Source organism: Miscanthus floridulus, chromosome 1 (genome assembly GCF_019320115.1).
Source record: "Miscanthus floridulus cultivar M001 chromosome 1, ASM1932011v1, whole genome shotgun sequence".
Lineage (NCBI taxonomy): Eukaryota > Viridiplantae > Streptophyta > Magnoliopsida > Poales > Poaceae > Miscanthus > Miscanthus floridulus.
The window spans coordinates 182,312,913-182,379,946 of NC_089580.1; the positions used below are offsets into that span (position 1 = coordinate 182,312,913).

General features: G+C 44.5%; 2 pseudogenes; one reads left to right on the forward strand and one right to left on the reverse strand.

Annotated features, from left to right (window-relative positions):
* The first annotated feature begins 27,111 nt into the window (after positions 1–27,111).
* On the forward strand, positions 27,112–32,847 carry LOC136504480 (protein RBL-like; annotated as a pseudogene).
* A 3,535-nt stretch (positions 32,848–36,382) lies between these two features.
* LOC136504488 (uncharacterized) lies at positions 36,383–38,839 on the reverse strand (annotated as a pseudogene).
* Between the last annotated feature and the right edge of the window lie 28,195 nt (positions 38,840–67,034).

The following is a 67,034-nucleotide window of genomic DNA, read 5'->3' on the forward strand; positions in this document are numbered from 1 at the left end:
CTATAGCACAACTGTGGTCTCCTGCTCCATGCCTAGCAATTGCTGTGGTGAGTGGACGGAGTGATTCGACTAGTGCGGCCCTAGTCCCTTGGCTAGGCAAGAGGCCACGTGCCGGTGTCATGATGTAGAGCTTTCCGCCTACTGAATGGCGGCAGTCTCCACTAGCGCCCTGAGGTTCTGGTGGATTGCCTACTCCTAGGGATTAGCAGGCTCGGGGAGGCCACGCAGAAGCATCGCAGCAGCAGTGATGTTCTGGCTAGCCCGAGCAAACTGAGGGGGATCGTCCCCTACATCCAATATGTTATGCTAGACCTGATGGGCATAACCTCGAGCGTCGCTTGCTAGGTTACATGTGTGTAGTGTAGCGTGCTACACCAGGCGCGTCGACACAGGTGGCGGCTAGCTCTGCCGCCTTTGTCGTAACTCCTCACCGTGCACCTACGCACATGCTAGGGCCTACGCATGAGGTCTAGAGGGGTATGAGTCTATAGAGACTCCACTAACTCCAGTGGCTGTAACACCCTAGGTGTTTGGCTTCCGCTAAATTGCATTTCATTTCATAAACATGTGCATCATCTATCTCATCATGCCATTGTTACTGAAACATGCATATGCAATATTTTCAACTGTGTGTGTTTCATACTTAATTTGCTTGTGAATGGTAGTAGTGAAACATGTGAATGCAACATGAGTTTCTCATACCTTGAAACATGGCAACATAGTAGGAATGTGGCAAGTTAAGCTTGCAACAACAGTAATGAAACATGTGAAACATGGAATTGCAACAATTGAGTGAATTGATTGTTTTATGCTTCATCACTTGTGATCATTAGAAATTGGTATAACAATTGTGTAAAGTGGTTTATCATGGTCTAATACACCTTAACTACACTTAGGGTAATTGTTTGGACATTGTTCTTGTAGATCAAAATGACAAAATTGCCCTTAAGAGGAGGTTTGACTTGAATTGACCCTTAGAGTGCCACTGTTTGACTGAGTCAAAAGACCAACTTATAGACTTTGCATGGCTGTGCACTCTTTACCAAAGTTGTAGCTAATTTATCAAGGAACAAAAGTTGTTTTATGATCAACTCATGAAAATGGCTAGAACATGCTCAAACATGGCCCACAAGTCAGAATTTCATGCTGATTTCACACTAAAAAATTTGTCTAAGTCATTGATGCCATTTTAGTTTGATTGAGCCACCTTTGGCTTGATACAACTCAGGATACCAGGTGAATTAGCTATAGAGTTCTAAAACAAAGTTGTATCCCAACTATAGCTCTGCAACTTTTGTATAAATTATTTTCACTAAATCATCACAGTATAAGAGATCCATCACGGTTAAGTTTGCCTGTCAGTCATTGTTGTTGATCTCTGAATCTAAAATTTCAGAAAATGTTCAGAGCCACCGTGGCCAACCGGCGCAGGAGCTGCTCGCCGCATGGCGCTCATGCTCTGCCAACGCCACCACATCGCGCGTCCGCGCTCTAGAAGAAGGCCAGCGCCTGCCCGACACACTCGCCTGCTCCATTCGTTTCTCCTTCGCCTTCACCACGCGCAGCACCGAGCCACCACCGTCCACCATTGCTGACCGATCCTTCACCCTCACCTAGCTCATGCGTCACTACAAAAACGCGCTGGCCATCTTGCTCCTAGCCTCGCCGTGATCCCCTCTATCACCTCCACCGTTCAGTCGGTCCACTTGAGCCTTGGTAAGGGCGAATTCATCATTTCTTCCACCGCCACCATGGTTGACCTTGCCGGAGCTAGCGCTCCATGTGGCCAACTGCCACCGCAGCCTTGCTGTCTCTTCTACCCCTTGTGCTAGGTCCGGTGAACGCTACCGAAGCTCATAGAGTCACCCGTTAGGGCCGAGACGCAGTCGTCTCGCCGGAGCCGGTCCTGCCATGGCCGTGCGCCACCATGATTGTCGTCACCCCCTGTAGCCATAGCACTAGCTTCAATTGAGGGCACCACTAGATGCACATAGGTGAGGTGACCGCCGTAGCACCGCTGACCTCGCCGGAGGAGCCACCGGTGACGAGTTGCGCCGTCGTCTTCCTCCGTTCCCCTGTTTGTCTCTCTGTCGCGTGGGGTCCCGTCGTCAGTCACTGAGTCAAGGCAGGAGCCAGCGTGGGCCACATCGCATTGGGCCACGCTAGTGCGTGTTGCGTGGGCCGCCGAGTCTGACCGGGCCGGCCCAGCAGTAGAGTAGGGTTTCAAATTTATTTTTGGTTTATTCTTTTCACAGATTTGTGTATAGATTCAAAAATATGTATCTCCTAGTTGGTAGCTTCAAATGATGTGGTTCCAATTTTGCTGAGTTCATGATAATGTCTAGTTTATATTAAAAATATGATTTATGCCATATTCTGTTATGAAAATGGGAGTTTCTATTTATCTCTTTTAATCATGGAGGAATTAGGGATAATTATATCTTTTTCTCTATAGCTCCAAATGGCATGAAATTTTTATGGTGTATTGCTCATATCATGAATAGCTTGTAGTTAAATTTTCATATATTTTGGACACTGTATGTAGGAGATATAAAATTCTCTTGTTTGCATGGATGGATCTTGTGTGAATTTTCATAATTTTTCTATAGATCCAGTAAAGGTAAAATTTGGTGAGTGCTATTCTTATGCTAGAATGATGCTAGGAAAAATGTGAAATCTATTGCTTGACACTTTTCAATAGGGTTTCCTAATTATGCTAAAAATAGACATGCCATCTGTTATTTTGGATACAACAAGTTTTGCTTGTCCAATTGCTTTGAAGTTTTTATGGTAGTCTATGTGAAGCATGAGATAGCTACTATAATTTTTGTAGATTTTTCTGAATAGTTTTACTATATATTGCTTTAATTACCTAATTAACTAAATAAATTAGAAAAGGATATTAAATAAATTATTTAGAAGTTGGCACTATACTTTCTAGTGTTCCTCTGGTATGTGCAACAAGTTGGTAAACTTGGTTTGGTACAATTATGCTTTTGCATCATCATTAAATAATTAAGTTAGTAACCCTGTCATTTCTGGACAGATTCTAGGTTACTAGAATTCGATTTGGTTAACGTAAGAATCATGCTTTGATGTTACAAATGATTTGTAGAGAATTTCATAAGCTTTCCAGAATGTCCTCATGCAAGTCATTTGGATTTATAGAACTCTGGTTATGATTGAATTAAGGGACTACTCGTTGCATGTAAAACCTTAACTTTGATTTAAGTACGCCTTTAATATTTCCTAAATTTGTGGTAATGTTCTTAGGTGTTAGGCCTTTAACTGAAGATGAGCATCTTTACCTTAGGTTATGCAAGTTAGGTAAGTAGCTCTTGTTCTTCAAGTAAGTTAGATACATGTTTTAAAGTGATTTGAATCGAGCTATTTTACTCGGTAAACGAGTGTCCAGTGATGTTGTCGTTAAACATTTACTGTGATTCATTCATCATGAGCATCATGTCTTTTCTTATGCATCCATGATATTTATTTTGTACATTGGCATGCAATAGGTGTACCGGAGAGAGTAACACTACTGGAGTTTGAGGAACCGAGCGAGCAGCAGCAGCAGCAGCCGACATCGGAGGTACATGAGGTGCAACCTTCAGGAGAAGTGCCAGACGAGGTCGCCGTTGAGTGCCCGGATCACCGTCCGTGCAACTTTGTGAAAGGCAAGCCCCGGAGCATATTAAGCCTCCTAATTTCCGAAATGTAGTTACAGTATTATTGTTATATATATATATATATATATATATTGTTGCATTAAGTTTAGGTGTTGGATGCAAACACTTGCTGCATTGGTTATCCAATCCTTGTCCAGATATTGATACCCTCAATCCTATGTAGCTCAGGCTCATGTAGTGCTTAGCCCTGCTTAAACACGGTAGAAGTCAGGTGATTTTCTGTCACCTGCGAGATATAGGAAGATACATATGGCATGGTTGGCTATATTTGCTATCGTGGAAAAGAACTAGTCTTAATTTGAAATAAAGATCGGACGGAGGCTTGCCGATTTGCAGTGACTCCATCTGTGTCGATTAAGGACTGAATCTTAGAGCCTTTCCTGTTCATGTTGAACGCATGCCTCTCTCTTAGTTGGCTGGGTCTGGAGACCGACCACGAAGCCAAGTAGCTCACCTCAAGTCAGGAGTCGATAAGTATAAAGTACGCCTCAGAAGGGAGCCGTAGGCGTGAGTCCAAGGGTAGGTGATTTAAAAGTCCTAATTGTCTTGGCAGAAGGGTAATGCCTGAGAGTGCTGGCGTTGATCGAACCCGTGAATTTGGTTCCTGAGTTGTTCCAAAGGTGACCCATGGCTACCCTTGCTAAGTATGCCAGGGTGAGAGTTAGGAATACCCCCTCAGCTGAGTTGTAATTCGATTCGAGTCGCCATCTCTCCTGGTTAGTGAGAACTTGACAGGCTTATCTCCAATGTAGATACACTAAATAACCTAATGGTTCGAAAATGATGATATGATAATGACAACCTTATTATACCTGCTATGGTTAATATTGTTTGCTCCTAATAAGTGAGTGCTCTAGTACAGGTGCTAATCTAGTGGACAGGTAAATGATGATAACTTGATGCTAAGATAAATTGGTTACTATATTCATAAGCTCTTTTATGCAATTGTGTCCAGCTAACCCCCCTCATAAGCCTTGCATGACCCTTGGTGTCTTTTATTCTAGTTTTGACGGGTAAGTCTAGCTGAGTACCCTCTCATACTAAGGGTTTATCTCCCACCTGTTGCAGATGACCAGTTCTACTTTGGTTGCTACAAGTACTGTCTTCTCCCAGCTAGGGATGAAGACTAGACCATTGGGCACGGTCTCTACTAGTTCTCGTACCTGATAATGCTTTTGTGGGACATGACTCAGATCTGGCAATGTATTTGAAACTATGAAGTTATGTACTAAACTATGTTGCTTCCGCAAATTCAAACTTGGGTTGTAATATTTATTTGAACTCTGATGGATGTAATCCGAATGCTACTTGTGAAATGTTGTAACGAATGATATGTTGTGTTGAATCACTATGGTCTTAGTTTGTATGTCGAGAGTTGGTTGAAATCCTTTATGATTTCCGGACTACCAGGATTATGGGATCTTAAGTACAGGAATTTGATCAGTTCGGTGATTGTTTTTGTACTTACGTTCTTATGATTTGGTCGGTTCTGTTACAGCTGTCATCAGAGCAAGATTCAACACTAAACATGTCATTTATGTATTTAAAACAAAAGTATTTGTGAAAATCATAAATTAAATACTAAGTATTGCCAGTGGTCATATCCCTTATGCCCAAATAAGGACTCTGGCTTATTAAAGTACTAACTTGGGGGTTCCTGCTTGTTTCTGTTTCGTCGTCCATACGGCGTGCTATTGTATGGATGCCATCCGCTTGGGTGGTAATGTATGGATCAAAATACCTCTACGCTCTGGTAAGTGGGAGTTATGAGAGCATGACCATCCAACCGTCAGTCTAGGGGAGAGTAGTTGTGGTTGCTCGCATACTTACATGTTCAATCATGTATCTATGAGAGTACTTAAATGTGGGTATCTCTGACGGGTAGCTGTGATACTAGAGTATATGCATCGGGGGATGTATATATGAAAGTATTTAGTTTACATGCCTTGATTGGGAAATTATTGGGCTGAAATGAATTTTTTCTATAGGTACACTAACAACGTATCGTTGTAGATCGACTAGCTACCGTATACGAGAGAACGTATGTATACCACTGTATATTTCGCTAGCCTTTAAATTTTTCTAGGTTTGTGAGGACGTATGGATCGTGCATGCATCATGTTCAAGTATACATGGCAATTCTTGCATTACTCCCTCCTTTAAAATATGATTGTCCTGACTAATTAAATTTCGTATCCCTTAAATGATTCTCCCCTTACGTTGCAACTTTTTGCTATAGATGGCGCGCACGAAACTCACTGCTCGCAAGTCCACTGGAGGTAGGGCGCCTCGTCACCATTTAGCTCCTCGTGAGCCCCATCCGGAGCCTACTGAGGCAGAAAGGCTGAGGACAGAGCTGGCCCGGGTGACTGCTGAGAGGAATGCGGCTCAGCACCATTTGGAGCAAGTAACACAAGAACAGGACCAATAGACCCTGGAGGTTCAGAGGTTGACAGTTGCTCACCGCAACTGTGAATGCATGTTGATTCACGTGATGAACCAACGGAATGAAGCCTGGCATGAAGAGAATGTGTTGAGAGCACGACAGGTGGAGCTAGAGCAGTAGTTGGCAGTTACCGAAGAGTACAATGACCATCTCCATGAGGAGGTTCACCTATTACATAATCAACTTCACCCTCTCCTGCCACCTGATGATGAGGATGAGATGGGCTCTGGTGTCATCATGGCTGAAGGTGATGATGGCATTGAGGTCAATGGACCTGAGGACGTTCCACCTGATGAGGAGGAAGATGAGGAGTTAGAGCCTGCTAGTGATGAAGATGGAGGAGAGATCTTCGACACTGACTCTGAGGACGATGTGTAGTTTAGCTTACTACTTAGCTAATGCGCTAGAGCTAGTTTTTTGTTGATCCTCATGCATGAACGAGTAGCTTTGTATCAAGTTAATCGTTGGGATGTAATATCGAACCCTATGTTACCCTTGATGTAAGTTTGGAACCACTATGGCTTGGATGTAACCTATCGAACATATTATGCTCCACGTATGTGAGCTTTTGATGAATTTTGTCTTTGCGGTCTATAGATCTTGTTGTTGGTTAAGTTCATTGCATTTATGTGTCAATTGATGCGCTTGATGAGTTGTGTGATTGTGATGAATGATTGTGCCTCCGTTGATTATATAAATGCATTCTCTCCAATGGACTCAGTTTGGCATAATTATACAATTCATCTACAAAAATTTCCACATCGTCAGTGCTCATTGGCTATACATTTTGTAGATGGCTTATAACCTTTGTCGTGGTCGTAGCATGGGAGATGAGGAACAACCACCTCCTCCACCGCCCACACCAGCTGAGCTAATGCAGACAGTTGTTAAAAGTCAGCGCATGCTAGCTGAGGCTATGCGCCATATGGCTAACCGTGATGACCGACATGTCCGCCAGGGACTCGAGCCGAACCAGTACAGCAGCTTTAAGGACTTCATGGACACAAAGCCTCCTATCTTTCATGAGGCAAAAGAACCATTATAAGCTGATGAATGGTTGAGCACGATAGAGCAAAGGTTTGGATTGCTCCATTTGATAGAAGGCATGAAGGCTTCGTATGCAGGACACCAGCTCCAAGGCCCTATAGGCATCTAGTGGACCCATCACAGGACCACCTTCCCTGCAAACATCGAGATAGTTTGGGACTAGTTCCAGACAGCTTTCTAGGGACACTTTATCCCTCCTGGTCTCGTGGCCATTAAGCATACCGAGTTTATGAAGCTAACCCAAGGCAACAAGAGTCTTAATGAATACCTCTAGGCATTCAACAACCTGGCGAGGTATGCTCCTGAGTTCGTCGATACTAACGCTAAAAGAATAGCTAGTTTCAAGAGGGGACTTTCCCCAAAACTGATGAAGTCTATGGGCAACTGCAAGTGTGTCACCTTCAATGAGTTTATCAGTGACACCCTGACTCAGGAGAATAATGATAAGATATATGCTGCATCCAAGACCCATAAAAGAAACTTTGAGGCTGGTGCTTCTTAGTCTAAGGCACCAGTGGTATCCAAGACCCAGTATCATCCACCCAATGCTAATGTTCGGTACCGCCCACCTCAGAAGATGAATCAACCTAAAACTGGTTTTCGTAAGGGGTACACAATTTCCTTACCAAAGAATACCTCTAGGCAGGGCAGCTCTAATGTCCCACCAGCTAATAGGCCATGCTGGAACTGTAACCAGCCTGGTCATTGGGCTAATAAGTGCCCCTATCCTTCCAAGCAGAATGCTCAGGAAACATCCGTCAGGGGCGTGTTCACTACACTACTATGGAGAAAATTCCTACTGGTGAAGTGGTCACCGCTGGTAAGTTCCTTGTTAATGATCACCCTACAGTTGTGCTCTTTGATTTGGGTGCTTCGCATTCCTTTGTGAGTTCTACTTTTGCATCTAGGCATAAGATGAATGTGATTACAATTGTCAAGGGTGGTTATTGTATTAGTGCTGCTGGAAATAATATCATGACTAACCAAGTAGTTAAAGATGTAAAGATTGAGATTGGGGATCAAGAGTTCCTTACGGATCTTGTAGTTCTACCGGGGGTAGGAATCGATGTAATCCTAGGAATGAAGTGGATGAGCGGGAATGGAGTGTTGATCGATACATCAACCCGTGTGGTAATGTTGAGAGATCCTATGGATAAGAAGGGTTTTCTAGTGCAGTTACCTCGTGATATCGCTATCCACAATATAGCCAATGCTACCCTAGCCAAAGCCATTAAAGATATACCGGTTGTCTATGAGTTTCCAGATGTCTTCCCTGATGACTTGCCTAGATTACCTCTAGACTGTGATGTAGAATTCAAGATAGAACTCATTCCGGGTATGGCTCCTATTTCTTGAAGGCCCTATAGAATGCCACCCAATGAGTTGGCTGAGCTGAAGAGTCAGTTAAATGAGCTATTAAAGAAAGGTTTGATTCGGCCTAGTTCTTCTCCTTGGGGTTGTCCAGCTATCTTTGTGAAGAAGAAGGACAAGTCTCTACGCATGTGCGTGGATTATCGCCCCCTTAATGCTGTTACTATCAAGAACAAATATCCTCTTCCTCGCATCGATATTCTGTTTGATCAGCTCTCCAAAGCTAAGGTATTCTCCAAGATCGATTTGAGGTCTGGCTACCATCAGATCAAAATTCATCCTAAAGATATACCTAAGACAGCTTTCTCTACTCGTTATGGCTTGTTTGAATACCTTGTCATGTCGTTTGGGTTGACAAATGCTTTGGCACACTTTATGTACCTGATGAATTCGGTATTCATGTCGGAATTGGACAAGTTCGTCGTCGTGTTCATTGATGATATCCTTGTATATTCTCAGAATGAAGAAGAGCATGCTGAACATCTAAGAATTGTTTTAACTCGGTTATGTGACAACCAGCTTTATGCTAAGTTCAGCAAGTGCGAATTCTGGTTGAACAAGATACCTTTTCTGGGTCATGTGTTATCTGGTGATGGAATTTTAGTTGACCCTACTAAGGTGCAAGAAGTCCTAGAGTGGAAGGCACCTACTACGGTCATAGAAGTCTAAAGTTTCCTGGGTTTGGCTGGCTACTATCGTCGCTTTATCCCAGATTTCTCAAAAATCACCAAGCCCATGACTCGACTACTTCAAAAAGATGAGAAGTTTGTGTGGACTCCGAAGTGTGAAGAGGCTTTCCACACTTTGCGGGCCTTACTAACCTCTGCTCCTGTATTGGCACAACATGACATCAAGAAGCCTTTTGATGTTTACTGTGATGCATGTGGCACCGGTTTGGGATGTGTTCTTATGCAGGAGGGCTGGGTCATTGCTTATGCTTCACACCAGCTTCGAAAGCATGAAATCAATTATCCTACCCATGACTTAGAGCTAGCCGTGGTTGTTCATGCCCTGAAGATTTAGAGATATTACTTGCTGGGTAATGTGTGCAACATCTATACTAACCATAAAAGCCTCAAGTACATCTTTACTCAACCTGAGTTGAACATGCGTCAACGACGATGGTTAGAATTAATCAAAGACTACAACCTTCAAGTGCACTACCATCCTGGTAAGGCAAATGTGGTTGCTGATGCCTTAAGCAGAAAGGCTCATTGCAATTCCTTAGTGAAGACTTTCATCTGGCACACCTCCTTCATCCTATAGTACTCCACAATATCACTGTGGATTGCTCTCTTAGAAGTCGAATTATCGAACTCCAAAAGACTGATGTGGGTGTGTTTCACATCAAACGGAAGATAAAAGATTAGGAGACCAAGCACTTTAGGGTCGATGACAAAGGAATTCTCTGGTTTAATGATAGGCTTGTGGTACCCAAAGACAAAGAACTTAGAAATCAAATTATGGCTAAAGCCCATTCTTCTAAATTGTCCATCCATCCTGGTAGCAGTAAAATGTATTAAGATCTCAAGCTATATTATTGGTGGACCAAGATAAAGAAAGAAATTGCAGCCTACATGGCAAGGTGTGATAACTATTGCAGAGTCAAGGCTATTCACATGAGGCCTGGATTATTACAGCCACTCTCTATTCCTGGCTAGAAGTGTGAAGAAATTAGCATGGATTTTATTGTTGGATTACCCACTACCAAAAAGGGTTGTGATTCCATCTGAGTTATCGTAGATCGTCTAACTAAATCCGCTCACTTTATTCCAGTCAAGTCTACCTATCACCCTCACAATTATGCTAAGATTTATTTTCAACAAGTGGTACGTATCTATGGTGTACCCAAATCCATTGTTTTAGATAGAGGACCGCAATTCACAGCTCACTTTTGGGAGTGCTTACATCAGAATCTTGGCACTCATCTAATCCGCAGTTCTGCCTATCATCCACAAACATCAGGATAGACTGAGCGTGTTAATCAAATTCTTAAAGACATACTTAGAGCTTGTCTTATCTCTTGCAAAGGCTCTTGGGAGGACTGGTTGCCTCTCGCTGAATTCTCTTATAACAATAGTTATCAAGAGAGTATCAAAATGGCTCCTTTTGAAGCTCTTTATGGCCGCAAGTGTAGAACTCCTTTGAACTAGGTGGAACCCGGAGAAAGAAGATTCTATGGGATTGATTTTGTAAGAGAAGCCGAAGAGCAAGTCCAAACTATACAGAAGAATATGACTGCCGCTTAGGCTAGACAAAAGAGCTACGCTGACAAGAGAAGAAAACCTATTGAGTTTGAAGTAGGTGACCATGTTTATCTGAAGGTATCCCCTATGAAAGGAGTAAAACGTTTTGGAATCAAAAGGAAGCTTGAGCCTTGATATGTTGGACCTTACTGTATTATCGAGAAAAGTGGAAGAGTAGCATATAAGCTCGATCTACCACATGAGATGGGAGCTATATTCCTGGTATTCCATGTGTCCCAGCTAAAGAAGTGTCTCCGTATTCCCGAGGAAAGAATAGCAACAAGGAAAGTCAACTTGAAATCTGATCTTTCTTATGAGGAGAAGCCCGTGCAAGTTCTGGATACTCAAGAAAGAGTGACTCGTAGATGAGTAGTTAAGTTATACAAAGTAGTTTGGAGTAATCATAGTGAACGGGATGCAACCTGGGAGCGGGAAGATTATTTAAAGGAAAATCATCCAACTTTCTATACTAAATGGTACGCTTTCCAAATCTTAGGACGAGATTTTTCTAAGGGGGGAGAGCTGTAACACCCTAGGTGTTTGGCTTCCGCTAAATTGCATTTCATTTCATAAACATGTGCATCATCTATCTCATCATGCCATTATTACTAAAACATGCATATGCAACATTTTCAACTGTGTGTGTTTCATACTTAATTTGCTTATGAATGGTAGTAGTGAAGCATGTGAATGCAACATGAGTTTCTCATACCTTGAAACATGGCAACATAGTAGGAATGTGGCAAGTTAAGCTTGCAACAACAGTAATGAAACATGTGAAACATGGAATTGTAACAATTGAGTGAATTGATTGTTTTATGCTTCATCACATGTGATCATTAGAAATTGGTATAACAATTGTGTAAAGTGGTTGATCATGGTCTAATACACCTTAACTACACTTAGGGTAATTGTTTGGACATTGTTCTTGTAGATCAAAATGACAAAATTGCCCTTAAGAGGAGGTTTGACTTGAATTGACCCTTAGAGTGCCACTGTTTGACTGAGTCAAAAGACCAACTTAGAGACTTTGCATGGCTGTGCACTCTTTACCAAAGTTGTAGCTAATTTATCAAGGAACAAAAGTTGTTTTATGATCAACTCATGAAAATGGCTAGAACATGCTCAAACATGGTCCACAAGTCAGAATTTCATGCTAATTTCACACTGAAAAAATTTGTCTAAGTCATTGATGCCATTTCAGTTTGATTGAGCCACCTTTGGCTTGATACAACTCAGGATACTGGGTGAATTAGCTATAGAGTTCTAAAACAAAGTTGTAGCCCTACTATAGCTTCTGCAACTTTTGTATACATTATTTTCACTAAATCGTCACGGTTTAAGAGATCCATCATGGTTAAGTTCGCCTAGTCAGTCATCGTCGTTGATCTCTGAATCTGAAATTTTCAGAAAACTGTTCAGAGCCACCGTGGCCGACCAGCAGCAGGAGCTGCTCAGCATGTGTGGCAGCTCATGCTCTACCGACAGCCACCACGTCGTGCGTCCGCGCTCTAGAAGAAGGCCAGCGCCTGCCCGACGCACCTCGCCTGCTCCATTCGCTTCTCCTTCGCCTTCACCACGCGTAGCGCCGAGCCACCGTCCATCCGCCATTGCCAGGCCGAGCCTTCACCCTCGCCTAGCTCATGCATCACTGCAAAAACGTGCCGGCCATCTTGCTCCTAGCCTCGCCGTGATCCCCTCTATCACCTCCACCGTTCAGTCGGTCCACTTGAGCCTTGGTAAGGGCGAATTCATCGTTTCTTCCACCGCCACCATGGCTGACCTCACCGGAGCTGGCGCTCCATGTGGCCAACTACCACCACAGCCTTGCTGTCTCTTCTACCCCTTGTGCTAGGTCCTGGTGAACTGCTACCGAAGCTCGTAGAGTCACCCGTTAGGGCCTGAGACGCAGTCGTCTCGCCGGAGCCGGTCCTACCATGGTCGTGCAGCCACCATGATCGTCGTCACCCCCTATAGCCATAGCACTAGCTTCAATTGAGGGCACCACTAGATGTGCACGGGTGAGGTGACTGCCGTAGCACCGCTGACCTCGCCGGAGGAGCCACCGGTGACGAGTTGCGCCGTCGTCTTCCTCCGTTCCCCTGTCTGTCTCTCTGTTGCGTGGGGTCCCGTCGTCAGTCACTGAGTCAAGGCGGGAGCCAGCATGGGCCGCGTCACATTGGGCCACGCCAGTGCGTGTTGCGTGGGCCACCGAGTCTGACCGGGCCGGCCCAGCAGTAGAGTAGGGTTTCAAATTTATTTTTGGTTTATTCTTTTCATAGATTTGTGTATAGATTCAAAAATATGTATCTCCTAGTTGGTAGCTTCAAATGATGTGGTTCCAATTTTGCTGAGTTCATGATAATGTCTAGTTTATATTAAAAATATGATTTATGCCATATTCTGTTATGAAAATGGGAGTTTCTATTTATCTCTTTTAATCATGGAGGAATTAGGGATAATTATATCTTTTTCTCTGTAGCTCCAAATGGCACGAAATTTTTATGGTGTATTGCTCATATCATGAATAGCTTGTAGTTAAATTTTCATATATTTTGGACACTGTATGTAGGAGATATAAAATTCTCTTGTTTGCATGGATGGATCTTGTGTGAATTTTCATAATTTTTCTATAGATCCAGTAAAGGTAAAATTTGGTGAGTGCTATTCTTATGCTAGAATGATGCTAGAAAAATGTGAAATCTATTGCTTGACACTTTTCAATAGGGTTTCCTAATTATGCTAAAAATAGACATGCCATCTGTTATTTTGGATACAACAAGTTCTATTTGTCCAATTGCTTTGAAATTTTTATGGTAGTCTATGTGAAGTATGAGATAGCTACTGTAATTTGTGTAGATTTTTCTAATAGTTTTACTATATATTGCTTTAATCACCTAATTAACTAAATAAATTAGAAAAGGATATTAAATAAATTATTTAGAAGTTGGCACTATACTTTCTAGTGTTCCTCTAGTATGTGCAACAAGTTGGTAAACTTGGTTTGGTATAATTATGCTTTTGCATCATCATTAAATAATTAAGTTAGTAACCCTGTCATTTCTGGACAGATTCTAGGTTACTAGAATTCGATTTGGTTAACATAAGAATCATGCTTTGATGTTACAAATGATTTGTAGAGAATTTCATAAGCTTTCCAGAATATCCTCATGCAAGTCATTTGGATTTATAGAACTCTAGTTATGATTGAATTAAGGAACTACTCGTTGCATGTAAAACCTTAACTTTGATTTAAGTATGCCTTTAATATTTCCTAAATTTGTGGTAATGTTCTTAGGTGTTAGGCCTTTAACTGAAGATGAGCATCTTTACCTTAGGTTATGCAAGTTAGGTAGGTAGCTCTTGTTCTTCAAGTAAGTTAGATACATGTTTTAAAGTGATTTGAATCGAGCTATTTTACTCGGTAAATGAGTGTCTAGTGATGTTTTCGTTAAACATTTACTGTGATTCATTCATCATGAGCATCATGTCTTTCCTTATGCATCCATGATATTTATCTTGTGTATCGGCATGCAATAGGTATACCGGAGGGAAGTAACACTGCTGGAGTTCGAGGAACCGAGCGAGCAGCAGCAGCCGACACCGGAGGTACATGAGGTGCAGCCTTAGGAGAAGTGCCAGACGAGGTCGCCTGTTGAGTGCCCGGATCACCGTCCGTGCAACTTTGTGAAAGGCAAGCCTCGGAGCATATTAAGCCTCCTAATTTCCAAAATGCAGTTACAGTATTATTGTTATATATATATATATATATTGTTGCATTAAGTTTAGGTGTTGGATGCAAACACTAGCTGCAATTGGTTATCCAATTCCTTGTCCAGATATTGATACCCTAAATCCTATGTAGCTCAGGCTCATGTAGTGCTTAGCCCTGCTTAAACACGGTAGAAGTCAGGTGATTTCCTATCACCTGCGAGATATAGGAAGATATATATGGCACGGTTGGCTATATTTCCTATCGTGGAAAAGAACCAGTCTTAATTTGAAATAAAGACCGGACGGAGGCTTGCCGGTTTATAGTGACTCCGTCTGTGTCGATTAAGGACTGAATCTTGAAGCCTTTCCTGTTCATGTTGAACGCATGTCTCTCTCTTAGTTGGCCGGGTCTGGAGACCGACCACGAAGCCGAGTAGCTCACCTTAGGCTGGGAGTCGATAAGTATAAAGTACACCTCGGAAGGGAGCCATAGGCGTGAGTCCAAGGGCAGGTGATTTAAAAGTCCTGATCATCCTGGCAGAAGGGTAATCCCTGAGAGTGCTGGCACTGATCGAACCTACGAATTTGGTTCCTGAGTTGTCCCAAAGGTGACCCACAGCTACCCTTGCTAAGTATGCTAGGGTGAGAGTTAGGAATACCCCCTTAGCTAAGTTGTAATTCGATTCGAGTCGTCGTCTCTCCCGGTTAGTGAGAACTTGACGGGCTTATCTCCAATGTAGATACACTAAATAACCTAATGGTTTGGAAATGATGATATGATGATGACAGCCTTATTATACCTACTATGGTTAATATTGTTTGCTCCTAATAAGTGAGTGCTCTAGTATAGGTGCTAATCTAGTGGACAGGTAAATGATGATAACTTGATGCTAAGATAAATTTGTTACTATATTCATAAGCTCTTTTATGCAATTGTGTCCAGCTAACCCACCTCATAAGCCTTGCATGACCCTTGGTGTCTTTTATTCTAGTTTTGACGGGTAAGTCTAGCTGAGTACCCTCTCATACTTAGGGTTTATCTCCCACCTGTTGCAGATGACCAGTTCTACTTTGGTTGCTGCAAGTACTGCCTTCTCCTAGCTAGGGGATGAAGACTAGACCATTGGGCACAGGTCTCTACTAGTTCTCGTACGTGATAATGCTTTTGTGGAACATGACTCAGATCTGGCAATGTATTTGAAACTATGAAGTTATGTACTAAACTATATTGCTTCTGCAAATTCAAACTTGGTTTGTAATATTTATTTGAACTCTGATGGATGTAATCCAAATGCTGCTTGTGAAATGTTGTAACGAATGATATGTTGTGTTGAATCACTACGGTCTTGGTTTATATGTCGAGAGTTGGTTGAAATCCTTCATGATTTCCGGACTACCAGGATTATGGGTTCTTAAGTACAGGAATTTGATCACTTCAGTGATTGTTTTTGTACTTACGTTCTTATGATTTGGTCGGTTCTGTTATAGCGGCTATCCCAGGGCTTCACCGTAGCGCACTCCTAGGACAGAGGGTGGCCAGGTGCCATGACGTCGCCAATGTTGGAGCCATCGCTTTCGACCATGTCATCAATGAGGTCATGGAAGGAGGCGGGAGCGTAACCCGCCATCCCCACAAACTCAGACATGAGAGGGGGTGGCGTCAGCATCCTTTGGAGACCCTGTGTGCATGCGCCCATGGGGGACACAAAGCCATAGGAGAACCGGTTGCACAACGGTCATAGTGGGGACAACAGGGTCCCTCTGGAGAGTTGGTGGAAGGTGTTAAACAGTGAGTAAAGAACAATATGTACATCACTTACCATGGGGTTTGAGCACAGCGTGGGCTCGAAGCGAAGCTGCGGATGTCTTGATGTTGAGGTCGTCAAGTGGCCCAGGGTTGGTGGAGGTGCACTCCTCCTCCAGTGGATGCCAAAATGAGTGCCTCCTCGTAGAGGTAGAGTATGCTGAGCTAGTCAGCGAGGAAGTCTAGACTCCCGAAAGAGAAAGGACTGGAGTGGCACGAAGACAGGAGGAGCCCACATCCTAGCAAGTGGGAGCAGTGGGAAACTCCAGCGAGCCAAAGCAAATCGTATCGCTCAAGCTCGCCATGTTGAAGATGGTGGAAAGGTGGGCCATCTGATGACCAAAAGCATGAACGCACGACTGTCTCTCTCCACGAATAGTGCCAACTATCGGTGCAAAATATGGCCAACAAGTAAATATTTGTAGTTTTGTCATGTGTTGTGATCGGATATGGTCCTAGCACTCAATGACACACTGATTTGTTGTGGGGTTACAAACTGAGTAAGGAATGAGAATGGGGGTGTTAGAGGCCCGGTCAGACTATGAACCGAGTGGCCAAGAGTGACGGATGCTCAGACATGCGCTAAGTATTAGGAGTATATGCTCTATGTGTCTGAGCTTATCAGCTGTTGAGAGTATGTAGACTGTGTAGCTATCGAGCTCAAGAGCTATTTTGTTGTCGTCTCCTTGAGTCATCTTGTCATCGGGAGAGAGTGCATCCACTTTTATAGTTGAAGGGGATGGCCTTACAAGTTCAGAGAGAAAGAGAGAGTGTATATGGGTGCTGCCTAGTCTTGTTGCCTATGCCATCAGGTATAGGATGGCCGTTCGTCGCCCACCATACTATTTACGCCGCCATCGCCCTACCTTACTATTCATGCTCTGTCGTATATGGCAGGCTGCACAGTGTTCGCCTAGTACGACTAAATAGTCGGCACCCACAACACTGTTCATGCTCTGACACTTCTAGCAGGCTATACATTGTTCGCCTAGTATGAGAAACAGTCGGTGCCCATAATACTATTCATGCTCTGATGCGTCTGACAGGCTATATAGTGTTTGTCTGACATGGCCCGATGGCACCATCCTGCAAGTGCGCAGGGCATGATAGGGTATGGTCCTCGGTATTGTGGTTGACTTGAGCGCCTTACCTTATCTGCTCCACCTGCTCCTCAGGCCCACACTGAGTGGGTGTCCCCGGTCGGTCGTTCCCAGTCGGCCCTGACCATGTCGATTAGGAAAGAGCAGCGAGTAGAGGCCCGATGTATCCTCGGTCAAAGAAAGAGAGTCGGAGTCAGACTGCAGTCCCACCATGGCCAGGCCTTTCAGTCGGGGCTCCGACTAGATCTGCTGGCTAGAGGTGCCGGTCGGGGACCAGATCATGGTCTTGGCCTGTCATTGTGTATCTGGGCCAGCCTAGGCGCGTGCTGGGCTGAGTTTTGGAGGGAAGTGGGTCCATTGGGGACCCTGGGTTTATGAACCCGGTAGGTTATATATTTAGGTAATTTAGATAGATTGTTTGATTGTTAGTTATTTATGTACTTTTGTAGGTAGTTAATTTAGTTATTTAGTTTATTTATAAGTTAGATAGGTAATTAAGTTATATATAGGTAGTACTTGCAGTAACTGTAGTTAGTAAAATTACTTATATAGTAAGATATATAGCTAGGTAGTTTAGATATTTATTTAGGTAGACAGTGTGATGCTTAATTATATATGTAATTTAGTTATACTCTTATTAGTTAAATGCATAATAACTTTAATGTTGTGCATACCAACTAGATGGACAATGTAGTCACCCTATATCATGGAGGAAGTGTGGAGGAAGATGAGTTTGGGAATGTCAGTTTTGTTGGAATGCAAAGGGTGCCTCTCATGTTCGATGATCGACCGTTGTTTTCTGAGTTGTTTGGTAGTGCTCGTGATGAGCTTCATTGCAATTCAAATGAGGATGGCATCTCAGTTGAGGGGGTACTTCACTACAGTAAATCATGCCATATTTTTAGGCGGTTGGTGCCAATTGCATCAGAGTCTCAATGGGACAAATATGTCAAAACTATCATGAAGAATGAGTTTCAATGTTTGGATTTGGTTGTGTGGAAGTTGTCCAATGATCCCACCCCTCATGGGTATTCACCCCCTAATAGGAATTCACCCCCTCGTGGATTCTCTCTAGAACCAAAGAATCTGGCACCTTCTGACCCTTCGTTACCCTACCGCGAGGTGGATGCGGAAGATGTGGTTCTGGTGCTCGATGCTCAATCCACCCCAAATGAGGTTGGAGTATGTCCTGATGTTCATGCAGAATGTCGGTTCGATGATGGAGTTGCTACCCCTCAGGAGATCCCTTTGACCCAGAATCATCCAAGTGACATAGTAACACTTTTGCTTTCGTTATTCTTCCTTCATTCCATTCCTTTGTCTCAATTCTATCCATATTTGTGCTTTATATGCAGGAGACAATCCTGATAATGATGGTTGTCTTCTTGTACCTCCATCAACCAATGTGAACCTAGGGTTTATAGCCTCTAACAGTGTGGATGTTAATATTACAGATGATGAGGAGCCTTATGGCACAACAAGAGCCGTTGATTCTGATGATGACCACCTAGTTGCACCTTTGAGCGAACAAGAAATGGAGATCATCAGGCGTTTGTGTCCTAATCATGATCCACCAGTTTATGAAATTCAGCGACCTCAGTCATTCTCAACATGCTTATGGAGAAGGAAGAGATGACGAGCTGCTAGAGGCTCCTAAGGACGGTGACAGCGTGGAAATTCAAAAGGGCATGGTTTTCAAGGACTTGCCCACCTTGAGAAGGTGGTTACAGGAATATTCTGTGAGATGTAAAAGACCATTCAAGGTGAGGCACTCCTATGTGGATCACCATTACATAGTGGTGCGTGGGAATGCAGATTGCAATTGGAGGGTCTGTGCTCAGAAACAGAAGGCCACAGGGACGTTCAAGACCACCAAAATTGTAGGTCCACACACTTGTGCCTAGAAAGATCTAAATCAGAAGCATTGATAGTTGACCTTTACCCTCATTGCCAGAAGGTTGTACACAACATTGAAGGGTCAGCCCAACTTGAAGGTCAGGACAATTATGGAGATGACTAAGGAGATATTTAAGTATGACATAAAGTATGGGAAAGCATGGAGGGCAAAGCAACGGGCCTAGAAGATGATATATGGGGACTAGGAGGAGGAGTGCGAGCAGTTGCCTACAATGTTCAATGCAATAAAAGCAACAAATCTAGGCATGCATTACGAGTACATCCAGAAGCCGAATGAATGGAAGGACGGGAGGCATATATTCTTCCGTGCATTCTAGTGCTTTCCCCAGTGCGTCGAGGCCTTCAGGCACTATCATCCAGTGTTATCCATTGATGGTACTTTTCTGCTTGGCAAGTACATGGGCACACTATTGGTAGCCATTTCCTATGATGCAAACAACGCGTTGGTTCCTTTGGCTTTTGCTTTGGTGGAGAGGGAGAACAAAGACAACTGGAGATGGTTCTTGCGTCTTGTCCGAATACATGTCATTGGCCCTAGTAGGGAAGTTGGTGTCATATCTGATAGACACCAAGGCATACTCAGTGCCGTACAGGAGCAGATTCCAGGGTATGCACCTTTGCACCACCGTTGGTGCACTCGGCACCTTGCCAAGAATTAACTTTAGGAAGGATGGTACGAAGGACAACTTTCCTCTATTCGAGGAAAGTTGCTCGCATGCTTGAGGTGCTGTTCTTCGAGGAGAAGTTGGAGCAGCTTAAAGTGACAACAAATGGAGAAGGTAGGTAGTGGCTAAGAGGATTGATGAGAGAACCTAAAAAATGGAGAAGAGCCTACGATGATGGTGGATGGAGGTACGAGTTTCAGACTAGCAACATGGCCGAGTCATTTAATAGTGTGCTTAAGGGTATACGTGCTATGCCTGTCAATGCCATTATATCATTCACCTTCTATAGGTTGGTTGCATGGTTTAATGAGAGACACGCTCGAGCAATGGCATTACAGAGGAATAATCAGGCATGGGCACCTAAACCTCTGAAGCATCTAGAGAAGGCAAAGGAAAGGGCTCTCACACATGATGTCGAATGTTTTGATCACAACACCGGCAAGTACCATGTCATAGAAAGGGGTGGTACAACGTCCGATGGTGAGGTTCCGACCATCAAGGAGTTATATTGTCATACTTAGTAAATTTTCATGCGGATGTGGGAGAACTAGATAGTACCACTTTCCTTGTTCTCATTATGTTATAGCATCGCAACTTTGCCTATGAGACCAAGATATCATGGGAGTTCAGTGTTGATAGCCTTGTACTTACTTGGTCTCCCCGTTTCGAGCCTTACCTAGACGAGGGGTAGTGGCCACCGTACACTGGTCTGAGGTACATTGTGGATCTAGGTACATGTTGGGACAAACATGGAACCAAGAAGAGGATGAGACACAAGATGGTCATGGACCAGGTTTTCGATAGAACGAGGCAAGGTAGAGCAACCCCTTTCTTACTGACCCTGAGCAGAATCAATGTGGCAAATGCAGGAGACTTGGGCATAATTCATGTACATGCCATTGGCTGCTTAGTCAGGCGCAAATAACAAATGAACCTCATTTATGAATTGCCGATGCTGTTCGATGTACTTCATTTTTTAATTGTCTAGTTTGAGAAGCATATTTACTAGTATGGAAGAGTTCATTATTTCTTTACATTTAACTAATCTAGACTTTCTCAATTTTTTTGTAGGATGGAGCCGTTCCACCTGCTGGATCCATACTACGAGGAGCACCACCGAGGATGACTTACCACAGAGGGGGAGGTAACTTATTTAGTTCTGCTTCTTTATTTTTTTGCACTTCATATGTATTTGTGTTCACACATTAATCTAATAAATTTCGTTGTTTATAGGAACTGCACCATCTTCGTCCTCGAACCCATGATAGGTTCGAGGACATGCAGTACTGATGATAGGTACACTTCTCTCCTTGAGAGGGCTAGGCCTAGACATTGTATCGTTCCAGGTTCGTCGTGGGTTGCACGCCATCAACCCCGTGGCGATCTCAGCTCTGGTCAATAGGTAAAATAACTATGAACTAATCCACTTACATTTATATTTTCGCTTGTCGATGAGCACATGACCGTAGTACTTGGTCCTTTGTTTTGTAGGTGGAGGCCAAAGACTCATAGCTTCCACCTCCCTTGCGGTGAGATGACCGTTACTCTTCAGGACACGTAGAAGTTCCTCGGTCTCCGTATAAGAGGCCGACCAGTTATTGGCCAGTGCGCTGCTAGTGGTTGGAGAGCTCGAGTGCAACTCTTCCTTGGGAGAGAGCTTTCCTCTAGAGATAGCTGAGTACCCGCACCTCTAGAGTACTCATCAGGTGGTTAAGGCATAACTTTGGTCAGTGTCCTAACTTTGCAGACGAGCAGACAATTACCTACTACTGCAGGGCATGGATCATGCACCTATTTGGTTGTGTTCTCTTCCTCGACGGGACTGAGAGAAACCGCAGTCGATGGATGTACCTCCCCTGTCTCACTGACTGGGACATGCAAGGGGCTACAGCTAGGCTTCTAGAGTGTTGGGGTTCCTGTACCACCAGCTTTGTGAGGCGTGCCGCCTAGAGTTTGCAGAACTCCTCGCTAGGAGGTTGTGTTTACCTACTTCAGCTTTGGATGTGGTCACGTCTATTGGTGGGATGGCCCATAGTTCTACCTCCTTGTGACTGATTCCTGGGTGCCTGGCACGCGACGTTCGCCCGACACATGTGTACCTTTAGGACCAGGTGAAGGGTCCCTTCACCCAGAGTAAACGCGCCTACATCGAGTTCGGCAACGAGCTTGACACACTTACACCGAGGATGGTGAGTTAGTTGTGTTTGACATACTAATTTGTTTTTGTAATGTAAGCACTAATTCACTAATAAATCATTCAGTAGGTTACTTGGGAGCTGTACGATGACCAATAGTTCCAGCATATTGGGTTGAGCACCATGTGCAGCGAGGGTGAAGACCTGTACCTGATGCGGTGCCCACTAATTTGTTTCTATACGGTTGAGTTCCACCTACCTCACAGGGTTGCATGCCAGTTTGGGTTGAGGCAGGAGTGGCCCGTGGATCTGTTCTCGACATCCATAGACTTGCACAAGTAAGCGTCTTCAAACTATTCAAAAAATTGTTTGCTTTTTTAGACATGCGTAATGTTATCATCTATAAGTTTATGGTCTTCTATTGATTTTATTTTGTTAAGATATCATGTTTGGGCCTAAAAATTTGCATATTCATTTATGTTTACCTACAGGATCGATCGCTAGAAGTAGAAAAAGGAGACGGACTTCGAGACCTTCCATCATGACTACATCGACCAGTGGGACCTCCTACATGAGAACTTGTACATCAATGACCAGCCGCACACGAACAACAACTTCAGAGCGTACCTATCTTGGTACACACATGCAACAAGGACCAAGCTAAAGGGGCAATGGACCCAAGTAGACTACGCCGACATTGAGTCCTCGGATGATGAAGATACGTCATATGACCTTGCAACGAGGGCAGAGACGCAGGTGGAGGCTGCACCAATCTTGGACCGAGTGGTAATGTCAAATCTAATCCCATCATTTAAATACGAAGATAGCTGTATTTTTAGAGATTTAGAACTTATTGGTAATACATAAAGACCATGATATCTTTAATTTTAGCGAATCAACATTTAATACCAATATAGCTATGTTTTTAGAGATTTAGAACTTATTGGTAACACATAAAGACCATGATATCTATAATCTTAGCGAATATACACTTAATACCAAGATTGCTATGTTTTAAGAGATTTAGAACTTACTGGTACCACATAAAGACCATGATATCTATAGTTTTAGCGAATGAACACTAAATAGCGATGCATATAGACTATGGTTCCTCTAATTTTAGTGGTGAACTGTTAATGCCAGTTGTTTGCAAGGCAACACTTTGAAACAGTCTGTGCTTCACATCGAACACTTCTCAAAAACAGACGTACATGATAGGGCAATGTCACAGAACTTTCTTACAGTAAGTTTGAACAACAACGTCCACTAGTTTGACATGCAAACCATATTGAATTGTGTCTGACTAATAAAATTTTGAACTCTAGAGGTTAGCATGTCGGTTGGGCCGTGCTACTGCTCGTTGTGGTTGTGGGACTAGAGCAGTGATGGAGGCACATGCACCAACCACATGACTCTCGGACACGAGTGTATGGCTCGGTACTTCTACTCACAGAGGTACTTCTTCAGGAGGCCAGAGCTCGTCCCACGCCACTGTGGATACTTTTCAGGGTTCTAGAGGCGAGGACGAGGACGAGGATGAGGAGGAGCATAGTTATGAGGATCTTGGACCGTCTCAGCTATAGGACGCTCCGTCGACTCAACCTACGCAACCTACAGGCACTAGGCGACGTCGTCCGCTTGACCCTTTCACTCTAGACACCGATGCTCTTGGCCACAAGGGTAAGGGTAAGATTAGGAGGCATTGAGAGCTTTTGATAGACTTTGTGGTAGATGTTATTATGGACTATTATGGACTTTTATTTTGAACTATTATGTGTTGTATGGACTATTATTATGGACTATATGGACTACTATAGACTTTATGGACTGTGTGTACTATTAATATGTTCATGTGTATGGTTTGAGATGAATGTGGTATATATTTGTATATCTGAACATATTGTATTGATGTTATATATTCATGTCATATTTGTGTATGGATTGCATCAAAAAATAGGAGAAACTCTGCTAAAATTTTCTAGCTAAAGTACATATGTGCAGTACACCTATAGCATCTAGCCTTTACAGTGATTTATCATGTCACTGTCGTATCGTACACAGACTTTTACAGATGCATTGATTGCGCATATGAATGTAGCCTTTTCAGTTGAGCTTTGAAATAGGCTTTTCAGTCTACCCTAAAACAGTGATTGAAGTGTGAATTCAAATAGGCTTTTCAGTCAAGGAATCTAGACTTTCCAGTGTCCTTCGATGTAGACTTTTTAGTGATGCTAAGTAGGCTTTTCAGGAACAACATAATACAATAGATAGTAAACCTGCCTCCGCGTATATATATGCGTTGCGGGATGCATTACTAACCAAAACCAAAACTAGTATTTGCTTTTGTTGGAGTACGAATGCCTGGAGGGTCGTCTAGAGGAAAGGGTGGGAGAGGAAAGGGGGGATGAAGAGAACTCCCATAGTGTGAGAGGGGTCTCTTGGTCCTAATTTCTTTGAGGAACCAGTTGATCAGTTTTTCCCCAAGAGCAAGAGTGATTTCACCAAAGAGTGCCCTCTTAGAGGATACGATCACCGAAAAGAAGATTGGCCCAAATGCATGCATGGCGAGGACTGCTTAGTATAGATGTTTACTGATGGGATGGATGGAGGCCGTCGCTTCTTCAAATGCCCGTGAGCATGGGTAATTACTATTACTATTTGTTTGTTAAATATGTTTCTTGATTGCACTACAACTTACATAACATACTTATTGCAGTCTTTTGAGTTCGAAGAAAACTGTGGGTTCACTAAGTGGGTCGATCCTCATCCAATTTATCCGCATCAGCAGTACATCTACTACCTGCAGGACCGTTTCTTCGAACTAGAAAGGGAAGTTAGCAGCGGTTATAAAGACGACGAAGACGACGACAACAACAATGGTGCCAGTTCATAGGAGGCACTCTGCAATGATCCATATTGCACCTGCCCTAATCACAAAAACAAGGGGACTCTGCCGCCACCACCACCAACAATGAGAGGATACTATAGAGAAGGTGTAACACAATGTGCTATGTGGCCACACTACTAGAAGGAACCTATCTTATTCACATGCCATATCCACGTGTTTGTTGATTTCTTTAATTGCTTAAGGTATGTTAGGTTTAGTTGAAGGACCTATGTATCCTTGTTTGGTACATGTTCTCACATGTCATTTCATGTGCTTGTTATTCGCTTCAATCACCTAAGGCATGTTAGGTTTAGTCGAATACCTCTGTACCCTAGTTTGGCACATGTTTTCACATGCCATTTCATATGTTGTGCGTGTCGAATTATGTAATGCACTAGTTCGTTATGTTTTATTTACAGTACGTGAACTCATTTCACTACCTCCGTAATATAAAAATGAATATTATGACCACAAATAATGAAAAGCAACAATACAATAAAAAGTTCAATACTAGGGCATATTACACAACACAATGATAATAGAAGTACATGCCGACAAACTAAATAACGCAGTAAATAGCCTAAGTACATCCATAATTAAAGTGCAGAACATGACAACACAATGAAAAGTCCAAGACTAGACAACATTGTTCATGAATAAACCATACAACTTGTAAGTCATGGAGACTACTAAGTGCAACAAGGCCACTTTCCCTTTCTCAGGGCATCAGAATTCTCCTCCATCGCTGCTTTCGCTCGACGCGCACGCTTAAGCTTCTTCTCCCTCTCCCTCCTTATACGCAGCAACATGCCTCCTTTTCTCCTCTTCCTTGTGCTCCTTTTCTGCAGCCACCTCTTTGCGTCTCCTCTTGATCAATTCCTTGTCCTCTGCCTCCCACCGCAAGAGTTTCTGCATCCACTCCTTGTCTTCTAGGCTTGATCTCAGTGTCGATCCACTGGCTCAAAATCACAGAGCGGTGGAGGGGTCTGCAATACATTCAAATGTTACACACCAAATAAACTATGCATGACTTTATATGACATAAAATAATTATTACACAACATTAATTTCCCACCATCTTGTTAATGCGACGCTGACGAAGTGTAGGCTCAAAGACAAAATTGGCACACATCCAATACCTCTGCCTATATGTGTTCCTCTTTATCGGACTTCGCTACCTTACAAGGATCACTGTAAAAGCATATGGGCACTGGAACACCACTAGGCAGAGGCAATGGGTCGAAGGCATTTTCGGTCATCCGGCCATAACTACAAATGAACCAATTTCGTTCTAAGAACCGAAAGCAATGACCAGTTAAACCATAAACCTAGGGTTTTCTATTTGTTGCACATAAATGAACCAATAATATAACACGATTGACAAAGATTACCTTGGTTTCTAGCTTTACCACGCCTTGGCATGCTGTCGTTACATAATACAAAAATTTAATAATCACTTCAAACAATAAGTACTAACGTATTTAGGGTTGTAAAATACACGTAATATATACCAAACCAATGTGTAAAAAATGAGGAGGGAAGAGAACATACCTTACTCTCGAAGATCTATGGATCAAATCCAACTTTCCAAGGTCAAATTGCTCGATTCAAGAGATTGGGCAGTTTAGGGAGAGCAAAAATCCGAGAACAAGGAGGAAGAAATGAAAGGAGCCTCGGCCAGGAAAACCTTGACATGGGTCTTGAATCCGAGCTCGGCGCCATGGATCTTGGCTCCGAGGTCGGCGCCGAGACCCATGGCACCGAGGTCGGCGCCAAGATTTGTGGCTCCGACCTCGACGCTAGGGTCCGTGGCGCCAACCTACCTGCCACGTCAGCGCCACTTGGACGTCCCCGTTTTGCCTGGCCAGGCATCTCGGCGCCAAGACCTACGACGCTGAGACATGTTACCTCGGTGTCGTAGGCAACGACGTCGACCCTAGGGTCCTAAGATCATTTTACGTCGCTTAGGGGTTAAACGTAAATTTTGTTAAAAAAAGGCCAAATTGAAAAAAAAAGGGTCCCACCCACCCTACGCCGCAGCGGATCCCTCCCCTCCACCGCGCGCGCCGTCTCTAGCTTTTGCCCAAATTGGCACTTCCGCTTCAAATGTGTTTCTCTCTTGGAGCTCCTCGCTCTCTCCTGCTCGCCGGCGAGGTTTTGTTAGGGCTTTAAGAGGCGCTGCGCCAGCCGCGCGCTCCCACCCCCACATTCATTGTCCTTGCGTCGTGTAGATCAGGCCGCCCCCGCAGGGTTCCGTTGCCCGTCTCTTCCTTCGACCCCCGTCTGCGAGGGTAGCTTCGCACCGAGGCGTCAGCGGCGCGATGAACGTACCTGTAGTCGGTGAGTTCTCGATGCGATTCTCGTGTGGATTTTTGTCGTTGGGGGGTTGGGAACGTGTCTATTCGGTAGAATTCCGGAGAAATCTGGTCGGCTGTGTTGCGGTTAGTGTCTTTTTTTTCCCACAGATTCAAGGTGGGAATTTAGGGGTTTAGAGGGGGCGGGCGGTATGAGGAAATTGGAGCAGGTCTGCTTCGCTGCTGAATTTCTTCTGTTTTAGGCGATTTGGGACTTGATACTTTGGGTGGTAGACATGAGGTTAACCCCATGTTTTTGCCCTATAATGTTTGTGGTCGGCTGGTAATATGATTGGTTATTTGTTTCTGTCGATTGCTATAGTTCGTTTGGGTGTTCTGGTGGCACCGAAATGAAGTGTTGTCTAGGGTTGAAAACAGGGTTTTAGATTGCTTTTTTAGTTTGCTTGATGCGCACGCATAAATTCTGTTCTCGTTAGATGTTTGTTTTCATCCTTATGCAGGTGGACTACAGAAACTTAGCAAGGTTGATTGAAGGCTAGGAATTGATAGCCAAAAAAATTCTGTCCGAATCATTGCATTTTGCCATTTGTTTTGTTGTCTAACGAAATTTCTAATTTTGATGCCCACGGGTGAATTCATTCATTGTCATTTCGAGTATTCATATCACTGGTTTGGATTTTCTTCTAGTAATCACAATGTCCATATATTATCTGAAATATCATATTCAGGGAAAATTTGATCCTTGACATCGAAAGATCACAATTTTAGAAATACCTTCATACTGTCTTGGTTCACTTTAATAGCGCCGAAATTTTGGGCCATTTAGAAATATGCCAGTCAGTTACCTTTTCTATAAACCCAGCCTCGTCATTGTCATCCTGCCGTTTCCTTTCGAGTCACAGCAGAATGAGTTGTTCTTCCTCCTCCTCCTCCTCCACTCCGGTTCTCTACTACTCCGATGGCCGCTCTGACATGACACGGTCACCTCAAGATGACCCTAAACCTCAGAGTATGTCTCCATTCCATGCCTACTTCACGACGCTCTCCTGTCCCAGGCTCTTCTTGTCACTGCCCCTCGCCCCCTCTGCCACCGGAAGTGCAGATCCATCTGGCCTTGGATTTGTTTGTTCTTTTAAGGAGCAATCAAACCAAATCTGTGTTGTTTCTCAAATCTGATTCAGCCTCAGCTGCTGCTGCGATTTGCTTTCTAGGTGGCGGAGTACTCAATGTGCTATTTGATAGCTTGTTGCTCTGTTTTGGATAGGGAGTTCAATTCCGCCCAGATCTACAGCATGGAGGTGATTTTGGGCGAGGTGGAGCTTTATTTTGTACAGTTAATTTGGGCTGGGGTTGGGGGGGGGGGGGGGTGCGATTTGGGCAAGAGGAGATCCTTCTTCATTTGAGCTATCTGAGCTCTAGAATCGTCTCTCTCCACGCTGCCTTTCATGTTGAGTAGATCTGAGCTGGGTCATGAGTGTGTGACAGCTTTGGGTGGAGGTGGGCTGTTGTGCCGTGGCTTTGACTAGAGGTGGGCTGAGGCACAGACCGCAGAGACTTCCTGCGCATGTGGATTGGGGTGCGGTGGTGTGCGCCAGAGATGCATACGAGCTACAGATTGAAATATGGCAAGCACTTGCAATGGCGAAGACAATTGTTGGATGGAAAGTGTCACAGAACGTTATGTTTCTAATCGGCTTGATCTTTTGGTGCCCCCTTGTTTTATCACTTACCAGACAAAGGAAGTTAAGCCATTCCTGCTATATGGGAAATACTTTAGCATGTATTGTGTTCTTAGATTTCTATGTTGAGAAGAACATGGAAAAAATATCTTGAAATATTGAAGTGCTCTCTCTGTATTCTTGCAGATCCATATCAGGGGGAATTTCCTGAGACAATCGAAGAGTACTTGCATCATGGTACTATGAAATGTATCGCGTTTAACCGCAAAGGAACACTTCTTGCTGGTAATTATCCGAGCTTGTTCCTCTACAAGTAAATTTCAAGTGACTGTTTTCTGTAACTATCTTCCCAGCCCAGTTCATATAAAACATGCTGAATTTCTTTTATAGTTCTTGACTAGAGTTGGTTTTAAGGGCCTGTTTGGCTCGTTGCTGCAACGCATCTGCGGCATGCCGCAACACTGTTTGGTTCCTGCCTTACCTGTGATGTGCCGAAGAAAACATGGCATGGTCTAGTGTATTTTGGTGCCAAAGCTTGCCAAATGTATGGCGTGGAATTTGAGCGCCGCACTTTAGGCGAGCCTTAACTGTGCTGCGGCGTCCTGTGGCCACAGGCCAAACAGGCCCTAACTTGTTGGATTTTGTTTTGGTTAACAAGGATTAAAATTTCTTCTAATCTGGTGAAATGATTTCATATCCATCATTTGTCATTTCTAGCTGCACAATCAGTCTGTGTCACTGCCAATGCCTGTGGGATCATTTGCCTCCTAATGCAATCAGTGGCTCCGCTGATCTCTATACTATGGATGAAAAGATCACCATCATTTTATTTTCCTGTTCATGGTGGAACATTTGCACTTCCATTTGTTGACCCACAATCTGTAAACATTTAATCCAGGATGAGCTCTGTTTCTTTTAACCTCTTATTAATACTTTCCTCATAGTGCAATTACCCTAGGTTGTATTATGTGCACCAATATAGAATAGTATATATGGGGGTTACAGAGTCCTGGATATTGGATTTTGTTGATGGATGTCAGAAGGGGAGTCAAGAATCTATGTTAAATTAGCAAGCCACATTGTATTTTGATGCACCCTTAGTTTTCTATGGCTCACTTCTGCATGGAAATGAGAGAGAACGTAAAGACAGCAACATGAGTTTTATCATACCCTGCTTCCTTATCCAACCTTGGATAGTTTTCTTCATGTTGCGGTACCATGATACAGAGTGGTGTTATGAAAGGGAATGCTGTGTACACTTGTCAAGTGAGGAGCTTTTTTTTACTTTATAATCTTAGTTCCATATGAAGCTAGTACTGTATGCCTGTAAAAACTCTTGGATGTCAACATTATTTTTTATGAAATGCACCGTTAGATCTTTGGATGGTGTAGAGTATCTTTTCAGTTGTGAAATTGTTTCCAGTGGTCAATAACAATGTCTGTTACATATTTCCAGCTGGATGCTCAAATGGTAGCTGTATTATCTGGGACTTTGAAACAAGGGGTTTTGTAAAAGAATTTCGTGATAAAGATAGCACTGCACCTATAACAAGTGTCTCCTGGTCAAGGTATGGCCACCGGTTGCTTGCCTCTGCTACTGACAGGTCATTGACACTTTGGGATGTGTCAACTGGGGAAAAGATTGCCCGTATTACTCTTCAGCAGACTCCATTGCGTGCCAGCCTTCAACCTGGTTCTCCAACTCCATCTATTTGTTTGGCATGCCCTCTATCTTCTGCACCTCTTCTTGTCGATTTGAATACTGGAAGTACCACAGTTCTCCCTGTTTCTGTATCTGAGAATGGTAACCCCCCTGCACCTAACCCCCGTATTAAATTTGCGGATGGTACCCCACCTTTCACGCCAACAGCTGCAACGTTTGATAAGCATGGGGACCTGATATATGTGGGCAACTCCAAGGGAGAAATTTTAATCATAGATTCAAAAAGCATCCAGGTACATGCAGTAGTTCCCATCCCTGGCGGAAGTGTTGTTAAGGATATTGTTTTAAGCCGGGATGGTCAATATCTGCTGACAAATTCTAATGATCGGGTCATTAGAGTCTTCCGAAACATTCTGCCTGTTAAAGGTTCTGGAGAGGAGATTAGAAACATAAGCAACAACAGTAATGAATATGGAAGTCACTACGATAAATTAAAAGCAAATGGTACAAGCTGCCTTGTTCTTTCCTGTGAACTTTTGGATGCCATCACAAAGATACAGTGGAAGGCACCATGTTTTCAGTGGCAATGGTGAGTGGATAGTTGGTGCTTCTGCAAACAAAGGAGAGCACAGGTTGCAGATATGGAACCAAGCAGGGCGCCTTGTAAAGATGCTTGAAGGTCCAAAAGAAGCTCTCATTGATCTTGCCTGGCATCCTGTTTTGCCAACAATTACTACAGTATCTGTAACAGGCTATGTATACATTTGGGCCAAGGAGCATGTAGAGAATTGGAGCGCTTTTGCTCCTGATTTCGTAGAATTAGAAGAAAATGAAGAGTATGCCGAACGAGAGGATGAGTTTGACTTGAATCCACGTGAAGAACAGGTGAATAAAATTTCAATACCCATTTTTTTACAGTTTCGTGGTATGCACTTGAATATTTTTCTCTAAATCCTCTATGTAGGCTGAGGAAGTAGTGATAGATGAGGATGCTGATGTTGATATCGAGACATGTGAGAAGAACACAGTGTTCAGTGATGTGGAGGATTCTGTGGATGAGATCTGCTACTTGCCAGCAATTCCTGACCCAGATTCTCCCGATGAGCAGCCAGAGAAATGCCTTGGAAGTTCAAAGTTGGAGGATAGCAACCATTCTGGTTCCCCATCCTCAATGGACTGCTGTACAGAATGGACAAGCCATTCCTCCAGCATCAAGCCCAATGGAAGGTAAAGCTTTCTTGTGTCAGTTTTTGTTTTCTATTTCTGTGCAACTGTCACTATATTAGTAGTCCTTGTGCTTCTGATTTGTTTTCCAATTGGACTCTACTAGTACTGTGGTTTGTTTTGTGTTCATATAAAAAACTTGCAGACCTATCATACCAAGAAAACTAAGCTGTGCACCCATCATGATGTAGACTTGACGGAATTTGGTCTGCAGTTTAGGCCATGGAAAATTACAGAACTATTTATACATGTTGTGAAACTTTGGTTTACCAAATGACTATATAGTGTATTCAAAGTATAGTAAGTTGCATCCATATGATATACTCGTGGTCGGATAGAATTTTGAAAACATGATCCATCTGTTGTTTCACGTATTACTCTCAGTAAAGTATAATGCTAACTCTTTTCATGCATGGACAATAATGTTCTTGGTTTTATTCCTCTGGCAGTTGACAACTCTACTGCTGAAGACCCAGAAGAAGGGCCAAACTCAAAGCGGAAGCGACGGCTGTCAGTGAAGGGGCTTGAGTTGCAGCAGTCTGAGAAAGGCAAAAAGGGATCAACAAAGAACAAGTCCATCGGAAAGTCCACAAAATCCAGTGCCAAGAAGATGGAATCTGCCAATGGAAACAGCTCTGCCTTTGATGACGAAGCAACTGAGGATGATGAGATTAACATCGACAGCTAGTGTGTTTCTGACTGAGGGCAATAGGTGTGGGGAATAGAAAAGGTCTTTTCCCCACAGTTAAAAAGAACTGTTGTATGCTGTGGCAATATTAAACGCAAGTATCAGTGTTGTTGACTGTAAATTGATATATGCTGTTTCTCTTATTTCTTAGCTCTGTTTTGTTGTTGTCTTAGCTCTGTTTTGCACCCATGAGTATTTGGCTGATAATAATACAGTAATAAGTTTTACTTTTGGAGATGTTAAGTTTAATAATTCCTTGATGCTGGAGGCGATGGCCTTTTCTGTCGGTGTACTGGTGGGTGCTCATATGACCCCTCGAGCACATGGTTTATGTGGTACATGTGATTCTGGAAAGTCCTAGAAATGTATGATTTATGTCATACCTGTTGCATCTATCATTGTGCCAGGTGCCCGCGTTTGTATTATTGGATACCAAAAGCGGGCACATGCTGCAGATTTGTTTCGCGTACAGAATCGTTGTCTAATATGATGCATATTGCATAAGTGATCACATCCAGGGTTGCAAAAGAGGCATGAGCAGCACAGGTCGGCGGATATGGGTGCCACACCAGCAGCACCTCAGTAAGCTTTCTGATATGTTGCAGCTAAGAAATGTCCACATTCTTTTCCTTTTCTTTTACATTACATAATCGGTACACATGAGCATTGTAAATTTTCCAAATATGCTTTTTAACCTCCATTGTTTTCTCAACTTTTTATTTGTATGCGCCGTGGAAACAAGTTCGATTCGTGCAGGAACATTGGAGACTTCTGAAAATCTATGCTTACAAAGTCCAGAGATCAGCTACCCATTGCTCTCCCTGGTCTGGTCTGGTCTCTTCCCTGCCCTGAGTGGCCGAGTCCTTGGCCACTCCTATATCCGGAAAGCGGCTACGGGCATTTTTTGCCCATCATGTGCGCGCCCAAAGGCCAAAGCACAGCGGCCCCTAGCCACTTTTAGTACCATATAACCGCCTGTCAAGACCAATCATCGCTGCCGGCTTTTGCTTAGGGCATGGATCGACGTGCAAATTGCTTGTACGATCGCTGCAATATTCTTATCAGTTAAGTTCATCATCATCGAGTCAGGGCATGATCGGCACTTATTAGCGCTCCTAATCATGCGCCCTTGTCGGCTTCTGCACGATCTAACGATCTCGCCCCCTTTCGTGGTCTGTTCTTGGTTTTCTATTTCGCGCAACCGTTTTGATCTGCTTTCATCGTACGGCCCTCATGTATATAGTAGTATATTCGGTTGTCAAATGGGAGCATTAAGTGCGTGCGCGCTACGGGTGAGAACTTAAGAAGCTTAATAAGAATAAGACGTACGTATATATAGAATTGATTAGGGCATTTGGGCCTTTGGTGGGATGAGATTAAGGTGGCCCTTCATGACCACGCAGCAAATGATGTACATGCAAGTATGTAACTTTACAACACAAAGGCACTGTACGATTATGAATTGCATGCATGTGCTTAAAGCCCCTGTCAAATCACAATGTTCAGATGAAATAAGAGAACATTCAGGCAAAAACTAGGAATAACCCAAGAGTTAGGTAAACCGTTAGCTTCTCCTTCCAATTTGTTTGGTTCATATATGCCTCTTCTTATATTACCTTTGGCTCTTAGTAACACTAACACCAAGTTCTTTGTTACGTTGATGCTTGATGGAAAATATATCTGTAAGCTTACACTGTTGCAGTTTGGTTGTTTCAGTTGAGACTTGAGAAGCATATATAGAGGACAAACGCGCTACTTCTCTTAATGAAAAGCGCGCCAAGCATGATGCTGAAAAAAAGACACGGTAGAAACACAACACTGTATATGTGGGGAAGAAGAGAAATGCAAGAGATCATTTTAGGGCACAAAATTATCTTTCGCTAAATGTCCAGCAATAACAATTCTTCCGAAAGTTTTTATGGAATTTCCAAATGTGCTTCAACACTGTATATGTGTGGGGCAGGAATACAACACTGTTATGTCCTGCAAAAATTCTCTTTCCATAAATGTCCAGCAAACACAATTCTTCAGAAAGTTCTTATGGAATTCCCAAATGTGCTTCACTAGTCTTGGAATTTGGGATCAAAGTGGTCCTGCATGAGCATGCTCACAATTATATGTACACATATGCAAGTATGTAAACTTTACAACACAAATGTACTGTATGCTTAGGAACTGCATGTGCTAAAGCTCTGTTTATCAAACACAGGTTCACAGTATTCATGCTAATGTACTTTGGTGATCTTCTTCGTGAATTGCAATAATTAGTGAGGCCCAGTGTGCAAAAGACTGGTATGCACCTGTACGTGTCATGAAGATTGTTGTATCGCTTACATTTTTTATGTGGATGACCTCTCTTGATTTTCTCTACCATTTCTTACTTACTGTGCAAGCCCCACGTCGCAATGATCCCTTACCTAGGAACAAAAAATATTGAGAACTTTCAAAAAAAATATTGAGAATAATTATTGAGTTTTATGTGTTCAACCTAAAACCCCAAACTCATGGGGTAAAAGTAACGGTGGACAATTTACCTATACTTTGAGCCAATTTTCACTGGCACGCAGGCTCTCTTAGGTCTCAAATGTGAAAAATATGGGTATGCTATATATTTTTCTATTTAATTGCTCGCTAGAATTCAAACTCAAGATCTCTAGCTCCGATCATAATGCATGAGTTGCATCAGCACAGCCTAAGCTCAATTCACTTATACTCCTCCATTATATAGCCACTGAAAATATACACATTTTTGTAATAAATATTAGTACACCTAAACCCTTTTTTCTCTCTTTCTTCAGGATAACCATTAACTTTCTCCTTTAACATGCATCCGGTATGCTCACTCTGTGCTTCTGTCTTAACCACACAACGGGTCCTAATCATGATGGATGTATATCCATCAGCCCATGCTATTGTAGTTTCTCAATAATTCATTCAACAAAGATTTATGAGTAAACTAGAAAAGTACGTAGGTTAGAAATGAGGACACAGGCGTCATATTCCAATGAAAGTGCCATGCAATCGTAGTGGTTTTCTTTCGTCCAAAGTTCATTAGAAAAATGCAAAACTGGTATAGTTGTAAGTACTTTCTATTGAACATTTTATTTCAATCTTGTTATTTTGTATTTATATCCACTGTTTAGAGGTTTTTTTTTTGCATCCACTACATTGAATTGACGATCTGAGTTTTTTTCATAAAAATTCAATATACTTGCTCAATCTGTGGTATAAGTCCATTTGCAATTGCTTTGCCATGTGATTATTTCTTGGAATAGAATTGGGATGTGCAAAATTTTGATATTGATATTATGACTCAACTTTCTGAAGAGTCATGTTGAAAAAAAGCAGAAAGGAATGTTTTTGCAGAATCTGATCTAGCAAACATTCCGCGATGATCAGATATTCAGATTAGACATCCGAATGTCTAACACATCAACGCAGGGTTGTGAAAATCGCAATCCTAAACCAGACCGGAACTCCAACGGGTAGGACAGTGAATTATAGAATCATAACTATATTAGAATTTAGAATCGTAAAATCGCGTTTCCACTTAATAGAATTTGTATAATCAACTAAGATCGTAAAGTAACAAAATCGATGGAACCGCAACTTTATCAACTATGTGTTGCCCATGTAAATTCAGTTTCATACGACGCAATAACCATTCATCATTATCACTTTCTTTTGACTATAAGAAATTTAGGAAGACTTCCGTTCCATGGACTTTTTTATTGGAAACTAACACAATCTTGTTATGTACACACAATTTGCTCGGAATTGGAAAACTAATGTAAGAATATGAAGAAATTGCCACATGCAACGATCATAAATGAAGAAGGTTAAAACTCATGATAATAATGATTAAACATGTGAGCCTGCAAATAAAGAAACAGAAGCGACAATGCGCACAAAACATTTAGCGATTGCATTTGCACTGATCAGAGACTCTATCTGACTAATCGCGGTGAAGCTCCAATTTCTCGCTGCATTTATCAGTGAACTAGCTAGCTAGCTTACGTTGGTGGATCATGAGATAATAGCAAACTGATTGGCTTTTATGTCCTCCGGGACAACCTCGTCCAAGCATCTCCTGTGATGATTGGCAACTCTCTTCCTGATTCAAGAAACCATTTCATGATCAATATAATGCAACTGGTCAATTTAAACCAAATCGCAAAAAAAAGAGATAAATTTAAACCAAATGTTGCAACACCAATATATTTACTAACTTCGTCGCCAACTAACCTGACGTGCACATCTTCAAACCAGCTTTATCAGCAAATTCCACCTCGCTTTCATCGTCATCATCCGGATCATTATCTTCGTCGTCCTCATCGTCCCTGTCGTTGTTTTCGCTGCACCGTGGCATGAAATCATCACTCCCCACCTTGTTGTCCTTCATCGTCAAGCCGGCGAACAGACCCGTCACGCTCATCTGCTTGCTGATCATCCGAACGACGCAGTACGGCAGCTTCGGGTTCGCACCGCGCGCCGCCCTCCGAGGGTGCTTCCGGCCGTCGAGCCATGCTCCGGCGAAGGCCAGACAGTCAAGGAGGCTCTCCCTGGCCATGGCCTTCATGTCAGTACGCCTGCGCGCGGCGCCACAGGCTCCTGGCATGCGCGTTCGCCGGCCGCGCCAGCGCGAGCGCGCGTGTCGCGTCGCTCACCACCGCGTCGGCCTCGCGCCGCGCGAGCCTGGCACTGCGCGCGGTTGCTGTGCAGCACCAGCCGCTCCCTCCTCCTGCTCAGAGGGCACAGCTCCAAAGCTTCGGTGTAATGATCAATGGCCTTGTCGACGTCGCCATGCATGAAGCTAGTCGTTGCCTTGCCTCTTCTTCTCCTTGGCTAAGATCTTCTCTTCAGCAACTCATCCCTAGGCATTGCTTCCTCTCTCTCCTTCCTCTCTCCCTTCAGCTTCTCTCACGCTGGCGATCGCCCTTTTTGCTTCCCCGCCTAGTTCACGGTCACCGACGACATGGCCGTCATCAAGGAGCAGTGCAGTTGCAATGGCGTCGCCGAGTCGTCGCCTTGGACCGAGGTGCCGGAGATCGACCAAGTCAGAGAGGCACAGCGCCGTGGAATCAGCAACGGCGTGCCATGTGGCGCGGTCGTCGAGGAGGAGGAGCAAACAATCTACGGCCATGTACTGCCAGTCATCGGACGAGCGCGCGAGGTCACAAAGACTGGACAGCGCATCGCGGCACGCAATGATGGCGGCGCGGCCGACTGGGCTCCTACAGAGGAGACGCAGCAACCCGACGCCGGCAGGCGAGTCGCCGTTCGCCAGTCCGCCCCACATCCGGGACAGCTCGCTCAAGAACAAGGCGTCCTGGCATATCATGGCATGAGATGACAGGTCCCTGGAGGCGAGGCAGCTCAGTAGGTAGAGCCGACCAGCACTGGAGCTGGCTCGCCCACTCCTCCGCCTTCCTGTCCTCGGCGTCGGCTCCGCCGCCAAGCCCACACGTCATGAGGTCGCGCTGGTACTTCGGCCGCCTGCTCGGTGCCAGCGCGACGAAGTTGGCGTAGACGTCGCCGATGCAATGTGGACGCGGAACGCACGGCGAGCTGCACCGCCTCGGCGGCGTGGCGCGCGACGGCCGGGAACGTGGGCTCGTAGCTGGCGAGGTGGCCCAGGGCTCGGGCCGCCACGCGCTGCTCGACCCACGTCATGGCTCGGCCGAGTAGGGCCAGCAGGGGACGCACGGCCCCGGCCGCGACGGCCAGCTCGGCGTGCGCGGAGGAGCGGATGGTGTACGAGCCGATGACATGAGCGGCGTAGTACGGCACGTACACGTTGTCGCCGCGACGGAGCCACGCCGCGTCAGCGAGCGCGCGGGCGAGGAGAAGGGACATGCACCGGATCGCGCCGAGCGAGGGGAGCTCGGGGTCATCGGGCGCGGACATGGCTGCCCGCCACACGGCGCCAACCGCCGCGGCACACGACTGGCCATTACTGCCGCCGCCGGTGCCGCCGTCATCCTCGCAGTATGGTAGCTCCCTGAAGAAGGCGGAGAGGCTGGCCCGGCGGAGCCGTGCGTCCGGCTCTTTGATGGCGCAGAGGAAGCACCCGCAGCCGCTTGAGCTGAAGAAGTCGTCATCTTCCTCTTCCTCCTCCTCCTCCTCCTCCTCCTCCTCCTCTTCTTCTTCTAGGATCTTGGCCATGGCTTTGGCCTTGCCCTTGCTGCTTCTAGTGTTCAGCTCCATTATCTGCTATGCTTGTGTAAACTGAGGGATGTAGAAGAAAGAAGACAGAGGATGCAGGATTGAGAGGGTAGGGTTTTGTAGAAGTACCGAAGTAGTGGGTGATATAGATATGCAATCAGTCAATTTAGGCGAAGGTTTTTTAAAGTCATTGTTAACTTCTTTTCATGAAAGAGGGAAGCTGTACATGTTCATGATCAGCCCAAAGGCCAAAACAGAGAACTTTCTTGAGCAGATAATACTGGCATGTCAGAGAAACTTGACACATCAGTAGTACCTGCAGCTGCAGGAACCTTCATTGCGCTCGCCAACCTGCATAGTTTTGTGCACTCGACGGTACGAGGTTGCAGTTGCAGAGATTAAAATTTACGCCGAGTTTAATTTGGATTGGCAGTTAGTGTTAGTGTCAGATGACTCAGATGTCTTAACTGACAGTAAAGTGTCCTTTCAAGACAAATCACATGACTGACACTAGTCGCGTTGAGAGAGCAATTAGGGCCGGCCGGCAAAGCAGGGCACTACCGCACTAGGGCTACGTGGCGTGCTTCAGTTCCGCCCAATCAGTCGACAGAGATTTGGCACGCGTCGCTTTCGTTCGCAGCCGGGCCGGGAGAAGACTGATTTGACTGAACCTGTGTCCATGCGTGCACTAATCTTCATAAGCTGAAGATGCATATATACTTTCCAGCTTCCACTTGCGATGCGGTGAAGGTCTAAAGTTGCGGCTGTTAGTCCCCACAAAGCCTAGTTTAACCAAACCTTTCTACCAGCAAATTACCTAAACAAGGTAGCCAATGCGTGTGAGGTTCCACATGGTTAATTATGCTGATCAGCTTGGCGTAGCAGCTATATTAACTGTACCGTTTTTTACAAAATGAAGACTGCTGGCTTTGCAAGAAGTACACACGCTAACAACATGACAAATATAGGAAGCTAGTTAAAATAAAAATTATCCCGTCAAGCTTAACAGTTTTTAAATGACATCAAATTTGCTTATTGTCTGACATTCTTGCTAATAATGCGAATCAACATGGATTCTCTCTATGCTAGTAGGCTCGTGAGAAGGTATTCAAGCATGCATTCAACCAAGTTTGATCTCAATACTAGAGATCCAGAGGAATAGATTAACAACAATGCATGATTGGATCTGATTAGTATGAACCATAACTAGCTAAGAATATTGTTGTAAGTAGAGTAGTAGACTGCACAAGTTTCTCAAGTCTGTTATAGATACTCCAATTATAAGCAATGTTCCAATCACAGGTTAACCAATGAATTGTGATGCAGATAAGTACTATACTTTCCTTATTTATTTATTTGTTTATTTCTGAAAGTGGAGTTCCAACTCAGAAAGGGAACAGTGATGCGTAGCAAAAACTAAAAGAACTAAAGAAGCAAGAATGCTGCGGTCCTCGTGGTCCTTCAAGTGAAGAGTATGATTTGCATGCATGCTGTCTGCTGCCCACTCAGAAGGAAAGAGGAGAACGGAATGTGAATAAAAAGCAGCTTTAATCTGATAGACAGGCACCAGCCATTGTACTTGATTAAGTGTGATTAAACAATGCTGTGGGTAATTACTCGAGCAGAACAAACTGCTTAGGAGGCCAATGGCAAGAGCCACCATGGATACGCTTTGGTGAGTTCCAATAACAGCATACCTTTCTTCCAACTTTTTTTTTGAGAGACAGACAGATATACAGAGGACCTAATCACCTAACAAACTAAGCAGTACATTTAGCTTTGTTCATGGCCTGTCTAATAGCAATATGGGCTTTTGAAAAAAAATGTTATGGGCCCAACATTGGCATCAGTCCTATGCCCAGCTCAAGCCAACAAGAAGCTACAATTCATTTCCTTTCACCGGCAAGTGTGTCCATGCGTAGTTCCTAAAAAAAAGTATGTCCATGTGTTACGTCGTCAGAAAAAAAACCTAGAATATCCAAGCCGAATAAATATAGCCTCAAACTTACTTTTCCACTAATTACGGCTGGACAATAATATTTATTTGCATATATTGGTAGTTTCTCTTGCCAATGTAAAGTCACTATCTCTCACTACAATAATCCCACTGTGCCAAATCTGTACATGGGTACCAACTCGGCGCGCTCATGTCCCCGACCATGGGGTGCATCCCTAACACTGTTGTCAATGCAGTCACGACCACGAGGTTTTGAACCCATTGGTTGTCTTTTTAGACTTGGTGTAGTTTTGTAGAATTTCGTGATCTCTGAAACTTCCAGAGATTTCTTCAGAACTTTCGAACATCTTCGGGAGTTACAAATAAACCTTTGTAACTTACAGACCTTACTAATCTGTTACTTTGAAGTGTGCAAGAAATTTTAGGTTTTAAGGCTATTCAACCCCCCCTCCCCCTAGGCCATGCTAACTTTTTCCGAAGTCTGATCTTCACCCTCTATATAAGTGCAACCTCTAGCTCATTCGGAGCTGGTCTTCCATCCTAATTGTTGCAGGCACTTGTAGAGAGGATTGCGAACATATTTGAGAGCCATCCAAATTAAGAAGTGAGAATTGAGAGTTAACCATGAGTGCGACAAATGTTCTTGGTTGGATTTCTCTTGGAGCTAAAGAATTGTTACTATTGGCGATTTCCATCATCTAGACGGACCCTACGGAGCACTTGGTGAACTTTCTCGGTGGAGTTATTGTTGAGGAGGCTCCAATTGGTGTATATGGTTTGAAACCTGCCATTTAGAGTGAAAATGGGTAATCACTAGTGAAGCAAGCTTTTAACTGATCTTGATGAATCTTTGAATGTCCAACATGAACTAGGGATTGTGGAAATGACCCGATACCATGGGGAAAAAATTCGGCTGCCTCCCTTTTTGTTTATTGCATTACTTCTTGCTTTGCTTATTTGTGTGCAAGTTCTTTTGGGTGACAACTAGATTTACTTGGTAGTGTAGCATAGGTTTTATTCTTGCTCTTAAGGACATATATCCTAGTGTGAATCTTGCTAAGGACTTGATTAGTCTTGATGATCCTATGGACTTCTTAGTTTGTCTTTGTAGAATAACTTAGATGTCAAGATGGTAAGGGGGTTTAAAATTTTTAGGGACTAATTAAGGTTGTTGTTTTAAATTTTAGAGCCAAATTCAACCCCCCCATGAGTCATTCGGTCCTTACACACGTATAATCCATCACAAGTAGAAATCTACAACCCTTGTCTCGTTAACCACATCACCCGCCTCCTCCACCCCCTGGTGACCTCGTCCAAGAGGATGCTTATGCTCGTCGCCATGCCATCCATGTAGGCACTCTCTGCCTCCTGGCCATCATATCGCCTGCCTCCACCTTGCCGACAACCCATCCAAAAAGACACCCACACTCACCGCCACCTCCTCCTCCACACATCGTTCACCTTGATTCTACCCATGCCATCCAGCATGCTCTTCTCTTGTGCCCTCGTCAGATCAAGGAGGTAGGAGTGCCATTTTAGTAGACACTACTGAAGTTTTAGTAGACACCCACGTCGTCCGCATCATTTTTGTTAGATCTATTTGAAATTGATCATATCTCTAGATGTGACGGGCGCAATTGATGGATTCTGATGGCATATCGATGGACAAGCTAAAGATTCATTTGGAGGAACCGATGAAGACCTTTTTGAAGCATACTACAAAGCAACATATTGAAGAAGATTTCATTGGAAATACTTTTGCGAACTCGTTTTTTTGTTTCTCGAGACTTGGGTGGGTTTGAGACCCAGCATGGCAACACTTCTTGCTATCTTTCTCGTAAGCTGGTATCTCCAGCACTAGTACAAAATTTATTCGCATTATAAAAGCATGGTTGAACCTTTTTCTAAAAAAGCATAGACCACTTGACCCAACCCATCCAAAAAATATGACCTGACCCGCCAATGCATCAGATCAAATTCAAGCCATGATTTTTTACCCATGACCCGACACAAAGTAGAAAAAAGAGAAATATAGCCCAATCCGTTATGTGTCGAACCCGACTCGACCTGACTTTTGATGAGGTCTAATCTCTACTAGAATACATAGAGATGAGTAATGCAACACAATGTAAGTAACAAAACATAATCTTAAGGGGCTTTGGCATTCATGCCCTCTTTTTGAAGGAAAATGACGGATTTACCCTTGTTTTTTAAACTTTGTAAGTTTACCCCTCGTTTTAAAATTGAAGGAAGAGTTTGCCCCTATTTTGTTAAGTCATTTTAACAGTGTTAGCTTTTGGACAAAAAGACAAAAATCGGATATGTGGTTTATATATATTTTTAGTCTTTCATTTTATGCAAGACACGATAGATATTCCAAACAATAACAATTTAGACCGCGCTAACGTGCAAGGCTATGTAGGATAGAGAGATACTCTATGTTTTCTTGTCTCAATGGTTTGAATTATATTAAAAAAATAAATTTATTCCTGATTATGATCAAATATAATGTATCTTAGAATTTCTATGTGAATTTTGACCGTTCATATCATAACATGATTTGATAGATTTAGATTGTTATTGTGGCTTGATAATTGTTTATTAGTATGTACTCCCTTGGATCCAGTTATAAGACATTTCGTGTAGGTCAACAGTCAAACTTTATAATTTATGACCAATTAACTAACAACTTTTAATACCATTATAATACAAACTTGATACTATCAGATTTCTAATCAAATGTATTGTCTAATAATCATACATTTATAATTATAAATAACATAGTATGAAATAAATAAAGTGTACTACTCTCTCTGTCCCTAAATGTCTGTTGTTTTCGCTTTCGAGAAACAACTTTGATTAAATATATATTTAAAAATATTAATATTTATGATACATAATTAGTATCATTGGATAGATATTTGAATCAAGTTTTTTAATAAATTTATTTGGAGATAGAAATATTACACGTATTTTCTATAAATCGAGTTAAACGGCCTGTTCGCTGGTTGGTTTCTGGGCTGGTTTGGGCTGGCTGGTGCTGGTTTTATGTGAGAGGAAAACACTGTTGGTTGGCTGGTTTGGGCTGGTTGAAACCAACAAGCGAATAGGGTGAAAATTATCGGCACGTAAATCATGGCGACAAACATTTAGGGAGAGGGAGTACTCCTGTAGTCCCATCAGTCGCCTCTCGCCTGCACCGCAATTTCCATGAAAACACCAATGACATGAATGCAGGCAGACGCATGGGTACTCCTAGTACATGATAACACATTAGGCGACCGTATACGGAAGAGACTTGACTGCCGAGTGCCGAGCAACAAGCGTCCTATAGGAAAGCAACAAACCCGGGCACCTCAGGCTCAGCGTCATCTCGATCGCCGTCAACGTCTAGACGATCCAAAGCAGCCCATCTGTCAATCAATTCATAACAGGCAATATATCATATGCAACCTAATCAACTTGTGCAAATTTGAAATCTAACCAATCAGAACCACTAGATGCTAATCCAATAGATGGGGTGAGAGGTGGGACGATTTTGCGCTTAAGCACCCCCCACCTGTCGGCCTTTTTTTTTCCAAAACCCCCCTGGCGGTTCGAATGCACCTGCACCAGGCGGTTGCATCGCGATCAAGCGAGCCGCGACTGCGCCACCAGATTCTTCCGCCGCCCGTGTGCCCGCCTGATCAGGTGCTCTGCGTTCCTCGTGTGCCGGCCTTGCGTCCTCACCAGTGCGCCGCCCGTGCACCCGGCCTGATCAGGTGCTCTGCGTTCCTCGCGTGCAGGCGTGTGTGAGTTCCTTTTCGTGACCTTTCTTTTCGTTTTCGTTTTCATGGCCCGGTTTCCTTTTCGTTTGACTGCAAGTTCTATCAATCTGATTGCCAGAGAACGTACTTGGACGGCGTGACGATGCGGAACGACGGCGACAGCCAACAGCAGCAAGAACTGCACCAGCCATGGATAGGGAATGACGCCCTCTCTCTCCGCTGTCGCGGTTGATCCCGCCGTCGCGGGACTTACAGGAAGAAGTTTTGAGGCCACCGCCATGGATCATTTGAAGCATGTGGTTGGAATGATATTTGATACACTTACAGATGTGGAGAAATTTTACAAATCGTATGCACATGAAGCTGGTTTCTTTGTTCGTGTTGGTCAACACAAGAAACAAAATAATGAAATATTATTCAAGCGGTATTATTGTTCAAGGGAAGGCTATAGAAAGGAGAACGTAAAAAATGTTACTGACGAATCTAGAAAAAGAGAAAGACACATAATGTGATGGAAACCAGATGTGGTTGTGAGGCACATATTGTTGTCAAGCTTGGTAGTGACAAGAAGTATCGGATAGCTTCAATGGTTGAGGAGCACAACCATGGTTTTGTGTCACCAAATAAGAGGCATTTGCTAAGATCCAACCGTAATGTTAGTGAGAGGGCAAAGAGTACCTTGTCCAGTTGTCATAAGGCTAGCATTGGCACCTCACAGGCATATAGACTTCTCCATATCAGTGAGGGTGGGTTTCAGAATGTTGGGTGCACGCTGAGGGATTTGCAAAACTATTACCGTGACATCAGAAGTAAAATCAAGGATGCAGATGCACAAATGTTTGTGGCACAACTTGAGCGAAAGAAGGAAGTAAATCATGCCTTCTTTTATGACTTTATGGTGGATGAACAAGGAATGACTTGTTCGTGTGTTTTGGGCAGATGCCTTATGCAGGAAAAAACTATAGTGTTTTTGGTGATGTGGTTTCGATAGATTCAACATACACCGCTAACCAGTATAACATGATTTTTGTGTCCATTTACTGGAGTCAATCATCACTTGCAAAGTGTTTTCCTAGGGGCAATATTCTTGGCAAATGAAAAGATTGAGTCATATGAATGGTTGTTTAACACCTTTCTTAAGGCTATGCGTGGAGTAGAACCTCATCTAATCATAACAGATGAAGATGCGAGCATGAAGGCTGCTATTGCTCATATTCTACCGGATACAACTCACAGACTTTGCATGTGGCATATGATGGAAAAGGTACCTGAGAAGGTCGGGGCCTCTATAAGAGAGGATGAACAGTTCTGGGATAGACTACACACATGTGTTGGGGGCTCTGAGACTTCAGATGATTTTGAGTCACAATGAAATTCTATCATAACAGATTTTGCACTCATGGAAATGATAGGTTTTCCACAAAGTTTGGGATGCGTCAATCATGGATTCCGGCATACTTTAGGGACATACCTCTAGCAGGAATCCTTAGGACTACGTCACGATCGAAGAGTGCAAATTCTTTTTTTAACCGTTTCATTCATCGAAAATTGACCTTTGTTGAGTTTTGGCGAAGGTTTGACATAGCTTTGGAGTGCCAACGCCAAGAGGAGTTGAAAGCCGACAATGCATGTCTTCACACCACTCCTAAATTGATGACACCATGAGCCATGGAGAAGCAATGTAGTGTAATATATACACACGAAGTTTTCAGTTAATTTCAGGAACAAATCGTAACTGCAAGAGACCATTGCATTATTCAAGGCATTACAGAGTGTGAAGATATAAAAATTGTCACCATCAGCAGTCTATCTGGAAAAGAGCGAGTGGTTCAGTTGAACAAGTCAGACATGTTTGGTAGGTGCTCCTATAAATTATATGAGTCCTATGGCATCCCGTGCCGTCATATCATACAAGTGCTTAGAGCCGAGAAGCAAAATGAGATACCATCGATTTATATTATGAAGAGATGGGAGAAAAGATGTAAAAGGTTTGTATTGTATAATTTTTTTCTATGGTTGTTTTGTATAATAGTCTTGATCGGATATTCAATTTTACAGGGATCTATTCCTTGATGAAGAAGGTAACATGCTTGATGAAAAGCCTGAAGATCCTATGGAGGTGGCAATGCGGAAAAAGATTTTAGATTCACGCAACCAATTTAAAGATCTTATCCAGATGGCCAAGAACTCTGAACAAGGGATGGACTTTTTATTTTTTAGTTTATCCAACCTAGTAGAACCTCTCCAAAAGATCACGCCTGCTACAAGAGTTAATAAACAGGATGAGTATGAATCTTTCCTTGGTAGTAAAATCCCAAATCAAGTCGATATACATCCACCAAATGATATCAAGTCGAAAGAGAGATGTAAAAAAATTAAGAAGAGCAAAGAGATGAAGGCTGCAAGCAAGGGTAAAAGTAAACGGACGTGTGGAAAATGTAAGCAAGTAGGGGATCATGATGCACGCACTTGCCCAAACAATGTTGTTGGCTGATTTTTCAAGTTCGTGTAAACACTTTTTTACTAGTGACATCATTTAGCTTATTACTGCCAATTTTCAGTGTTTCATTGCATATACAACATGGACATGGAGTTCACTGCAATTTGATCATATTTGTTTTCGTTTGTGATTAGAATACAGTTATTGAGAACTTCCAAAACAGGTCCATCCATGTGCAAACAATTCCTGCAGATTAACAATTTTCACAATTACAAGTACCTGCACAAGAACTAGCTACCTTCACAATTTTCACAATCACAATTACAGTATCAGTTGCATCTTCTTCACCAGCAAGATCACGACACAACATCAATTCCAAATCAATCAGTCATCGAGGGCGGCGACCAAAGGGCCAGCAGCCTGGCCATCAGGCATCGGCGGCCAGTGGGGGCAGCAGCCTGGCCATTAGGCGGCGGTGCCCAGCGAGACTGGATCTAGCTTCTCATCCTTCTCTCCTTGTGACTCCTCCAATCCGCTGACTCGTGTACAGGGGCGCTGCTGGCGCCGGAGCCAGGGGCGCGGCGGCCACGGATCCGAGCGGTGAGCCTCGGCGGCTGGCTCGTGACGGAGGGTGGAGGCGGGTAGGAGGCCGGCGGGGGCAGGGGGCCCGTGCGCCCGGTGAGGGTGGAGGCGAGTAGGAGGCCGGAGGGGGAAGGGGCGATGGTGGCCATGGGACAGGGGCGGAATCCCCTAGCGGCGGGGAACGGGCGGCGGAATCCATTGGCCGCGCACTCGCGACGGTGTCCGGCGATGGTGGAGGCGGAGGCAGGGGCGACTCGCTCGCGATGGGAACCGTTCTGTGCACGGGGAACTAGAAAAAATGACGCGAATCGCCAGCGCAGTTTTTTTTTTGGAAAAAAGGCCAGAAGGTGTGTGGGTGGGTGGGTGGGTGGGTGGGGGGGGGGGGGGCATAAGCGCAAAATCGTACCATCACTCATCCCATTTATTGGATCAGCATCTAGTGGTCTTGATTGGTATTGGTTGATTTGCATAAGATATGTTGGCTTCCTAACAGCCTCAACGGACAACGGATCGGTTCAAAGTCTTTCTTTTTTTCCGCAGGCCTGCACGCGCACGCAGGCAGATGATCCGACCGGAACAAACGGGGGAAATGTGGCACCCATCTACACATGATGCTAACAGAATCGGAGAAGGAAGGACCGCTCTGTCTCTTTGCGCTGGCCTGCCGTCCTGGACACGGTCTTAGTCAACAGATCAGGGGAGATACCGATGGCTCGGACTAGTGGATGCTTGCGTAGACGACGGAGGAGGCCGTGGGATCGCCTCTGTTTCCAGGTGAGGGGTCCGGATTCAGCAAAGTTCTTCCGCCAAAAGTCTAGCCTTTTCTTTGTTTTAAAAAAAAGTCTAAACTTTTCTAGTTCATGTATGTTCAGTTGCAACGATGCCAAAACGTGTTAACACTAATAGCATCTCCAAGTGTTTCCTAAATTTTTCTCCTAAAAACTCCATGTTTTCCATCTCCTAAAAATATATTAGGAGAAAAAAAGAAAACCATCTCTAATAGTTTCTAATATTTCAATGCTCAATAATTAAATTTGGGTTCCACTCAGCTTTTTTTACGTTCTTTTTTTTTTCGTGCGTACCTCTTCGTCCCCGCGCATACTACGCCGCCGCCACCATCTTCCTTCGCGTTGCCGTAGCTCTGCTCGTCCCAGCCGGCCGTGGTCTCCTCCCAGCACTTGTAGTGGTTCAGTACCACGCATGCATACAGTACCATGCAGCAGTACGCAGCAGCTAGGCATCAGCAGGTTGCCGGCCATCAAGTAGCAGCAGCAGGTAGCCATCAGCTTGCAGCCGGCCATCAAGCATTTCCCAAGTGCGTAACTTTGATGATGTATACAGGGGATCGATACAGGATACTATAGATCGATTAGATGGATGGATGTTGATGCAACTCTGATATCAAATGGGCGGCCGGCCGGCGGCGGGGCAATCGAACAAGAAAGGAAGCACGACACCACCTCCTAGCCTACGACGGCGGCGGCCGGCACGAAGCCAAGGTGGCGGCGGCGGCGGCGGCGTCGATCCTCTTCTTGGTGGCGAGCGATGGAGTGGCGAGTTCCTAGTGGCAAGCGATGGAGGTACGTAGCTCGATGCATGCCGCGATCGATGATCGATCGATCTACCTCACACGGATGTAGTAGATGTGCTTATTTACAGCAGTGCTATACTAATCGCTAGTAATGACGTGATGATGTGCGGCTCGATCAGTAGCCCCAGCAGAGGTGGTCGTGGTCGAACCGTTGGGCGCCGGAGGAGGAGGAGACCTCGGGGTTCACGTCGGAGGTCAGCCCCGTGTCCTGCGACGCGCTCAGACGCTCCCGCTCGCCGCCCCCCTTTCTTGCATGGCGGCGCCGGCGCCGGCATGGGCTGCTGTTGTTGCTTGTTGGACATGTCCGGGAGCCCGCCGCCGCCGCCGTAGACGCTGCCTTCCCGGAGCTGTACCAGGCTCGTCGCGCCGTGGTGCAGCGGCCCGTAATGTGCGAAGCCGGATAGCAGGAATGGCGAGGCCGAGGTGGTCCTCGAGGCAAAATACGGCGCGGGAAGTAGGACAACGCGCGGGAATGGCGTCTCCGCGCGTGTCTTCGTCCGCGTAAAGTTACGTGGAAGGAGGAGAAATTTTCAAGTGCTAAAATATTAGGAAGTAAATATTAGGAGTTGTTGGAGATGGATTTTTTTTCATCTTTCTAAAAACCAAAATTAGAAGGATGTTTAGGGACATACAGTCTACGCTCAAGTTGCGTGAGTCTGAATTCGGAAGAAACTTTTTTTTTTTAAACTCGGAAGAAACTTTTTTTTTTTGAAACTCGGAAGAAACTTTGTTGACCACGGCCATAAAAGGTTTTTTTTTACGGTCATAAAAGGTTAGACCCCCTGCCCACTGTCAACAGTTTATCCAGGGCTCCACAAATACGAACTAGAAAAGCTGATCTGATTTGCAAAACGTGGGCGCTGCCGAATTGCAAGTTTTTCGAGTGCCTTATTGCATACCAAAACCAGCTCTGGACGGCTGATCATCTTGCTTCTCCAGGATGGCCAAACCTGCAAGTTTGCGCACTTGCCAAACAACAAACGGTAATACTCGTAACAGGGCGTCCGTCTCCCCAGAAGCTTCTGTTCATAGGCCGCATAGCCATCCCAAATGACTACCTCCTATCTGCTCGCCTCGTCCAGCTTATCCACTCGTCCAGATGAGTCACCATAGTTTCTAAGAACAAAAAAACATCGCAGGCGCTGAACTAGGACTACGCACCTCGCGGCGGCTGGCCGGGGCAGAGGCCGCCCGCGCACATCCCGTGCTCACCATGGTCGGCGTCCTCCTCCTCCCCCATCCCGGTGGCCCCTTCCCCCACCCCGGCGGCGCCCCTACCCCAACCCTTGCGTCCTCACCCACTGGGAGTGCCCAAAGCCCGCGGATCCGGTGGCCCTCCCCCCACCCCGGCAAGATCTATGAAGCACGAGCAAGATCCATGGAGGTGACGTGGCGGTGTTGCAGGGGAGTGGGCAGCTCTGCCCCACCCCGGCGTGGCGCCCTCCCCACCCTCGGCGGTGCCCGACCTCTCTCACCCTGGTGACCAAGCTCCCCCCACCCCGGCGACCAAAATCAACCAGCCAGCCTTCTCCTCCCATATGTTGTATATGTATGTTTCAAGTGTTTCAAACGTTTCAGTTTTATGTTGCATTTGTTTCATATGGATGTTGCAAAAGTAGATCGGAGGATGTTGCACATGTTGCATATGTTATATTTTGTCAGAGATATGGGCCAGGGGTACCTACACCGCCCGTATATATGACCATTCGCCAAGCTATCGGCTCAGCAGCCGTTAAGGAGGAGGCCCGCAAGGGCTGACACGGCCCGACCAACATGGAGATCAAGGCAAACTATGGTGGGTGTATCTGGACGATAGCTAGGATGAATCTGTTGTAACAAATTAGGAATACAATCTGTTAGCCCGATCGTTCTCTCTGTAACCATACCTCTCCTGCCTATATAAAGGAGGGTAGAGAGCTCGGGCACGGGATCCATCTTCCACCTATTCCATCTACCTCGTAGCTAGGAGCAATAGCCTCTATAATTGAGCATACAAATATAAGAACAGTCGCACCACTAGAGTAGGGATTAGCACGCACCGCGCCTCGAACCAGTATAAATCTATGTGTCTCGTGTGCTACCATTTGATTCCATCTACACGATCACGTTGCTGGATATTACCAGAGCAAAACAATCCGACAGTTGGTGCGCCAGGTAGGGGCCTTTCGCGTTCAGAATTGTTTTTGTGTTTCAGGTGGGAATCATCTTTGACTTCGGCGATGAACCAGAGAAGATGCAGCCAGGCACGAGGATCAGTCTTCGGCAAGCTCGACTTCATCACCGACCGGTTTGGGGACTTGCGCCTACGGGAGCCTGAGCCGATCGAACGGGAGGAGGAGCAGTCGCTCTAGATTCGAAGCTTTCGCTGCTTGACTAGAGGAGGCTATCGACGGAGGACCGCTCGCCATCGCCCGTCATCTAACCCACCAGTGTTAGCTTTTTGCCAAACCTGGCCAAGAGCCTAGACTCAACGCCACTCTTTTCCTTCGCAAGATCAGGGATCCAGTCCCAACAACGGATATGATACTGATGCGATTCATTCCTGACCCTCAGGAATACTAACACACGTGGCGATGACTCACCCGATCTAGCTTCTTTAGGCTATCACGCCACCTTTTAGATCTCCCATGGAGAATCCAAAGAACCCGTGTCATACTAATCGGGATCACAACGAGGATGGCCTCGACTTGAACCTAGTAGGGGTCACCATCCATAATCTTAGCCTAGGGCGGCACCATCCTGGAATAATCAAACCACTCCGATGAGAGCGATCAGCTGCACTACACTGGAGCCACCGAACTCATTAATACCGCGACTTCGCTCCTTTCTCTCTATGACCGCTACCGACCACATGGAGTTAACCACACGGATGTCGACGATGATGACATCATCTTGCATTCGCGCAATTGCTATCTTGGTGCAAATGATTACAAGGGGAATGGGTACATCATCCCCAAATGTTCCCCCCACGATCATGTTGATTTTGATTATGCAGCACCTTACAAGACTAGCCAGTAGGCCCAGGATCAGTCTACTTAATCACAACGACGTGTTCGTAGATGAAAATCAAAAACTCTGATGTTAGCTCCAATAGCAGAATGCAGCTAGGGGCCGACAGGCCCACAATGACATTCTAGCGAGCATCTGGTGTTTTCTAACGCTAAGCAAAACTTGTCCGAGGCCATGAGGGAAGCGGCAGTGATGCCACAGCCATACGTAGAAGAGGGCTGATAACGGCTGCTATTGGCCAGTATACCAGCACCGAGTGATGCGTCTGCTACATGTAGCCATGCACCTCGATACTTGGGGGCTCGACCACCACATCGATCTAACAGATCCCCACGCCGCAATCCCAGACACTGCCAAGGTCCTGCCCCGCAATCGGGTGACAACGGTGGCGGGCAGGGAGGTGGTGGGAGAGGAGGTGGCGGCGGTGGGCACTCTGCCAATGGAAGGAGTCACGAAGACGACAGGGCTAACAACGATTCGAGGGAGTAGTTACTACTCTAACGACAAGGGTGGTACCCGTCATGATGGGAGAAATGCCAGGAACCGACCTAAGCCGACGCCACGCACCGCTGAGGGTGATCCCTATGACTTGGTAGGACCCCCCCCATGTTCGGATACCAAATCTGGTCGGCTCCTACGCCTCATAGGTTCTGTGCTCTGAACATTGAGACATACGATGGTGAGACAGACCCAAAGATTTGGTAGGTAAACTACCAACTCACCATGAAAGCGGCATCCGCACCGGACATGTTTTTCATGATTCAATATCTTCTGATCTACCTCACTCATTCTACCAAAAACTGGCTAAACAACCTTCGGGGAAGGTACGATCAAGCGATGGGCTAACCTCAAGAAGGCATTATGTAATCACTTTGAGGGGGCTTACACTAAGTCAGGTACCTCATGGAACCTCCTAGGATGCAAATGCAAGACCGGCAAGAGTCTCTGTGATTACATAAAGCGCTTTACACAGCGAAGAATAAACTCAAGGACATCCCCGATGCTAGCATCATCACCGCCTTTGCCGCTGGCATCGACAGTGAACCCGTTATTCGGGACATTAGGCGAAAGGAAGAACATCAGTCTCCACTACATGTTTGCCTTAGCCCACGAGCACACCGATAGCGAAGATTGCTTTAATGCTAGTAACGACAAATATAAATTGTGACACATCGACGACGTGAACCAATCCCCATTGATAAAGAAGGATTGTAAGCGTAGAGGCTGAGCTCGTGGCTAACGCCAAGAAACAAGAAGGCAATAAATCTAAACAAAGCCATGGAGGCCGTGCAAAATTCGATAAGATCATGAACCAAACATGTCAAAACCATGGCTTCCTAGTGAATCACTTGGCTAGGGACTGCCATACTTACAAACATGAGATCATCGAAGCTGGCAAAGACAAGACGAAGGACGACCACTCGAAGAAGGTGAAGGACGGCACCGATGAGGATGACAAAGGTGGCTACCCCAACATCGAGGACAGTCATGATCATATTTGGGGGTCCGCTAGGCCTACTGAGGACTGCCATCGTGAGAAGGTAACCTGGCATCTCGTCTTTGCCACTGCACCTACAGTTCCTGTTTATTTGAGGTGGTCGGAGCGCCCGATCACCTTCAATAGGGACGACCACCCCAATCATGTCATCAAGGCTGGTCGATTCTCTCTGGTGGTCAGCACGGTTGTTGGAGGCGTAAAAATGACCAAAGTCCTTATGGATGGAGGAAGCGACATAAACATCCTTTACAAGGGTGCATTCGAAAAGCTAAACATCAAGGCGAGCCAAGTGTGTCCTTCACATTCTCTGTTGCATGGGATCATCCCCGGATGATGGGTTATGCCCCTCGGCACGATCACTCTGTCTGTCATGTTCGGTGACCAGGTACACTACCGCAAGGAGACACTCTCCTTTGAAGTCATAGACTTCGAGGGTCCTTACCATGCCATCCTCAGGAGACCCTGCTACACCAAATTCATGGCAATCCCTAGTTATGCCTACCTCAAGCTCAAAATGCTAGGCCCCCATAGCAGTCATCACCATCGTGGGTAGCTTTCAAGATGCATACGAGTGTGAGAGGCTGGCTGTAGAACAGGCCCATTGGGATCTGATTCTAGATGAGCCAAAACACGCTGATAAGGACAAACTAGGAGGCAGGTTCGGGAATGCCCCGACAATCGCACCAGTCCTCAGAGCACCAGGCTCACGCTAGAAACCCTAGCTAGTGTTTTTACCTCCTGATTCTATGGTTTTTGCTTCACCTGCTACACCATTGCCACCAGAGGCACCTAGTCTGCCCGAGGAAGCAAATCCAAAAGAAGAGAAAAACGACTTGGCCAGTCGAGGAGGACCCCGTGACCGAGGCCTAGAGCACCAATGGTGCATATTCGCAATAAACCTTGGGTCAGTCTTGAGTAGAGGAGGGACATAGACAATAGGGCAAACCCTAGTAGTGCTATTAATATGCACTAACCGTTGTCTTCCCCCTTTTTTCAAAAAACAAACAACAAAAAATGGTTGCTATGCACGAAAGGATTTTATGCCTCAGATAGCCAAGGAAACACTTTCCTAAAGAATGGCTCAGGGGCTATGTCCTAAGTGCTATGCAATGACACCTCCCATGTAAGGCCATACTGGCTAGTCGACATTTGGTTCGGTACACTCGGGGGCTTTGTACTGACATGGCAACGCCAAAATAGTTGTGGTGATATGTGTGGTCTCAGCACTCAGACTTGTTATACTAACCTGCCCGAATGCTCAGGGGCTACTATTACAATCACACAACTACCGGTCTGCAAAATGAAATTTTATTCATATAACATTTTACACAAAAGCAAACCAATAGGATCTGGCGTCATCGAGGAGTGTCCTCGATGACTTGCTCTACATTTACAACCGCCACAATGTCATTGGTGGCAGCACCAAAGTCGGCTATCAGCCGCCTAACATTGACGTCCACAGGGACCTCTATCCGCGATGGGAACCCAAGCTCTACCACATGTAGGTCCACCTTTGGCTAAAGACAAAGGTGAGCGGCAGGCTCTTGCCACCTGTGGCCCCATGGTGAACGTCGTATGCCATCACTTCCATGATTCACGCCTAGGAGGCTAAGAGCCTGCTCGCGAAGGCTTGACCCTATCGGTTGTACCAACTCAACAATGGCCTCCACTACCCGCTCCAACGCCACGCAGCGGTTGCTATTGATTTGCGCCATGGCAGCACCGCCACGCGCCTAATCCGTTGACTCATCACATAGACAAGTCACTTCCACTGCCAGCTAGCTCCTCATTGGCCCTGGTGAAGATCCGCCACTTTGGCTAGGACAGCGCCTAGCTTCTATTGTATCGCTAAGAAATATAGAGGATCAAAGTCAAGACGAAAAACAATTCCACAAAGGAAACAAAGAAGTTCAACTCACTGACGAGCTCAGTGTGGTTCGCCCCGTTGGCTGCCTCCCCATGCGTGGCGCTGAGTGCGGTCTCGGCCACCGCAAGGCACTCCTTCAGCTGTTCCACCTCCTAACACCCATTCTAGAGGGATTGCCTAGACACGGCTAGCTCCCCTCGCACAGTATGGATGTCGTGCTCGTCTCCTTCGGCCTCCTCATCATCGGAGGAGGAGGGCGAGGCCGGCGGTAGCACAGTCTACATTGCCGGGGGACATGATGGCGACAAGGCCTCTCAGACGATTACAGGCCATGACATCGAGCGCGTCGATGAGAAACCACTACAACAAGAAACGCATCATATTCATCCCCAACAAAGTCAACAATAGATCTATCCTTACCCGAACCCCATCAAGCCCTAGACAGAAGGCCTAGGCGGAATGAGGCATGCCCTTCTCAGCAGATCCCTCCTCAAACTCGTCCTGCTGACGCTTCTCTTCGGCCATGGATGGAAGGCAAGATCTGACGACTGTGGGAGATGCGATGATCAAAGGAAGGTGAGCATGTAAAGGCTACGACACAGATGTACTAACTCCCCTCCTCTATCCCTCTATTTTATAGGCAGGGAACATGCATGGTCGATGGAATCCTAGCAATCTCCATGGGCAAAAGCAGGAGTTAAGTCATGGCTATGCCCCCATGATCTTCGAGAGGCACAGCTTTTGAGATAGACGCGTGGGGAGACGAGCCACCGAAACTGATGCCTCAGCTTCGTGGAGAAGGAACCCATCCATGTAACAACGAAGGCCATGGGACCAAATGGTCTGAAATCCGATGCACCGTCACTTGAGCTGCTACAGGCGAGTGATCTGACACTTAGATCGGGTACTTGGCCTGGCTCACTCCCTGAGTAGATATAAGCGGTAGCGATTTATTCGCTACCGACCCTGCCCCTCTAGAGTTAGGGGTATTCAGGAGGGTCACCAGTCTGATCCTAAAACATCTGACACTCGGTGTCACGTAAATCTCCCAATACCTAGGACGAGCTCGAAGTACCTTATTTCAGTGGATGTGTGCCCCTTCAGGGGGAAACCGAAAAACTAGTTGGCCCATGGCTATAACCAAAGTATGAGCTCCTGTAATCTAGAAAAAGAGTTTTATGACATGCCCCCACTGGTTAGGCTTTGTCCTGCTGCTTTCTTTCAGTGATAGCGGACGTTCACTCGTTCTACCCGTTACCAGCTCGAAGAGAAATAAGCACAACTACCGACAGCTGCTCACACGTTCGTTACTCGCCCACTAGTGGTGCCTAGCCTAGGACACTATTATATTGGCCTTAGGGCTCCGAGACAACGTTCTCTCTCTTTCACTAATGAGGCTCATGAAAATTCGAATCACATTACTTGACGAATCTCAAAGAAAAACGTGGCACCCTTAGTGCTTGTTAACAAACGACCTGCAACAGGTCACACTAAAAATCAACTGGCTTAGTGACATGTGGGTGATGGAGGTGCACCTACCCCATCCTCATTATTGTTTTATGGCTAGGACTTAATGATGCGCAACCACTATTTACACGTCAGAATACGTCTGGAACCAACTTCTCGAGTACAAGCGATATTTTTACCCTAACATGGCATTTATGATGTCCTGGAAGCTATCTTCCGGTTATCGGGTACACCACCTAAATGTGACATTAACAATGTCCCGAGGGCTACGCCCAGGAAACTACATTTCCCGATGTTGGGTGTACCACCCGATCCAGGCACTTACTAGCTGCCAGGGGAATAACGTTCCTTGATGTACGGTGTACCACCGCCTCACTCAATGCTTGAAGAAGATTCTCGCTACCTGAGAAATGCTTTTGGTACTCGAACGACAACATACTGGCTCCTCAATACTTGTCAACATCCAAGCGCACATAGCTCAGAGCTTCGGCACCCGAAGATGCTCACTATGTACTTATAGTACGTAGAGCTTATAGGGGAGACTGCGACATCCTAAGGGCTTAAAGCTACGTGCTAGCTTATCATTAAGTCCTACGGGGGCTACTAGTCAGAGATATGGGTTAGGGGTACCTGCACCGCCCGTATATATGACTATTGCCAAGTTATTGGCCCAGCAGCCGTCAAGGAGGAGGCCCGCGAGGGCTGACACGGTCGACCAACATGGAGATCAAGGCAAACCATGGCGGGTGTATCTGGACGATAGCTAGGATCAATCTGTTGTAACAAACTAGAAATATAATCTATTAGCCCGATCAGTCCTCTCTGTAACCCTACCTCTCTTGCCTATATAAAGGAGGGTAGAGACCTCGGGCACGGGATCCATCTTCCACCTATTCCATCTATCTCGTAGCTAGGAGCAACAACCCCTTTAATTGAGCATACTGAATACAAGAGCAGCCGTACCACTAGAGTAGGGATTAGCAGCGCACCGTGTCCAGAACTAGTATAAATCTCTGTATCTCGTGTGCTACTATCTGATTTCATCTATGCGATCACTGTTGTTGGATATTGCCGGAGCAATACAATCCGACACAATTGTTTCACATGCATGTTGCAAGCATATGTTTTGAGTGTTTCAAATGTTTTCAGAGGTATGTTTCATCTGTGTTTTGTGGACGCATGTTGCAAGTGTGTTTATTTAGATGTTGCATATGTTTCACACATACGTTGCATGTGTTTTATTTGGATGTCTACATATGGTTGCAATGGTTTTCAAGTGTTTTACAGGTGTTTTTTCAAGTGTTTTAGAAGCATGTTTCAAGTGTTTCAACTGTCTTCTGACGTACTGCCTCCGTCCATTTATCTCCTTCATCTAAGCAATTTTTAAAAAAAATCTCCTTCGTATTAGTCTAGGACCACGGGTTTGGTTTCTCATACATGATGCGCATTTGGTGCTCATTAGCTACTCCATGTCTGCATTTATTGCTCCTTGGCTGCTCATTGGCTGTGACTCCTTGGCTGCTTGCCTTAAATGAAAATTGGTGTTTTTTACTGCTCCTTGGTCATTGCGTTGAAGGCTAATATGATGAAGACTTAAGAACGGAGGAAGTATGTCGCAACTAGTTGTATTTGTATGTTTCAAAAGTAGATCGGGTGTTGTATCTCTTCTCTCTACCTTCTACTGCATCGTCTCTCCTAGCGCCAGCAGGGCATCCATATAATGCCGCAGGGTCCTTCCAAATTGGAGGCACCAAGTGCCCTTCTCCTCTTGTCACTCGGAAGGTGTGGCCTCCGCGTGGAGCATGAAATGGAGTGTGGCGCATGAGCGTCAGGTTCGAACGTTCGGGCGCTAGCACTTCCGAACAACAAATGAATCGGTCGTCCACCTCATGGGTCATCGCCCATTGTCACTAATCTGAACGAATTTGGGATGGCATATTATTGGCATACCATTTTTGGCCAATCGCAACTTACCGAGTTCTAAGTAATGGCTCAGCATATCCTCGGTCTTCCGATGAAGTATGGTCGAACATGCAAATTTGTGAATGGTGCCTTTGTTAGATCAAAGGCATTCACCCAGCTTTTATTGAAAGCTTAACAAAAGCCTAAGATCCTACTGGGAAAACCAGCTTACAGATTAAGCACTAAACCCTTCAACGAACTCTATAAACTACACATCAAAAGATCTACCATTAGACCTCTAAACCCAAACAGCAAGTTTGAAACCACCAACATTTGGACCAACAAAAGCAGACAAAAGGCAAACACTCGCGCATAGCTACATCGCCACAGTGGCATTAGAAGCAACTAGATTTATCATCTCGTTCGCCACAGGCTTTAGAATGGGCTTCAAGAGTAGACACCAAGACTTCACCACCATCAATGTCTTGTAAATGATTGCCACCAGGGATGTCATCGTCTTCTTGTTAAACACCACATCATTGCGCGCCTTCTAGATAGTCCATAACGCCCCTGCACATAGGAACAATGTTACCTGCTATTTTTTCCCTCTAAGTTTTGTCAAGATCTCTAAAAATAGCGCTGAACAGCTTGTTGGCAACAATGACCAACTAAGACTTTCATGAAAAAGGACCACAAAAATATAGCAAGGGGGCATTGAAACAAAATATGATCCGATGTTTCAAGTTTTATCACAACTGAAACATTCCTCCGGCCCAGACCATTTCTTCTTCTTCAGTTGGACCCCACACTAGATTCTATCATGTATGGCCATCCATAAGAAAATTTTAACCTTCAAAGGAATATTACATTTCCAGATAAGCATCTTTTGCACATCTTGAACCCCTCCAAAGGTCATCAAATTATAAAGTGATTTTGCTGAATATTGTTGAGATCTCTCTAGAGCCCAAAACACCTCATCTTTGCCATCTGACAAAGAAACTTCATCTAACAACAACATCAAATTGCTCCATTCTTCCCACAAAATTCCATTCAACTGCCTTCTAAATTCTAAAAACCACTGACCTTCCACCCATGCCTCTGCCACCACTAGGTCTTGGTGAATAGCAATATGAAACAGGTTAGGAAAGGTTACTTTCAGTACACAGTCTCCTAACCAACAATCATGCCAAAACCTTGTTTGCATCGCTGATTTTATCCTAATACACCTTCCCATTTGAAACCACTTTCTGACATCCAACAAAGATTTCTAGAATTGAGAGCCTTTCCTACTTCTAACTTGGAAAATACTTTTGTGGCCCAAATATTTGTTTCTCAATATGTTACAGCACAAACTATTATCTCCTCTTTCAAGCTTGTCAATCCATTTACCAAGAAAACAAGTATTCATAACTCTAGTGTCCATAAAACCAAGACCTCCAAACCGCTTCGGCCTGTTTAGAGCTTCCCACTTAACCATATGATACTTCCTTTTCTTACTTGTCTCTTCCTAGAAGAATTTAGCTCTAATAGAATCCAATCTCTAAAAATTACCTTCATATAACTGATACACACCCATCATGTACATGGGTAAGCTAGACAGACAAGAATCAATCAAAACAGATTTTCCCCCTAATGACAGATACTCACATTGCCAAGTTCCCAGTCTTTTCTCTATCTTCTCACAAACATAACTCATTTGTGCTTTTCATATCTTATGACAACTAACCTGGCATTCCTAGATATTTCATCGGAAGAACTCCACTTTTACATCCCAACAACTCTGCTGCAACATTCATCTCCACTGCAGACAATCCTACTGAGAAAATCTCACTTTTCTCAAAGTTTATCTTCATTCCTGACATAGCCTCATAGCAAGATAAAATTACTCTAACATTTCGCAAAGTTTGTAAATCAAACTGTAGGAGCAGAACTAGTATCATCAGCATACTATAAATGTGTTAACCCTCCTTCAACTAAGTGTGGTACAAGCCCCTTAATCATCCCAGCAGCACAGGCTCTCGATAATATAGCAGAAAGGGCATATGCTACAAGGTTAAACAACAGTGGAGACAATAGATCCCCCTGTCTAAGTCCTTTGAAGCTTCTAAAATAGTTCCCTCTTTCACCATTTAGATCAATGCACACCTTTCCCCCTCTAAAAACTTTATTCATCCATTGAATTATCAATCCCTTTTCTATGAAGAACTTCCTCTAAAAAATTCCAATTAACTCTATCATATGCTTTTTCAAAATCCAACTTGATGATAACCCCACTTGTTTTGTATCCCTTAAGTTCATGCATCACCTCCTGCAGGATCACCACTCCCTCTAAAATATTTCTTCCAAGTATAAAAGTTGTTTGAAAAATGCTCACCACCCTACCAACCACTGATGAGAGCCTTACAGTGAGAGTTCTGGTGATAATCTTGTATATTACATTTAAAAGGCAAATCGGTCTAAATTGTTTAACACTATTCGCCGGTTTAACCTTAGGTAACATAATAATAACTCCATAGTTTAGTCTACACAGCTCCAACTGCCCATCATATAATCTTTCTAGCATTTCTTTGATATCCCCTCTTATCATATTCCAAAAAGCTTTGAAAAATTCTATTGAAAAACCATCCGGGCCTGGAGCCATATTATTTTTCATCTCCTTAATCACCACATCAAGTTCTTCTAAAGAGAATGGTCTAGTCAAAAACTCATTCTCTTCTTGCTGAATTTGCTGATAACTTGGCCAAAGATCCCTGTCCAAATGCATATCAGCCACCTCTTCACTCCCAAACAATTTTTTATAGTACTCTGTAATGTGATCTCTAAGGCTACCATGCTCAACCACTTCTAGACCATTCACCTCCAGCATTGAAATATGCATTTTCCTTCTTCTGCCATTAGCACATTTGTGAAAGTAGCTAGAATTTGAGTCACTAGCCAACATCCATTTCTCACCCCCTCTTATTTGCCATTGTAACTCTTCTTCTAACAGCATCTGATTAAAAGTCTGATCCAAAGCATATCTTTCCTCCCACTCCAACTGAGCCAGTTCTCTTTCCTCACTCCAATCATCCAACATGGCAATTCTTCTAATAATTTCTTCCTTCTGTTTTCTTCTCTTGCTATCCAGATTTTGACCCCAACCTTTTATAGCTCTCCTCAACTTACTTGAAATCACATGCCAATGATCTAAAGGATCATATTTAAACCTTGAAGGCCATTTATCTCTCACCCATTCTCTGAACCCCTCCTGTTGGAGCCAATGAGCACTAAATCTAAAATAAAACTGCTGACCTAGGCACATTGCCTCCCGTATCTACTATAATAGGGTTATGATCTGGTCCTAGCCTCAGGACCAGTTACCACCGACGTTAGAGTAAACTTATCTTCCCAAGCATTTGACACCAAAACTCTATCTAGAACACACATAATCAGAGGATTTTGTCTGTTTGTCTAGGTAAAATGACTTCTAGACCTGTGAAGTTTCCTGAGAGCTGTATTATTGATCATTTCATTAAATGCCTCCATTATCTGAACATTCACATTTCCATTAGATTTCTCCTCAATTCTTCTCACCAAATTAAAATCTCCACCCAAAATCATAGGGCATTCCACCGACTGAACTTTAGATTGAATCTCATCCTAAGAACTCTAACTTTCTATTATCATGAGCAGGGCCATATACATTGAAAATCACCCACTGAAAACCATCTGCCTTCATGGTAAGATTGAAACATTGGTAAAAATTACCCACATCTTCAGCTGTAGCTATAGCCAGCTCTTTATCCACACCCATGAGTAAACCACCTGAATGTCCTAGAACAAGGCAACTAGGACCAAAACACATCCTTCTGGCCAACGAACCTCTCTAACTCTCTATTTCTAAAAGAAGACTTAATAGGTTTCCTGTAAGCAGATGCAATCAAAAGAATGCTTATTAACTAATTCTAAAAGCAACTTCCTCCTCCCTGCATTTCCCGGACCTCTAATATTCCAATACAGAATCTTCATCCTTGATCTCTATGAGATAATTTATTCACTGTATCAACACCACCACCACCCATCAACTCTAACACCTGGGGGCTCAAATCCATAGAACTCTCAATCTCCAAAGGAACTCTAATATTTGTATCATTTGGGATCACAGAACTTGACTCAATCTTTTGCTTAGTTTTTTGCAAAGCAATGAAAGCATCTTCCTTAGCTTGTATCAAAGAAATGTTTGCAATTCTAGAAATCTCATCTTGCCCCAATGAGAAACCACAAACTCTAGCCATAGAATCTAAGGAGCAAGTATCAGTAGAATAAGAAGATGAGGGAATGGATTTAGTACCTTTTGCATCAGCTGTCCTAGCATTTAGTTTATCTTGAGTTGCTCCTTTCTTCTCTTGAATTCTCGAACTGTGCGTGGTATTGAAATTAACCAGGTCACTCTTAACTGGCTGAAGTTTGGAAACCTCATATGATTCCTCTGTATAAGTCAAGATTGACTCAGGAACTGCTACTTTGTCTTCCTCATTACAGACTAGCCTCCCATCAGATACCACACCTTCCAAAAGAGATTTCTAACCCCCACCAGATGACACCACAGACTAGCAGCTAAATCATGCATATCCTGAAAAATGTTAGATTTGGTTATCAACCTCTGATAATCATCTATACCATCAGTTAGGTCCCTGAGTATTCATCTCTAATTCTTCAGCAAGTGGACCAGTACTTTCAGAACTACCCATAGCAACCTGCCTTTGATGACTAGAAGAACCAGACCCATATTCTGACTAGTATCACCAGTGTAGGTTTGCCCGATTCTAGCCATCCATGGTTGTCCTATGATTCTAGGTCTTCTTCATCAGTAACATCATCTTCTTCATCTTCAAGATCATCATCTGGCTTGGATGGGGGGTAATTCTGGAGCTTGTCTGAAAAATACCAAGTTATCTTCCTACCCTTCTTGTTAATAAACACTTCAGATGTCCCCACCTGTCTTGTTAGGATTACAGCATGACACCTTTACCCACACCGCTTTCCATTGCAGAGATGGTACATGCACTTCCTCTAGGGTCACCCACCAACCTAGCTAGCTCCATAACAGCAAACTTAGTTCTAGCAAATTTTAGAATGCCAATAGCTCTAACCCAGACAGACTGAAGGACCTGAAACACCTCCGGATCCATATCTGACTCCTCAACCATAGCCACAATATCAGACGTGATAAACTTGATTTTTTTCATCTTGATTAGTAGGTTCAAAGCCACTTTGGAAGGTAGATTCACCAGAAACTCACTTCCTGAGATGCGCTTGACATCCCAATCCCAATTCGAATCCATCAAATATTGCAACTCAGTCTTAACTCTAAACTTAGTACCCCTTCCTTCAAAAATCGACACAATAGCTCTAATTAGACCCTCTGTTTCAGGTTTAGCTTCAGCCTTAGGCTTAGGTAAATCTAGAGCATAAAAGATCTGACCAGGCATACCATATGCATAGAGACGCAAACCCTTGTTCGATTTCATCAAAGGGCACTGATTGGACTTATGACCTGACTCTCAACAACTATAATAGAATGGAGATTCCATGCAAGTAGAATGATGGTGACCATAATCATTGCAATTAAAACATTTCATAGCAAGACCTAAAGACTGACCTATACCCAAACCCCAACTCTATTGAACATTATACCCCTTCCTCCAAACTTCAATCTTATGACGTAGATCTTCTTTAGTCATCTAACACACATCTCACTCCTTAGACTGATCCCCCATCCTCTTGCGATTCTGGACCTTCCACATGCTCCTGACCTTGAAACTGCTGATGACCCTGCTTTGACTCCCAGTACCCTTGATCATGAGCAAATCACAGATCCCGCCCCTCTCGAGCCTGGGAATCCCATCCTTCATGCCTAGACCCCTAAAATCCATCATGGCTACTGCGTCCATCTCTAAATCTCTCCCCATCTTTAATATCTCTAAATCTATCTCCATCTCTAACTTCTCGACTTTGCTACCTCTTATCCATGGTGACCTCAACGAACTGACCGCCCGTCCGTCATGTTAGGACAGGACACGACAGAGAAACTTCGCCTGAGTCCCAAATCTCCTGATGTCCCTCACACTCGCTAGGAAAACTGCTCTGCGGCTGGATCCCAAACCCTAGCGAAGGCAACCCTAGACCCAAGACGAGGCGGACTTAACAATGCGACAACGACTATGACTGTGGTTTTCGACTAGGCAGAGGGGTATAAGAATGAGCGAACAAGTGATCAATAGACGGGCCTAACTAGGACTAGCCCAACTAAGCATTCCTTTTCCTTAGCCTTGGGCCATTTCATCTTCTTCCCCACAGTCGTCACCCAGACATCACTGTCAATGATTCTTCGAGCTTGAGACCTCAACAATGGCGGCAAACTCACTTTTGTGCTTCATCACTGGCAGGCTGCAACTCTTGAACAATTTGCTCTATTGACTTCTGTACCTCTCCACCACCCAAAGCAATATTAGATTTACTACTCCATGAGAAATGAATTGGCAAGTTCCCAATTGCAATCGAATTCAAATCCACTGCAGCAACTGGAGGTAACTTGCCATGACGAAGGCGCTCAACTCTATCCAAATCACTCAACTACGAATGTTTAGGTAACCCGAACGCTACTTTTGGAGATCTCTGCTTAGAACTCAAAGGCGGAAAATGATCAAAACTCAACCAATCCTCCAAATCCACCTCCAACTCCTTCCAACTATTTACACCTACCCTTCGGAGAACTCTACGGTGAAATCGAATATGGCGGAAAAGCTAGAGTAAGCCTATGATTCCTCATGAATGATGCACCAAATCTACACTCAACTTTTGGGAATGTTCTGACCACCGCGACCACACCTCTCGACACACCACAAGGAAACGAGAAATACCTCTGACACCTACGAAATCTGCACCGATGTCCCGCTAATTCCTCACCATTGCTCAGCAGACACCATTGGATGTGCTCCCCTCCACCTCCTTAAAATGATTACAATCGCACCAACCTCGAACCAACATGCGCAGATCTGTGACTCCGATGATAGTCCCCCACATAAGCAAAGTGGAGATGAGCAGGGGCGGAGAGGTGGATGTGGAGAGGTGGGCGGAGGCAGGAGAGGTGAATGGAGGTGGAGAGGTGGGTGGAGGCGGAGAGGTGGGCGGAGGCAGAGAGGTGAACGGAGGCGGAGAGGTGGGCAGAGGCAGAGAGGTGGGCGGAGGCAGAGAGGTAGTCGTTGCATTCAGTGAAGAATTGACAGACCACGCGACATAGGACGCACTGCACTGGGAAGAGGGAGGGAGAAGGAGAACAACATACTCGTGAATGGTGCCTTTCGATGCCCCAAGCGTTACTCGAGAGGATAAGGCCCTCCACAGCATGCAATAAGTGTCTAAAAAAGATAGATCCAGAAGAGATAAAAACTATCTAAATATGTAGACCTACATAAAAATAAAATAACCACTATCTCTCTCTTCATCAACGGTTACGTATGTCTTTCAACACCCCCAAGCGTTGGTTACAGAGGATAAGACCCTCCGCAGCGTGTAAGTGGTGCCTAGAATAAGATAGGTCCAATCTATCTAAATATCTGTACCTACATAAAACATAAATTAAAATAATCACGGGTTAGTCGGCTGGACTATTGTGTTATAGTTGTATGGGTACTTTCTGTGTGTTAATCCGTGCGTATTTAAGATTTTGAGTCCTGATTTCCTTTGTAAACTAGGTCAATTCTATTCTTCTTAATTAAAAGGCAGAGCTTTTGTCATTATTTAAAAAAATATAAATTAAAATAACCAATATCTCTCTTCGCCAACGGTTATGCATGAGCATGGAAAGACCACCAAATTCATTCTTTATTAATTGGGTAACCATGGGAATCGGGGAAAGAAGGTCCACCGCTCCGTGTTTTCTTCCTTTTTTGATAAATTCGACCTGTGGGAGGGAGGATCTCCCTAGATATATATACTTTATTGGCCTCGCTGGCATAGCTTAGATCGAAAAAATACAATAGTTTATTACATGATGTTTGAGTATTCTCAATTACATATCATTTTGAGTCGCGTCATTGGTTCCTTTTATCATCGATTCAAATAGTGAGCACCAAACGGAGCATGTACTCCTTGTCTTCACTGGTAGTCTGTGAGCTATGTGTTTTCTTGGCTTTACTACAATGGGCATTGCATGTTGAA